The following is a 69,038-nucleotide window of genomic DNA, read 5'->3' as shown; positions in this document are numbered from 1 at the left end:
GAGAAGAGAAGAGAAGAGAAGAGAAGAGAAGAGAAGAGAAGAGAAGAGAAGAGAAGAGAAGAGAAGAGAAGAGAAGAGAAGAGAAGAGAAGAGAAGAGAAGAGAAGAGAAGAGAAGAGAAGAGAAGAGAAGAGAAGAGAAGAGAAGAGAAGAGAAGAGAGTAATTTGCCCAACTCAGCCACCTCCTCTCAAGCTGAAATGTTGCTTACAGTTTCTTACAGCCCCGTCCCCAGGCTGCCCCCAGCCCCTGTACCCCAGCAAGGTTTGGGATTTGCCGTTTGTTCCCAGCCATCTCGCTTTGTGCCATCACCATCCTGTCAGCCTGCCCAGCACCTCCTGCCCCAAATCCATAGGGACACCCCACTGGGGCTCACCCCAAAACCTCTTTTTTAGGTTGGTGTGGCCACGTGCACTCCCCCCGGTGCCCACCCCGAGCCCCCCCATCCCACCCCAGCATCCAGGGGGCTCCGGGGCTGTCGGTAGCGGCGCTGGCAATCAGGTAGCACCACGGGGTGAGGGCTGCTCTTCTTCCCTAGGGCTTGTGTGGATGCGCCGGCATCTCTGACAGCATAATCCTCTGCCTGGTGTCATCATTATGGAAACAAGCTGTAAATCTTCCCTTGATGTTATGTAGATCCCGCATCGCTTGCCTCACGGGAACAGCCAGCGTTAAGAAATAGGGTGTCGAACATAAAGATTAACGCATTGCAAGCAGTAATTTGGGGAAGGAGATGTCTCCTCCTTTCCCCTCCTCATCCCCCGGCAAAGCCATCGAGCAGAGGAGGGGGGAGAGCACCATGAATTAAGGGACGCCGTTCGGCAAAATCACTACTTGGCTATTTCCATCATGATTTTGCTGACCCACGGGCTCCTTTGCTCGCCGCTGCTCCCCGACCTGTCACTGTCACACCTGCTCCTTTTTCTTTCTGCTCATCCCAGCTGACTCCACGGGTCGCTGCGGGTCGGTCCCGGCTGCTCCGAGTGCCTCCACTCTCCCCCTCTCCCTTCTCCACGAGCCCTTTAATCTTTGGGAATTATTATTATTTTTTTTTCCTCCCTCTGACATCTCTGACTCTCTTGTGAAATGCAAATTAATTAGATTCTAATTACTCACTGTGTGCTGTTTCTGTTTCACTCTCTTGTTAGGTTAGTCTAACATCTTTGTTGTCAGCTGTATGTTGTATGTATTCAGCCCATTAAAAGTGATCCTTGTTCAGCGGGAGACAGGCAGAGCAAAGAGACAGTTCCCCCCCTCCTGCTGGGGCTTTGTCAGGAGCAGCTTTGTCAGCACTTCCAGGCAGCATCGCCAAGGCAAACCTCGTTTTTTCTTTTTGGTTTTTTTTTTTTCAATTGTCTGCCCCCACACACCCCCTGCCTTGTATTTTATAACCTGTGATTTAAGCGTTTCAGCGCCGCGTTTAGCCAGCTCCAGCTGACCCCACTGCCTCACCCCACAGCTCCCCATGCCCCCGGGGCTGGGACCCCCATCCCACGGCAAGCGAGGGCTCAGCAGGACGCATTCATCCTGCAAAACCCATCCGAGCCACGGCTCCTGCTCTACACCCAGTGCTCCCGAGCCGCTGGCTGATTCATGCCTGGGTAGCCCGGTAATAGAGATCTCCATAATAACAGGAACTTCGCCGAGACTCCGTGTCACCCGGCGATGAGTCGTGTAATAACGCTGACATATAAATGGGTGTCATTAGGCACGGGAGATCGCAGCCGTGGTGTGGAGAGCGTGGGAGCTGCTCCTCCTGCCTGGCTGGGCATGGGAGGGGGCTGCCCAGCTGGTGCCCCCGCTGCTCCCCTGCTCCTCGCAGCTCCGCGCGCGCTCCGGATCGGGGATGCGGTGCGAGCTGCAGCGCCTTTGGGTGCCTGTTTGATGTCTTAATGAGCTAACAAAACTTGTGGCAAACAGGAGCACTCAGCCTGCACTTGATGTTGGGAAAAAGCGCTATGAAGCACTCTGATGCTTCATAGAAATGGAAGCGGAGAGGGTGAGGGGGAATCCCATGGGGTTTGGGAATCCCATGGGCAGCTGGGACCGGTGTCACGTCCCCTGCCCTCCTCATCCCTTGCCTGTGCATGGCACCAGAACCCTGGCACCCCATGGGCCAGGCCATCGTCCAGCTGGGAGCCCCATGTCCCATATCTGTGGAACCAGGAGCTCCCAAAACCCAAGGGTCAAGGCGCTGCTCTAGGGCCATCCCATTCATGGCTGGGTTTTGGCTTCAGGAGGAAACACGTAGAGACAGACCCAAACCGCAGTCTTTTGCTCTTGAGATAAATATCTCCAGGTGAGGTTTGCGAGGGTTTTGACCCCCAGCATTGCTGCTACACACAGAGCCCTGAGCGCTGCCCCACTCCCATGTGCCCCATGTTGCGGGTCCCTCTACGCCGTGCGCCTCACCCGTGTGCTCACAAAGCTGGGCAAAGCAGGACACAGGCCCCAGAGCATCCCGTGTCCCTCCAGCTCGGGCCAGCTTTCCTTCCACATGTTGCTTTTTTGTGGGGTCCCGTGTGAGGACTGATCCTGCACAACCCAGGCGTGGGTGCCAGCACCGCCCTGCTACCCGCAGGCGCACGGGCAGGAAGATGTAACACGACAGGGCATCACCTAGCACAACAGACCAAACTTTTTGCATTTCTTTCTTCTCCGAGCCCTGCGCAGCCCATAAATAGCATTAAAATACAACCAGAATCTTCTTCTACCTCCGTGCTCTTTTTCTTCTGCAGGAAGCGCGGCTCGCTCTGCTCTCCGGAGTTTGTTTGTTGCCCTAGGAGACACGCTGACAAGCATCACAAGCTTTGAAAGTCAATTGCTCGCTGGAGTTGAAAATGTGTTTTCAGGTATCTGGCTGATAGGTCCTCCAAGAGGAGGATGTGGCTTGAATGCTAAGCGAGGCAGCGCTGAATCCGGCCCCTCGGGCAGCGAGGAGGGGAGATTGCTGCGCTCTGATGTGCGGCGATAAAATGCCACAGCCCCGAGTGCCCACAGTGTCTGGGTGCCACTGCCCTGTTTGCCAACTTGATAAAGAAGGCAAGATTTATATTTAAAAGCGCCGTAAACTCGCTGCTCCCATGGAAATGATTTCGGCCGAAAATGAATGTGGGTTACAAGTTTCTGTTGCCAGGAGGAAATGGTGGTGACTCGGGGTTTTCCACTCGCCGTGGTGTGCACAGGGTGTCGCCGTGCGCTATCCTGCCGGGCTGTGCCACCAGCAGCCCCACCGGCGAGGTCTGAGCATCTCCTGCAGTGGGGATGGGCTGCAGTCCTGCCAGCGAAGGGATCCTGTTCCTTCTGGGGTGGATCACGGAGGAGCAACCTTCCCTGGATCCAACCATGGCACAGCTGGGATCCCAGCACCTGCAGCATCCATGCCACATCCCTCCCCCCGATGGGGGATGCCCGGCTGGGGTCCATCTGTGGGCTGTCTCCCACTCATCCTCAAACTCGAGACCTCTCTGTGCTCTTCCCCCGGAGCTCACAGAGCCTTGCTCAGCACCACCAGGAGCAGAGCAGGGCCGGGGCCGTGCCCAAAGCAGAGCTCAGAGCCCCGAGCTCAGCGCTGGCACCCGGAGGAGCGGGTGGCGGTGGGGACGGGCGCTGCAGCGAGCCAGCCGTGCGTGTTTGATGTGGCTGAAATTAATCTCGATTGCTGTCTAATATTTTAAAAAGACACTTTTTATAACACGTGAGAATAATGTAGGAGAACTAATGTTCCCTTATGAAATGCCTTTCAGAATAATGATAAAAGTGCACTTTAATCTGCTGTGAGAAGTCTCTGTGAGGGAGAGACGTCACACGAACAGGTGGAATCATGGAATAAATACAATAATTAATGAGAAGAAAGAATTTGCATCTTCTGACTTTTCCTCAACACCTGCTCTTTTTTTTTCCAAATGGCTTTATTTTGTTTCCTGAGGGGGTCAGGAGGACGTGGGGATGCAGGCTTCTGCCATTAGTAAGCCGTGCTTTCAGAGACTATAAAATGTCAGGGAAGCAGTGCATGGGAACTAAGTGCTCCATTAAGTTTTCCCTATGAAATTAAGCACCTTTATTGCCTTAAATAAGAGCTGCTGCCTAATGATGGACCGATGCAAATTCCCACCCGCAGAGCTGGGCGAAAGCGCCGGTTCCCAGCGCACCGCAGCGGGCAGGGTGGTGATGCCGGCGTCACCTCCTCCCCGCTGCCCAAACTCCACTTTTGGAGGAAATTTGGGCCCCCAGTTGGTGTGACACCCCGGGGCAGGGCAGCGAAGGGCCCCCAGTGCTGGCTGTGGGGCACAGGGAGGTGCGGGTCCTGCTGTCCCCCAACTCCTGCACGGCCCCAGGTTTGGCTCGCGCTTCCCAAAGCAAGAAGCTGGCGGCGAGGTCAGGGTGCACAGCTCCTGGGCTGGTGTGGAGAGAGCTTTTGGGGCCAAATCCTGCTCCTACGGGCCCAGCCCAACAGCTAGCAGCCCCCCTGCCCTTACCAACAGGGGTGGCTCACAGCTCAGCCCCACAGAAAGTGTCTGCTACTGGCACCACCATCACCCCAAACCCTGGTGTCACCCCAAACACCACTGAGATGCACCCCCACAAAGCTGCCCCACTCGTGGTGCTGTTTCACAGCCCCTCATAGCCTGGGGCTGCCCAAGCACCCTTTTTTAGCCCCGTTTCTGACAATCCCCCCGCACAGCACGAGCCTTTCGGGTGGCGTGCCAGCCTTTTGCAGCTGGAGACCTTGACTTGGTGACATGTACGCATGTGGCAATCGAATAACTCACCCACGTTTGGAATATCTGCTCTTCAGAGGGCTGCTTTTCTTTTTTTTTTTACAGTTTCTGAAGAGGTCCTATGGTTTCCTTTATTCTCTGAAGCCGTGGCATTACGGCAGGTTAACGTTTTGCAATTGCAATCCGGGCAGTCGTTGCAAAATGGAAAACCTTTAGCAACTGGTTAATTCTGGCTGGGAAGAGTTTCAAATGCGAAGTCTGAGCGCTACGAGTCATTTCTTGCTAATTGCAGCATCTCGGGGTGACTTCAAAGATCCCATCAAAGGGCAGAAAGCTCCGTACGGGCTGCAACTGCGGGTCAGGCTGTTTCCACTTGCATCAGCCCCAGAGCAGCCACCAAGCAGCTCCCCGCCGAGCAGGACTGCCCACGGGCCGGGCTGCAAACACCACCCCGGAACGGTAACTCCTCTCCCTGCCTTTGTGTAACATCGCTTTGAAAATGAGGAAGATGAAAAAGGACGAACATACCGGACAAATTACCACAATTGCTAAAATGTAACGTGTCGACAGCTATTGGAAGAACAGGCTGCGCTTCTGGGTCGTTTTGGGGGGTTTCTCCCTTAAAGTTTTGGATTGTAAAAGCCTGCTCGGAGCTGAACCTGGCCGCTCCCCTGCCGAGCACCCCCCAAACACCCACACGCACACGCGTGCCCTGTGGCTCCTCCAAGACCTGGGGGGGCCTCAATGCCCCTGCCCCGAGCTCAGGGCAGCCACAGGAGGGCTGCAGGCTGGCACCGATCACCGGGAGTGCTTTGCCAGACGTGTCGTGTTCGGCGTGTCCTTGAAGGCTTCGCGTCACCGGGGTTAAATTTTAAGCACCCCTACAAGTGCTTAATTAGAGTCAATGCCCTCGGGACAGGAGGAATGACAATATACACCTTGTTAGAGCATAAAGATAAAGTATTTATTAAGATCAATAAAGGGGTTGTTTTAAGGCACAGCCTAGATAAGTTTGTGCAGTCACCTTACGAGTACAGCCGGTGGGCTGGGCGGGCGTCTCGTGTGTGTGCCCTGTGTGCCCTGCGTCTGCGGGGCCCGGGGACATTCCCAGGGGCAAAACAAAGCCCAGCTCCAGTCACGTAAAGCAAAGCCGTGTAAATAAATCTCCGTGTGGTTGGCATGGCCGGGGAGCTGTGCCGAATGCACTCGCTTGGATCTTGGCAGGGCATTTGCCCCAAAAGGGGCTGGGGTTGTGGTGCCAGGCATGGGGAGCACCAAAAAGGGCGCAGGGGCCGGGTGCCTCTCCTCGGCCTCTTGCTGGGCTTCAGGTGCTGCCCGGTCGGATGCTCACTGCTTCCAGGCTGGCTTACGCCACGCAGGGATTTCACCCACAGCGTCTCGATATTAATCATCGCAGCTCTGCAAAATGCGTGTCAGCATCATCCGATCCCCCAGTGGGTGAAAAAACCCATCCAGGGCATCTCCAAGCCACCAGCCGGCGGGCACCCACCCGAGGACATGGTGGCAAGTGGCTTGGGGACAGCAGCGGAGGCACGACCTGGCCACGGCTCCAGCAGCAGGGTTTGGGCATGGGGAGCCACGGCCGTGCCGTGAACCCTTCTGGGGACCTGGTGAAGGGGGAAACACAGGAGCTGAAGCTGCTGCTCCCCTCCGTGGGCTGTTTGCTCATTGAGGGCACACGGCGTGTCCCCGTCCTGCAGCAGCAGCCGGGCAGGGTGACCCCCGGCCCCCCGCTCCCTCACCACAAGGCCTGCGGAGCGCAGCCGTGGAAGCCAAGCTCCGCCACCAAAATTTTTCAAGGAACCACTTTCATCTAGCAAATAACGTATTATTAATTTGCATGAGGGTTGAACTGCTGCGCTGGGCTGTATCTGCTTCAAAGCGAGCTGGGGAGCAGACATTGAAGTGGTAACTCAGGCATCCTCTGAGCAGCTCTTAACCAGTCTTCCCTGTTTTGTAAATGGCATTAGTATCTTAGCTGCTTATTTAGAGCTTTAAAAAGTAACCGACTTCCTTGAAGTCATTAAAGCCTAACCTTTAAACTCCAGGAGTCTAATGGTTCAAGCCAAGCATAATGTTGAGGCACATCTGTGATAAATCTGCTTTTAATCTCCACAAAGTGCTTTTCATAGATTCCAACTTTAACGTATTAGGTGTTAGATGAACACACTGAGTGCTAGTAAAATACACCCGATTGTAATCTATTACCTTTTACACAAAGCAGCATTTAGTTTTATTAACTATTGAAATATACTGAAAACTGTTAAAAAAGCACCGTGTAAATCTTTAAGATTCATGCTGTTTGATTTTATGGAGGCCTAATTCCTTGCAAAAGGAGCAGGCCAGCGGTCGGGGCCGACGACTTAATGGGTTGTAGGTGATTAGCAGGAGCCTCCCAGCCCGCCTCGGGGAGGTGCAGGGTGGCAGCATGGGGGGACCGAGGGGAGGCTTTGAGGGGGAAGATGCTTCCTCGGGGGGTGAGACACGGGCTCGGGGGCTTTGGCTGGTGGGCACGGGGCTTGGTGGAGCCCCCAGCGGGTGCTTCGAGCCCTGGTTGCCCTTTGGGGCCGGGCACGGTGCTCGTCCTGCCCCAACGATGCGACCCGCTCCCCTGCCAGCAGCGGGGTCTCTCTTCGGATGCGGGTCCTGCCTTTGAGCTGAGGGCAGCGGGCCTGCGGGGTGATGTGACAGGGGTGGCACAAAGTCCCTGCTGTGCCCGTCCTGCCCCAAGTCACCTCCCCTGTGCCCTGTCCCCAACGCAGCCAGCCGCCGGGTCCGGGCTGTTTGCACACCCGTAAATCCCCGCTGACTCAGCCGCGCTGGGGCTGCTGCTTGGGATTTCCTCAGGTGCCGAGGTGCAGAGGATTTCTGCTCCAGCACGAGCCATCCGAGGCCACAGAGAGCACGGGCACAGCCCGGGGCAACCACAGCGGGGCTGAGCTGGGGCTGGCTGCCCCTATAATGCCCCAGCCCCAGCATCTCGCTGAGGCTCTTGGCCCCGAGTGTTTTTTTGGGGATAGGGTTTTGGGACTGGGGTCTGCCTGCATCTCGCCCTCCCCAGCGTGGACGTTTCCCCCCGCAGTGCCCGTGCACGTGGCGGCCCCATGTGAGCCCCGGGAGTTTCCAGCGGGCACCGTGCAGGAGGCGCCTGAGTCAGAGCGAGAAACGGCCGGGCTGGGGCAGCACGGGGGGAGCCCCGGGATTCCCCCGCTGTTCTCCTGGAGGGGCTGGGGGAAACCAACCCCACACACCGGGCTGGACCCTGCCTCGCTCGGCTGGGGGCTCCCAAAAGCACCGGGGATGGGGCGCTGCGGTTTGGGTTTGGTGGTTGGGTTCATCTCTGTCTCCAGCTCTTCCCCCGTGCTCTTCCAGCCAGCAGGACTAATTGTTGGGAAAACAGGTATTCCAGGGGAAAAAAAGTCCTTTATGCTGCAGCAAACCTTAAACATGGGAGTAATTAGAGATATACAGGGCCAGAAAGCCAGCACAGCAGCAGGTGATTTAAATACGCACCCAGGGACCTCTCTTTGTGCCCCACATCCAGGGGTGCCGGGACCCAGGGACCTCTGCTGCCGGGCACCACAGCTCGGCGAGGATGTGCCAGAGCATGGCTTTGTTTTAATAAAGAGCTAAATTGAAGAGCGTTGTTCAAAAGGCTGTCCCAGATCTAAAGGGAAATAACTTTTGCAGAGTTTGTGGAGCCAAAATGTGCTTTGGTTCTTCCCACTGTTGGAAGAGCTGTCGAGAGTTGAGTTTTTTTTTTTTTTCTCTCTCTCTCTCTTTCCCCCTGCCTCGCCCTCACACGGTTATCCAACCTGCCATGAACGCTGGGACCGGACCAAAACGCCGGTGCCAAAACCTCCACGCTTGGAGAACATTCGGACCCCGAGCTGGAGCTTAAATTACATCCTGCACATGGCCCCAGCCGTGCTGAAGGCAGTCCCAGCCGCACATCGCTTCCCGGCTGCTGGAGCCCTGGCTCTGGAGCGAGCAGCATTCTGCCCAGGGCTCATCCACCTTCCCCCAACCCAGAGGCTCCTGTATTTGCACCTCACTGCGGTGTTTTCCCTGTGTTGGCGGCTCTTTGGGGCGTTTTGCACCGTTTCTGCTCCAGTGCAGAGGTGCCGCGGCGTGGCCGGGGCTCCCTTTTTGGCTGGCTTGGGCAACCTCTCCCCTGGCTCCTGCTGCAGCTGGGTAGGAAACAGCTCCAGCAGCTCAGCCCCTGGCACGAGGGCATGGATGGGGAGAGCGCAGCGGCTGCCAACGCCTGCTCCCGGTGTGAAGCTGGGGAGCTGGGGGCTGGCACAGCTCTCGGCTCTGCGCGGTGGGTCCGGGAGCCCTGTGCACGCACCCCGCAGCACCAACAGCGGCACGAGCGTGCCCACGGCCCTCCGCCGCAGGGAACGGGGTGGGCTGTGGGTGCTGGATTTTGGGGACAGTGCCCTGGGGCTTTGCTCCATCGCCCAGTGCCGGGCAGAGCCAGCTTTGCTCCCCAGCCTTCCCGCTGGGATTTCCCATGGCTTGGAGCTGCCGAGGATGATGCCAGCCTTGGCAAAGCCACCGGGGCTCGGAGAGAGGCCAGCTCACCCAGGCTCTGAACGCACCCAGCCCGCAGGCGAGCACGCCGTGACAACTGCCTGCAGGCCTGGCTCGCTCGCAAACGAATGCAAAACGCAGCAGGATCACAGGGGGCTCGGTGTTAAGCAAGGACAGGGCGCCTGCTCCCGCCGGGACAGCCAGCTGGGAAATCCCTGTCCTCACGCAGAGGTGCCTGCGCCTGCGAACACCTTGATGCTGAGCCAGCGGGATCAGCCTTTGCATCAGCGGGATCACCTTTTCCATCCCTGGCATCTCCTTCTCCATCCCTGTTTTCCCTTTTTCTGCCCCAACCCAGCTGCAGGGGGGGGGGGCAGCCAGCGCCCGTCAGTGGGTGCCTGCGCCCACCCAGGAGGCCAACAGGGAAGTGCCACCACCAGAGCTGTTCCCTCTGACCTCTCCTTTCACACTTTGCTCATTTCCTGCTTTTTTTTTTTTTTTTTTTCTTCTTCTTCTTCTTTTTTTTTCCCCCATTCCCCATGTCTTTGCCTAATAGTTTTCATTAAACCCAGCTCGTAAACAAGGCACATCCTCCCCTTTCGGAGCCCATGACCAGAGAACTCTTGGCCTCATTTTAGCAGTACAAGGTGTTCCAGCGATTATTACCCCTAAATAATGCGGTTTAACAATTAACAGCTTGTTTCGACAGCATTTGCATTTCCCTGCTACTAAACAAGAGACTTTAATCTCCGCACACAAACGGCGCCTTGTCGGGACAAGCTGCAGGATGCGCGGGCTGCACCGTGCGGAGCTGCGCCGGCTTCGCCACCAGGCTCCATCCCCTGCTGGGCTCCCCTCGTGCTCCTGTGGCACCAGGGGCTCTGTGGCACCATTGGGGGTCCCACAGCACTGCTGGGAGTCCCACGGCACCACCAGGGCTTCATGGCACCACCGGGGATCCCATGGCACCACCGGGGGTCCCATGGCACCACCAGGGCGCAGCCGGTGCCGGTGCCCAGGGGCCGGCGGTGCGGGTCGGTGCAGCCAGCGCCTCTGCTCTGCTGCTCCTCGGGCTCCTTTGAAGGCGCTGGCTCCAATTACCTCTAATTACACGCGGTGTATCAGAAGGCAGACGGCTTTGAACCCGGCGGAGAACCGGGGCCGTTTCCAGGCGCAGCGCAGCGAGCCGCCCCAGCCACATGAAAAGTTGATGTTTCTGGAGCTATTAGAGCAGTGTCTTTTAATGATTTAATAAAATCGCCGGCCTAGCAGCGAGTCCTCTCAGATGTCAGAACCCTCCTGCAATCCGCCCCGGCTCTGACGAGCGGCCTCCTCGCACGGACCAGCAGGGAAGGGTTTTGGGGTGTCAGCAGCAAAGGGGCTGGCAGGGATGTGGGAAGGGGACAGGGACAGCCTAGGAGGGCTGAGCACGGGGTACCTGAGGGCATAGGAGCGGGCTGAGAATCCCATTTATTCCAGGAATGCCCGGCGACCTTTTGCAGGCAGCGCAGATAAATGCTGGGCCGAGCGGCATTGTTCTCTCTTAATACAAGAAATAGAAACATTAATCATCTAACCAGCCATTTATCATGGTTTGGGGGCATTAATTTGATGGTATGTCATTTCCCGTTCGGTTTGTGTGTTGTGGAGGTTGCATTCAAAACACCTTCAATTAGATGTAACTAATGATAGCGAGCTGTTTTAGGGCCTGGTGATCCCTTCGAGCAGGAGGCTGCTGGGACTGCTGCTGGAGCAACCAGACCACCCCTGCCACCCCCCAGACCCTGTTTGCTGCAGGAAAAGCCACTTTGGGGCTGCCTTTGGGTCCTGCAATGGGTTCTTGCCCTGCACATGGAAATCAAGACCCCCTGGGAGCCTTGGAGCTGCTCGTTCCTCCTCCCTCCCCAGCTGCTCAGGACCCAGGAGAGGGCCAGCTCCTGCCCCTCCTCATCCTCCACAGGTTTGCTCCACGAGGCTGGGCAGCTCCCTGCGCCCATATCAGAGGCACCCAAAGGTGGGCGAGACCTGGGGGGGTGCCAGGAACACCCCACGAGCTTGCCCAGCCTGTAACAGTGAGCACCGTGCCCGTGCAGCCTCATGAAGCGGCCGTGTCCAGGCTCAGGGCTGCGTTTGGCTCGGCCACAGCCTCGTTGTGCAGGGCGGGGAAGGCACGAAACCTCCCGGCCTCCTTTGACTTGAGAGAGGTTACCGAAGGGAAAAGCACCCCTAATGACCCGCGCTGTTACTGGCTGCTCGGGGAGCCACAGCAGAGCTGGGCAGATCAGAGGAGCTCCGTGCAAACAGCTCCGTCATCCTGCCCCGCGGCTGCCCTGCACCACCCTTATCTCTCCCAGACTGGGGCAGCTCCCGAGCAGAAGCTGCCCAGCGTGCCAAATTTGCAGGCAAACACTCATTAGGGGCTGGGTGGAGCCAACCAAGCCCCAACTCCTCGAGGGCCACCCCGAACCGCAGCAAAGCCGGGCTGCGGCACCAGCCTGGGCTGTCAGCAGCGAGCAGGACGAGCTTCGGCACCGCAGGTCGCAGCCGGGGCTTGGCCGTGCCTCGGAGAAAATCTCTTGCGGGGAGAAAAGAAAGGAGCTGCCCTCCGGCCGGGCGCACAGCTCCCACTGCGCTCAGCAGCGAGTCCCGTGTCCCTAAACCCTGCTCCAAACAAGCCAGGGGAAGGCGATTGCTGCCCGTGGCGAGCGGGGTGAGTTCGTGCAGTGCCTGCAGTGAGTCACCCGGAGCTCTCCTGGGCTGTTTGCTCAGGGCCGTTTTGCAGGCTCGGGGGAAGAACCGCCTGGAAGAGATGCTGCCGAGAGTTGCCCCGGCTGGCAGAGAAACCCCGGATCACTTTTACAGGCTGGAGAGCCTTTAAAAACCCAAACGAGGCCACTTGCATGTGTTTGTCTTGTCTGCCAGCTTGGGCTTTAGCGCAGGAAATGTGGCCAAGGAGATTTCTTTAAACAGAAAGAGACCCTGCCCTGGGGGTGCAAGGATCTGGGGCCAGATCCTGCTCGGTGCAGGCTGCCTGTGTCCCAGAGGTGATCCTGGTGGTGCCCCCCCGGGGGCCACGAGCAGCACCTGCCCTCCTCAGGCTGCTTTGCCAACGTGCCCAGCCCTGGCCGCATCCTGCAGCAGCTGCAGGGGCTCTGCCCAGCTCCTGGGGGGGCTGAAATGCAGGCAGTGCCCACAACAGCTCGGGGGGCCATGGGGGTGACCCTGCTGCTTGCTCAAATCGCTCCCCGGGGGCCTTCCTGGCCAGGCTGCCGCTCCCTCGGGACGCCGCAGCAATGCCGCTTGTTATTCACAGAGCCCATGCGGCTGCGTTTCTGCCCGGGCTCCAGGCAGTGCCCTGGCTGTCTCTAACGAGTGTGAAGCCTTTCTAAAACTTTCCGGCGAGCTGACAAAGTCCTCCGTGATGTAGCGGTCCCAAGTATTTGCTTGATCTGCTGTTGCCACACATTCTTCCGAGAACAAACACGCAGAGCGACGCGCGCACGTCATTCTCCTCCGGAGAGCTGGCTCCTTTTCTCTGGTTATAAACCAAAGCTGACAAGTGTCAGCCCTCCTGCCAAATTTGCACTGACTGGCATTCTCATGAGTGTTGGTCAAACAGTGAAATCCATTCATTTGTCTAAAAGCAAACCAACAGCATTCTCCTTGTCTCAGGCTGGAACAAAGCCTGTGCCTGTCTGCTCCCAGCACCCTTCCCGCGCGCTGGGGCACCGGGCGCTGCCCCCCCTGCCCCGTGGGGCAGCACGGCCACAGCCCCGGCCCCTCCAGCACTGCTCGGTGGGGAGCTTTAAGGGAGACCTTCGGGCAAAACCAGAAACCTGAAATCTTGGTGTGTTTCGAGGCGGGGAGGTGGCAAGGCAGGTGCTCTCGATGGGCTCTGCGGGGTCACTGCGCCTCGCTGCTCCCCTCCAACCCCAGTGGAGCAGCCCCTTGGCAGCCCAGCACCACGTCCCCGTTCCCAGGACCCACATCGGTCCCGGTGCACCCCAGGGCTTCTCTCTGCAGCCGGTGGGTGCTGGGTGCTGCCCCGGGGTGCTCCCAGCTGAGAGCAGCATCGGCGCCCGCTGCTAGGGCTGCCGGCTGTGCGTGCGCGCCTCGTGTTCGGTGAAGTGCTTCTGAGTGCGATGCTTCAGCTCCAGACCAGCAACAGATTGAGCAACAGAAGCATCTCTCTCTGTTGTGGAGCCTTCAGGAAGCTGTGGGTTGTTTTCTTTTTTTCTCTCTTTTTTTTTTTTAAGGCGTTGGGGATGTGCTGGGAGGAGAGCAGAAAGCAGGGGGAGCACGGTGCAGGCCCACAGCTCCTGCGAGCAGCCTGGCGCTCAGCTGAGACAAGAGATGGCTCTGAAGGCCGGGCTGTGAGCACTGCTGCTCCTGCAGCCTTTTGGAGCAGGATCCTGGCTGCTGGAGCTGGGCATTGCCCCACTGAGCACTGCAGGAGGGGACACCTGGTTGGCATCACCCTCCAAACCAGCACCGATCCCGCCAGGGGCGGTGGCGGCGGTGAGGACGGGAGGCGACGGGGGTCTCTCCGTCTCCCATTTCCATCTCACTTTGATGCAAGCCCTCCCGTTTTCCCGCAGGCAGCACGGAATTGTTTGTCGCTTCGCTGGGAGCCCAGCGCCGTGGGTTGCTGGGGCAAAGCAAAGCTTTTGTCTCAGCCCCGCGCTCCAGCTGGCGTTCGCATGAGGCTGGCGAGCGCAACTCAGCCCAAACAATGCTGGAGCCCCGCCAGCGCGCCGGGGCATCCTGAACCCCCGGCGGCTCCTCGCACGGCCTGTGTGTGGTACGGGGCTGGGCAGGGGCGTGCCGGGGGGCTGGGGGTCCTGCTGACAGCCCCCCCCCCTCCCCAGGCCTTGGCTCTGCCCCCCCTTGCACGGAGCCCGGCACGCTGCAGGCTGGGGGGCAGCGGGTACCCGGCTGTGCGCGGCGCTTTGGAGAGCCACCCGTCAGGTTGTGCCCCGTGCTGGGCACTGCGTCCCGTTTTTGGTGATGGAAATGTGGTTTTGTGGTTGCTGGAAAGCGCTGGCAGGGCCTTGGTTCGTGTGGGATGGGAAGAGCCCAGGCAGGGCCAGCCCTGAGCCTGCCACGCACCTGGGCACGGGCTCCCTCTGCTCTGCTGAAGGGGGGACGAAGAGAATGGAAAATCCTCAGCAGCTGCACGAGGCTGGCCCTGCGTGAAGATGGGCCGGGTGGTGTGAAGTCAGAGTTGTCTTTTTCTGCAGCTTTTCTGCAGCTTTTCTGCAGCTCCCTCAGCCCATCCTGCCCCACCATGGGGCTCCCTGTGTCACCCGTGGGTGACCAGAAGCCGCCTCGTGCCTCTCGCAGCTGCTCCAGGCGTGCTGGGCAGCTCGGAGTGAGTCCCAAAAGCTCCCTGCTTCGGTCCTAAATCACCTAAATCACCCGATTTGGGGTCAGGCTGTGAAGCAGGGATTATCGAGCCGAGGATTGGGGTGTGCTGGGCCGGAGGGGTGCTGCCCACCCACGGGGCAGCGACCCCGGCCCACCCGTGAGAGAGGAGAGCCCCACGAGAGGCAGCAGCAGCGGCTTGGGGCGAGCGGTGGGATCGCTGCCACGGGCTTGAATAGGCATTATTCCTCCAAAGGGAGACCACAACACGGCTCCTACCCGGGAGATGCTCGCTGCGACCGAAACCGATGCTGAGCTGCCGCTGAAACCCGGCCCAGGCTGAGCCCCAGACAAAGGCGCGCGGCTCTCGCGTATCGGTGGCGAACGGCTTCCTGCCGAAAAGCTCTCCAAATCACGGGGGGGCAGCTTGTTGTGACATTTGCTTAGCCACAGAGAACGGCTCGAGGGTGCTCGGCTCGGGGACTGAGCAAACTCGGAGCAGCCGCGGTGCTGAGCGCTGGGGGAGGATGAGGATGGGGCCGGGCGGGAGGGCAGCGCTGCGGGGCCGGGCACATCAGGGGTCCCCCCCGGCCCCTTTCTGCTCCCCCCGGCCCCTCTCCGCTCTCCCCCGGCCTCTTTGTCCCGCCTGGCCCCGCGCAGAGCCCCCCAGGGCTGCGGGAGAGGGGTCCGGGCATCCCCGGCTGCTGGGGTCGGCGTCGCCCCAGTGCCGGGAGGGGGGCACCGGGCACCGGGTGGGGGGCTCTGGGCACCGGGTGGGGGGCTCCGGGCACCGGGAGGAGGACACCGGGCACCGGGCGAGTGGCACCGGGCGAGGGGCTCCAAGCACCGGGCACCGTGCGGGGGGCTCCGGGGGCTGCGGCTCTGCCCGGAGCCGGTGGAGCCCGGCAGCGGCAGCCCCCCCGCAGCAGCAGCCGGGCCCGGGCCGTGCTGAACTCTGCGGGCTCTGCTTTGCTTTGCTTTGCTTCCTTTTTTTTTTTTTTTTTTTTTTTTTTTTCCCTTTCCCCAGACCTAAAGCGTGTTGTGTCAGGTTGGTCGTGACACTGCAGGGCTGTTTTCCTTTCTCTTGCTATCGCTGCTATCAAGTAGGAGTTAACAGCTCTTGTTTATACAATGACTATCTGGCCAGAGGCTGATTTAATACCTCCCACTTCTTTTAAGTGCAAATAGACTCTAATGTGTGTATTAGGCTACTTGAATGGCTGCTCTGGTGAAATACTCGCTTTCCAAATAACTTATCTGCAGTCAGCGCTGGGGAGAGGGGAGAGCAAACTTCTTTAGAGTTTAGCAATAATAAAAAGAAAACAATCCGCTTAATATTTCCCTATTTGCTTGGCTCAGCCTTTAGTCACGCCGAGCCTCGGAGGCTTCCAGCCACCGGAGCCTTCTGATGGGTTTGCGGGACCGCTCCCGCAGCCCCCCCGCAGCCCCCCGGAGGCTGCTGGCAGGAGGAGAGCAGCAGTCATCCCATCCCATCCCATCCCATCCCATCCCATCCCATCCCATCCCATCCCATCCCATCCCATCCCATCCCCATCCCCATCCCATCCCATCCCATCCCATCCCATCCCATCCCATCCCCATCCCCATCCCCATCCCCATCCCATCCCATCCCATCCCATCCCATCCCATCCCATCCCATCCCATCCCTATTCCCATCCCATCCCCATCCCATCCCATCCCATCCCATCCCATCCCATCCCATCCCATCCCATCCCATCCCATCCCATCCCCATCCCCATCCCATCCCATCCCATCCCATCCCATCCCATCCCCATCCCCATCCCCATCCCCATCCCATCCCATCCCATCCCATCCCATCCCATCCCATCCCATCCCATCCCATCCCTATTCCCATCCCATCCCCATCCCATCCCATCCCATCCCATCCCATCCCCTCCCCATCCCATCCCCATCCCCATCCCATCCCCATCCCACCCCGGAGCGAAACTGCCGGGTTTCTGCTGAGTCACAGCCACTGGGGAACGGGGAGAGCAATTACAGCCGAAAACTGGGAAGGCATCCCAAACAAATTGGTTATAATTAACACGTAGAAGAATAACACCAGTAATACCATTAGCAGGCCCAAAAGCCATTTGCAATATAATATCTATAATTAGACAGCGCACAGCGAAGCCGGGGCTGAGCTGCTGCCCTGGGAGGGGAGGGGAGGGCAGGTGGGCGCTGGGGGGCTCGGGAGGTGGTGAGCACCCTCCAGAACCCACCGGCACCCACCCCAGGGAGTCCCAGGCCTGATCCCTTCGTCTCCTCCTCGTGTTGGTCCCGAGCTCGTGGCCAGATCGATGCGATGAGCATGGGCTGGGGCTGTCCTGGCACAGGGACCTGGCTCCAAGCCTCAGCTCAGCTCCCCTGAGCTGCCCCTGCTGCCACGGGGCTGTCTGGGGGTTGCCCTACTGTGGGCACCTGTGAGCTCAGAGGTTATGGGATTTTCCATGGGAAACCTGCCTGGGACATCGAGGGAAGTCCACGGCCCCTTCCCAAGCCAAAATGACCTTGCCTCTGCTGCCGGTCGTACCCATTACCCCTCTCACCCCTCCTGTCCTAAGTTTGGGGGGATAGAGGAGAAAGGTTCGGCTTTTGAGGCTCAGGCCCTCGCTCGGTGCCAGCACGAGGTCGTGGCACATCCCCAGCAGCTTCCCACCCGCCGGGCGCCTCTGCCTGGGCAGCCCCCGGCCGCGGCAGCGCAGCCCAGAGCCTGGGCTGGGCGGCACGGGTATTGCCCAAGCAGATCCCGTGGATGAGGGTGAGGTCAACGGGAGCTTTGCTTGTGAAAGGACCGGGTAATCGGGGCCTGTCGTGACAGCACCAGCTCCCGACGCGCTCCTCTGGCCGCCGGGTGAGGCTGTGGCCCCTCACAGGGCACTGAGCGAATTTAGGGTTAGGGGCAGGGGCTGCAGGGGGGCTCAGGGGGACGCCCCTGGATGCCAGGCACAGCCCTGCCCACGCTTATATGCACTCCTTGTGGTGTCCGTGTCCTGCCGCCGATTCCCTTGGCTTTATTTTTGGTTCTTTTTCGGTTTTACTTCCTGCAGGAAAGCCGGAGCTCAAAAGTTCTGCTGAAAGGTTTGGTAAAAAACACCACATTTACAGGCTGGGGTGAAACGAGGTGTCTGAGCGCATCGGAAGAGAAAGCGACCCAGCCTGGGAAATGCTGGGGGCCCGCAGGAGGCTGGCGGTGCCCGTGCTGGGTTCGAGGGTTCAAAGCACCCCAAGGGGAAGTCCCCAAAGAGCCCCAGCAGCTCCCAGTGCTCCCAGTCCCCAGGCTGCAGGCACGGCCCCGCTGGTGCCAGGAGCAGCCGCCCGCGCTGAGGGGGGGCTGCGAAACCTCACTGCCAAGAGCAGATAAAACCCACAGAGCTTCCCCACGAAGCCAAATAAACTTGCTGATAGCTCGCCCAGCTCCCCTCGCTCGGTCATTAGTATGCGTTTCGCTGCCTTTCCAGCTCTGAAATCCTTGTTTAGATAAACTTGAAAGCTAAAGGAAAATTTGGCAGGCAGGGTCCTGCCCTGCGCGGAGGGCAGATAGTGTCACCTGAAATGTAAACACGAGCTATTGACTGGGGCCGGGACCGGCTTGTCAACGATAAAGCCACCTCACGGGGTGGCTGCCTTCACACAGCCGCACACAATGAGCGCCGCTTTCATGTTTGGCGAGTTAATCTATTAACGTCGGCCAGGAAATGAGATGGGAACAGAAGCGACTCAGTTACCGGCGGGGCGTGCGTGTGTGTGTGTGTGTGTGTGTGTGTGTGTGTGTGCAGGTTTCTCCTCTTTCCCACCCCCCCCCCAAACCCCTCGCCGCCTCCCCTGCATCCTAATGGCAAATCGGGGCTGATGAAGCTGTCCTGGCCCCTTCCAGGATTAACGGGGAGGTAGGAGGGGAAGGTTAAAAGATAGGGAAGGAAAGCCCCACATCTTGGTTCAGGGCCCCGCAGCAGTGCTGGGGGCAGCCTGCGAGCAGCCAGGGGTTGGATTTTGGGGCAGGGCGAGCAGCGGGCACAGCGGGGACCCAAAGGGGACGGGGCCTGGTGGCTCCTTCCCCGCAGATGCCGATTGCGCAGGGGAAGCGTGGCTGGGTTTCCCCGAAAGGGCGGCGTTGCGGTGGGTCCGCTCGGTGTCACAACACCCCCAGCTCGGGAGCCGTGCCCGGGCTTTCTCCCTGAGCGGGGTGGGTGAGGACGTTCCCTTTTCCCTTCCCCATTTCCCTTCCCGTGGCTGTGAGACCTCGCGGGGTGCCGTGGCCTCAAGCACGCAGCACGGCTCGGCCAAGCCACGTGTGGGACCTTCAGGGGGACCGTGCATCACCCCAGAGACCCCAAAACCGCCTGTCTCTGGAGTGCTCGGCCCTACAACCCTTGGGGCATGTGGAGGACAAGGGGCAGGAGCGGGCTGGGGCTCCCCTGGTGACCCCACACCTCGAGCACGGTGCCCGTCGGGCTGGGAGGGGAGGCAGCCGCTCCTCCTGCCGAGGTTTCCTCTGAGATCGTTACGAAAAAAATCTCAGGGAAAGGAAAAAAAAAAAAAAACTTATGGGAAAAGATCATGGTTTCTAATTGGGATGTGCAAATATCAATTTAAGCAGATTTTAAATCAATATGAACCAGAACATTTCCTTTCACCCCTAATTGTTCTTTCCTTTTTTTTTTTTTTTTTTTTTTTTTCCTTCTTCAACCAGGTGAGCTTTAATAACCTAAAATAAAACATCTGCTATTTCAGCGCAGTCCTAGCGTGAGGAATATCAATTAACGAGAGGCATTCTTGGTCGTCTGAGTTCACCACAACAGCGCTGGCTGGATGGAAATGTGAAGAAAATTACAACCTTTTCGGGGAAACCATTAAATAAAAATCAGAATTTGTCCATAAATACCGCTGGGGGAGGGAAGCAGCTCGTCTAATGCCTTCTATTTTCAGCAGCGGAACCGAATTTCCAGCGTCCCTTCCCTGTCCCCTTTTTCCACCCCATTGGGGCCCAGGAAGCACCAGGGGTTGTGGGGCCGGCCCCGTCCCAGCTCCCGGTGCCGCACGGTGTGGGGTGGCCGTGGGTCACCGCGCTGGGATGGGGACCCTGTGGGTGCCCAGCACCCGTGGGAGATCGGCCGTGGGTGCTTTTCCCCCCATGGGGGGCATTTCTCAGGGGCTTTTCTCATCTTTGGGGGCTGGAGGCAGGACAGCAAGAGCCATGGGGCAGGGCTGGCCCTGTAGGAACCCCATAACGCTGCTGGGCTTCACCCCGACCTGATGGGCACAGGGCGAGGAGCGATGGGCAACCGAGTGCCCAGCAGGTTGCGTGGGCTTGTAGGGCTCAGCACCATCGGGGGAGCTTCTAGGGGGCTGCTGGGGGGCTGCTGGGGGGCTGGGACCTTTGTGGTGGGGTGGATGTGGTGGTGGGACTGATGGGCCCTTGTAGCCCCCCAGGAGCAGCGGGAGCCTTATGGGATGGGCAGGGGGTTCTCCAGGCTGCCCTTGGTCCTGTGCTGCTCCTCGGGGTGCTGGCGGCCTCGGGAGCCCCGGCTGGGGGGCCCCAAGCACGGTGGGCAGGGGGTGCCCCAGGGTCGGTGGTGGGTGCTGGGGGCCGGGCTCTGGCACACTGAGTCCTGCCGGGATCTGCTGGCAGCAACTGCCAGCTCCCCGCCGTGACAAACTAAAAATAAGAATTAAAAATGAAATAAAAATGTAAAGAAAAAAAAAAGAAATACAAAATAAAATAAAACTTAAAAAAATAAGAAAAACTAAAAAATAAAAAATAAAATTAGAATAAAATAAAAATTAAGAAGGAAATAAAAATAAAATTAAAATTAAAAAATAAGAAATTAAAATAAATAATAAAATGAGAATAAAATAGAATTTAGAAAAGAAATAACAAATAAAATAAAAATAAAGAATAAAAATAAAATAAAACATTAAAATTAGAATAAAATTAAATGTAAAAAAATAAATAAATTACAAAAAAAAAAAAAAAGGGGGGGGATTATAAAAACAGCAGGAAGGCGGAAGGCGGGGGGGGAGGCGAGGAGCCGCTGCCATCCGCACAGGGGGGGCTGGGGTTTTGGGGGGGGGGGGTGCAGCAGCGCGGCGGCTCCGGCTCCGCTTTGCGAATCCGGCCCGGGTTTTGCGGCTCGCCCCCTGGCCCCACGTGGGGCACGGCGGCCCCGGGAGCGGCGGCCAATGGGAAGGGGGCGCGCGGGCAGCGCCCGGCCCCGCCACGGGGCGCGCGGCAACCGGCGGGGGGGGGGGCAAGGGGCGGCCCCCGGCCCCCTCGGGACCCCCCCGGGGACCCCCCCAGGGACCCCCCGGGACCCCCCCTGGGGTGCCCGGGGCTGCACCGCCAGGGGGTCCCCGGCCCCCCGGTACCGACCCGGGAGGGGAGGGGGGGGGGGGAGCAGAGGAGGCGCTGGGGGCAGGCCGGCGATGGGCTGGGGCTGGGGGGGATTTTTCTTCTTTTTCACCCCAATTTTTTTTTTATATATATATATATTTTATTATTTAAATCGCTCCGTTTCATTACGAGGGAGCGCCAAAAAAAAAAAAAAAAAAAAAGTAAAAAAAAAAAAAAAGTAAAAAAAAAAATTAAAAAAAAAAAATTAAAATATTCCTTTGATACACAAAATCAAATTGATATTTAGCCTCTGCTTACTTTTTTATGCATGGCTCCCTTCGCCGCGCGGTAGTGACAGATTGTTTGAGCTGGGAGGAAAAGCCATTCAGAGCTAATTAAGCAGCCATTCCGGGCACTATTTGCAAGCGGGAGGCTGAAAAGCAGAGGCATTTGTCAGCGCTCCGGCCCGCGTGGTTTTGATTGACAGCTCCGCCGCCGGAGTGGCAGCCGCGCCGGCGCCGTCCAATGGGGTGGCGGGAAGCGGCCGCGCCGTGCTCTGATTGGTCCGAGGGGGGGTTTGAGTGACACATGCCCCCACGTGGGGCGGGGAGGCTCCGGGTGACGCGCGGCGCGGGAGCCATTTTGTGCCGCCGGGACGGGGCCGCGGGGCTCGGCCGGGAACGGGGCCGGGATGGGGACGGGACCGGGGCTCCCCCGAGCGCTACGGGGCTGGGACCGGCGGCGGAGCCCGGTGGTTCCCCGGGAAAGGGGTGCAGCGGGGCGGGCAGCCGCTCCCGAGGCTCCTTCCCGGCTTTTTTTCCCTTTGTGCCGACCATTTTACCCCCGTTCGACCTCAAACACCATCAAAAAATTAAAAAAAACGGGCAAAACCCATAAAAAAAAACGCCAGCCCCGCCGCCGCCCGCTCGGGGCCGTCCCGGTGCCGCCCGGTGGCGGGGCCGCCCCTCCCGCGCTGCCCATTGTGACGTCCCCTAGGGCGGCGCCCAATCAGCGGCCTCCCCCTCCGCCCCCACGTGGGTTCCCCGCGCTGCCATTGGCCGCCTGCGCTCCGAGGCCGCCCGGGCTGCGGCCCCGCCCAGCGGCGGGCGCGCTCCGGTGGCGGCGGCGCGGGCCGCGTGCTCCGGGGCTGCCCCAGTCCGCGCGCGGCGGCGGCACCGAGCGGCGGGACCCGGCCCCGGCCCCGGCCCCGGGAGCGCCCCCAGACACCGCGACCCCGCCGCGACCCCGACCCCCCGGATTTCTTCTTGGCCCCTCTCCCCCCCCCCCCCCCAAAACCCCAGCATGGCCCGAGGAGCCCCGGAGCCGCCGCCGCCGCCGTTCCGGAGCTGAACCGAGAGCGGAGGAGGAGCGGAGCTGAGCGGAGCGGAGCGGCCGGTGCCGGATCGCTCGGATGTGTACGGCCTTCTCCCCCTCCTCCTCCTCTCCTCCATGGCCGTCGTGCTCCGCCGTTAGTTCCTGGCTTTGCTTCCCCCCCTTTCTCGCCCAGGACTACCTCGGGGGCTCCTTCCTCGCCGCTTTGTTTTGATTTTTTTTTTATTATTATTATTATTATTACCTTTTTTTGGCTGATTTTTTTTTTTATTTTTAATTTTTTTTTTTTTCCTGGTTTCGCTCTTGGAGGAGGGAAGGGGGGGGGGGGTTAAAGCCCGGCGGCTCGGGCGGCGGCGGCAGCAGCGGGGCTGGCCGGGCTCCGCGGGTGCGCAGCGCCTTCCCCGGCCGAGCCGCGCGGTGCGGAGCCTGCGCCGGGGGGCGAGCGGGGCTGGCCGGGCCCCGCTGCTTTTCTTTCCCCCCCCCCCCCCCCACACACCCTCCTTTTCTCCTCCTCACCCCTCCCGTTTTCTCTCTCCCTCTCTCTCTCTCTCTCTCTCTCTCTCCCCCCCCCTCCTTCCTCGCCTCCTCCGCCCCCCGCACGGACTTTCCTCTCGTCTCTTTGTTCCAGTTCTCGGCCTCTCCGGGAGCGCTCCGTGGCCGGCGGGCAGCAGCGCACGTCGCGATCGCCGCGGCTGGCTCCAGTGACCGCGCCCCAGCCCGGCCATGTACCCCCAGGGCCGGCACCCGGTGAGTCCCGGACCCCCCCTTTCCCTTTGCTGAGCTTCCCCTAATTCCCTTCCCCCCCCCCCCCCCCCCACCTCTCCACAAGCCGCTGAGCGTCCCCCCCCCCCCCCCCGCTCTCTCCCTCCCCGCAGGCTCCGCACCAGCCGGGCCAGCCGGGCTTTAAATTCACCGTGGCCGAATCGTGCGACCGGATCAAGGACGAGTTCCAGTTCCTGCAAGCCCAGTACCACAGGTGAGCCTTGGGAGAGGGGGGGGGGGGGACACCTTAAAAAAAATAATTAAAAAAAAAAAATTAAAAAAAAAAAATAAAGGGGGAGGGGGGGGGTGCCGTGGCGAGCTGCGCCCCGTGGTGGCTGGTGGCTGACGGCCCCCCCCCCCACACGCACACACACCCGGTTGTGCTTTGCTTCCCCCCCCCCCCCCAGCCTGAAAGTGGAGTACGACAAGCTGGCGAACGAGAAGACGGAGATGCAGCGCCATTACGTGATGGTGAGCGGCGGGCGGGGGGGGGTAGGGGGGTGGAGGGGGGGCGGCCCCGCCGACGAGCCCCCGGCCGAGGGAGGGGTGGAAAAGAAAAAGGAGAAATAAGAGGGGGGGGGTCGCCACCGTGTCGTGTCCCCCCCCCCGTCCCGCCCTGCGGTAGCCCAGGCTCGGGGTGGCAGCGCTGAGCCCCCCCCCGGCTCCCAACCGCAGGCTCCTAATCGCTGGGGGGGGGATGGGGGGGGGGCGTGGGAACACCGGGACCCCTCCTCCGGTACCCCCCGGACCCCCGGTGCTGCCCCCGGGTCCGGTCCAGCCCAGCCCTCTGCGTGCCCCCCCGGGCCGGCTGGGGGCTGCCAACCCCCCCCGGAGCCCTCCAGCCCCCGACCCCTGGGTTTGAGCCGCTTCGTGCCCTGGGGGGGGGGACACGGGAGGGCCGCGGGGTGTCCCCGGGCGAGCTGCTGCCAGGGCGAGCCAGAAACATCTGCTGGCTGTAAGGTGTCATTTCCTCGGCTGCCAGCACGGCCCCGACCAGGATGCTTTCTGGTAATGACCTTATGCAAACGCCGCCTGGTAAATGAATTCAAATTCACCTTGGCTCCTTTTTCTCTTTTCTTTTTTTTTTTTTTTTTTTTTTTTTTTTTGCGTGTGTGTGTGTTTTCTCTCCCTCCCCCAGTACTATGAGATGTCGTACGGTTTGAATATTGAAATGCACAAACAGGTGAGTAATGGGGAGGGGGGGAGGTGGGGAGGGGGGCTTTCCTCTTGCCCTTTTCTCAACGTGTTTGGGGGGGGGAATTAGACCCTGAGCAGTGAGTGGGGGCGAGGGCAGAGTCGGGGAGGTGGCTCCAGGGGAGCCTCGGGGCCCGGCAGCCCCGTTTGGCGGAGCAGATTTGGTGTGTGCGCTCGGGGAAAAACTCAGATTTTGGAAATCTGTTTGCGTGGGGTGCCAGGAGGTGTGTGCCCGGCATGGTGGGTTCCCGGTGCTTGGAAAATGGGGATAAAATGGGGATAACCTGGAGCCTTCCCCTCCGGCTTGTTGGCGCAAAGCGCCTCGCTCTGAGGTCAAACCCCGACCCTCGCGGCGCCGTGGCGTGAGACTTGCAGGGAATTATCTTCGGGATACCGATAGCTGCTGGTGTGTTGCTCAATGGCACGGGTTTGTCTTTGCATCTGGAAAAATGAAGCAATGTTTGGTGCTTTTTTTTTTTTTTTTTTTTTTTTTTTCCCTCTTTGGGTCTCCTCTAATATGTAACTTGCCCGAAGGAAAAATATAGAAGGCCGGAGCAGAATGCGGTGTGCTACCTTGATAAGATTACAGTTAAAGAGCCTAAAGGCTGGGCACATGATGGTAAAACTTAAAGGAATAAAGTTATTATTGAGATTAGACCTGATTATTTGTGCTGCTGCTGCTTACTGGTTTTAGAAGTAGTTCTAATTAAGAACTGAAGGCAGATACAAGTTGACATCAACTTTGCAACTCGCAGATCAGCCCCGTTCAGCTCCAAAGTGGTTTTGCTTAATAGCAGCATCGCAGTCCTGCCTATGGAAGTGTCATTAGCAGATGATTAAATTCAAAGCAGCGTGTCTGGGAGACTGCCTCTCCTTCACACACGGTTCCCTTCGGCTTTTTGGTGTGTAGTCACAGAGTAGCACAAATAATTACTGCTTAGCCGTCAGGGCTTTTTGTTGTGCTTTTGTTTGGCTTGGGTTTTTGGTTGTTGTTCTTGGGTGTTGGTTTTTCTTTTTTTTTTTTTTTTAATGTCTTCTTCCATGCAGATTATCCCAACTCCCTTTTCTCTGTCGCTTCTGCCCGGCCAGAGGTGTCTGTGTGAGGCTGCTTTGCCTCGGGTGCCTTCGGTGGTGGTGTGGCCCGGGATGCCCCCGCGTGCAGGGCTGGTGCCCGCTGCCCTGGGAGCTCTCTGCCAGCCTTGCTCTGGGGAAGCCACGCGTTTTATCGCCTGTTTGCTGGTGCTGTGATGGTTTGGCCCCATGCAGGTGTCGAAATGTCGCTGTTTCTGCTGATGGGAGCTCAGGAAAGCAGTTGCTGTTCTCTGAGATGTTGCACCGGGGACGGCTGCCTGCAGAGCCCTGCTCCAGGAGGGGCTGTGCTGCTGGATGGGGGCCGGCCGCTGGCCTTGGCTTGGCGGTGTGTTGGTGGGATGCTCGGCTCCTTCCGTGCCATGATGTGTCCCCGTGCATCGTGCCTTCCCCGTTGGCCTCAGGTCTGGGGCAGTTTTGGAGTTCACAGAGGAGCCCTGCTGCACCCATGGGTGCTTTTTGGCAGGGAGGCAGGGGGTTGCCCTCACCACCTCCCACCTGGATGCTGCAGGAGGGCAGCGAGGGCCGGTGTCAGCACCCCGGTGCTGGGGACCCCGAGACGTGCCGGGGGCTCCTCTGGGGGTGAATCGCAGCGGGCGAGCGTTCCCGGGGTGCCCCCAGCCCGCGTTGCTCCTGGTGCCATACACTGTGTGCCTCGTGCTTGTTGGGTGAGAAGTTTGGGGAGGCGAAGCTGCCTCCTGCTTCAATTGACAGCGGCGTGCGTGGTGCCGGAGGAAAACACCGTGGCGAGCCCAGCGCGCTTCCAGGCCAAAACGGGGTGGGAACGGGCACGGGGCTGGGGACGGAGCCAGGACCCGGGGTGCTGAGCCCCTCCTGGGTAGCCCCGTGCCCACCAGAGCCCGGCGTGGCCGTGTTGGGTCCGAGCAAGGAAGTTAGGGGCTGACCTGTTGGGCAGTTGCCTCGTGTTTATCCGCGCACAATCAAGGAGGCTGAAGTGCCTGAATTATTCATGCGGTGTCCTGCCCTCCAGACTTGACTGCTTGTGATTACATCTGCTTGAGACAAACATTGATGGATACTTCATCTTTAAGCAAAAGGGGATTGTCTGGCTGTGGGCTTATATAACAGATTATCTCTTCTGCGCTGAATATTAAGCGCGTGCATATGCGCCCGGGTGCGCGTTTTGTGTCGTGTTTTTCTCCCCCCCCCCCCCCCCTCTTTCTTCTCGTTTTGTTTCTCGTTAAGAAAAAAATGCAGTTTCATAAACAAGTCCATATGCAAGGAAATATTTAGGAAGTGACTACCCACTTTGTTGCATGTCAGGCAGTCAATCGCTCCTTACATCGGCCTGGTGGTGAATGCAGCGCTCTGTTACCCCGCTCGGCTTCCCCGGCGCGGGGCTGCTCAGGGCTTCCCTTCCTAAACCCCGGCGAAACTCTTTTTAAGGTTAATTGATTTTCACAAAGAGCCCTTCTTTCCCGTGTTGTTTCGGCATTGTTTTTGTTCAGATCTGGGCAGATAATCGCCAGACGCCATCCGAGGGAGCAACGATTCCAAAAGAAAAACTAATTTTGCGTTGGGAAACAGGACACCTCCGAGGGGGAACCTTTGTGCCGTGTGGTTGTTTTTTTTTTATTTTTGTATTTTTTTTTTATGGCTGAGAACTCTCCACATAAGCACTTCTTGTTTTCGTGCTTAAACACTTAATGCTTTGGAACAAACCTAAACCCTCCTGACACTTCCCTGGGAAGAGAGGCTTACTTTTTTTTTTATTTTTTTTTTTATTTTTTTTTCCCCCCTTTTCTAGAATATTCCAAGAACACAATATACTTTCTGTCATGCTCGTTAGCGAGGAGTGCCAGGTAATAATTTGCTAAATACTTCGGAAGCCAAGTAATTTGCTAGGGTGATGCTTTCAGGGCTCCCAAGGTAGGAGCGAGCCCGTGCCAGCCCGCTGGAGCTGCGGGTGCCCCCGGCCGGGCTCTGCCCCCCCCCAGCCCGGCCTCTGGCAATGCCGTAATGAGGGGGGGGGGCGCCCGCCCCTCGGCGCCCCCTCCCCGAATTTAATTCTCATCAGCGAAGCTCTCCACTTTGCTAATAACGATAGCAGCCACAAATAGCTTTCAACATGCCATTGACAGCCCGGTTGGAGAGAGCACTTGAAATAGTGGTAGACAGCTGAAAGTACCCATAATTGTGTGCCGGAGTGAGAACCACACTGCTCAAGGGCCTGATTTTCATGTGCTTAAAGAGACAATATCCTGGCTTCAACAAACGCTTCTGGTGCTTCACGGCTGGTGTGATTTACTCCTCGTCCTCCTCCCGCGCCGGGCTGGGGCAGAGCCGGGTGCGGAGCTGGGGCATGGCCGGGGGGCTCCGGGGGGCTCCTCGCCCTGTGAGCCGGGGGGCTGGGGGCTCACCGAGGGGCTCTTAAAGCTGTTGTGGGGTGTTTTGTGGAGGGGATGGATGGTTGGGGCTGCCTCGTGCTTGGTGCTTCCTCTCTGGTGTTGTCCCACCTGATTAAGTCAGCGCGCTGGGGCAGGTTGGGGTTCAGCCGGGTGCTGGGGGTGATGCAGGCACTGCAGATGTCTAATAAAAAAAAAAATCAGATAAATCACAAAAAACGCTGAGCCGGAAGCATTTCTGGTGCAGCAGCAGGTCGGATCCCCGGTGGGGCTGAGGGCAGAGTGGGATTAGTGGGGATTTTGGGTTCTCCTCGCCCTTTTTACCTTTTGTGGGCATCCCTGCTGGGGCTGAGCATCCCTCGGGGGGCTCCGGTGGGTGTCGGTGCTGCCAGCACCCCGCACGGCTCCTGGCTCTCCATCCTCTGCTGTGGACAAAGCACACGGTGCGTGCCGCGGGGATGCGGGGCCAGCCATCGCCATGGCAACCCCGTGCCACAAATAGGGATTTTTCATGGCTGGAGCTGCCCGCTGGGGCTGGGGGGGGCTCCGCAGGGCACGACGAACGGGGAAGGTGTCGGGTGTGGAGCCCTGCCCTGATCCCGCAGCCCCAGAGCATCCCTTTGTGCTGCCAATTAAACTTCTAACGGGGACAACTGGAGTTTAATGTGCTGGGGAAGGGGAAAAATTAAAGTGAACAAATATTTAAAGATTATCGAGTCTCCTGCTAACGGGAACTGTGGCGGTTGTAGCGTTTCGGACATTAATGTATTCTTGCTTGCTGAACGTGGGAGGTCTTTTTTTGTAGGGGATGAAGCTTTTCTTCAAGTCTTTGTTGGAAATTTGGGCGAAATCGGACTTGAATGGCTGTTCTTGGTGCATTTTGTGTGTCTGGGTGGTGTTAGTGCTCGGCAGCGCCCAGGGAAGACCCAGCAGCAGCTTGCTTCGCCCTGGGCTCCCCGCAGCCTGTTGGGGTGCAGGATTCTTCCCTCTGCACCTAAACGACCTGCCCGACACTCAGCCCGAGGGGCTGCTCCTGCTGGCACTGGGGTTCTCCATTCAAATTAGGGCTGAATTTGTTCTGGAACCTGCCAGGAGCCAGCAGAAAGGAGCCCACGCATCTGCTCACGGAGAGCGATCGCGCTGGAGGAGCCATACACCGAGCGCTCGTGGCATCCAGAATCCAATCGGCTTCATCAGAAGGAATAAATATTTAATGGGGCTGCAGTTTATATAGAGTCTAATCGATCTGTCAATGCCAAAAAGGCCTTGGGAGAGCTTTCCCTATGGCTGAGCAGCGGGCGGTGCAGCCCCGGGGTGCTTTCCCGTGGCACTGCTGCTCCGGATCAGCCCCATGCGGGGCTCGGCGGGGTTTTTCTGGCTTAATTCCTCGTGGATTTGGCGTGAGGACAGAGGTGCTGCTGCCTGGGAGGTGCAGGCACTGAGAGGCTCCTGCTGGAAGGAAGGAGCACCCTAAGTGCACCGAGCACGAGGCGAGCCTTGCGTCCTTGCTTTCAGGTCCATTACGCTCCTGGCGGCCGCGGCGCTCGCCCAGCTGCGGCTAATGCACCTGAGTCGCCAAGGCAGGAGCTGGGAGATGCCTCCTGCTTGAAATGCAGCACCAGCCGATTCCCATGACCTCTGAAAGGGCTAATAAAAGCATCAGGTGTCATCTGATCGCCGCGATGCTTTCTGAAAAGCCGGCGTCCAGAAATACCGCCGGCGCTTTGAAGTCGGAGCGCGCGGTGCCCGCTGCAGGTGCTGCCTCGCTGCTGGGTGTTTCTGAGGGTTTATTTGGGGGGTTTGGGGTCCTCCTCGCGCGTTGCTGCCCCTTGGTTTTCCCGTTGGTTCTTCCCCTGCCTCTGCTCCATCCCTCAGAGCAGCGTTGAGTTTCTGCTGTGTTTTTTTTTTTTTCTCCTCCCCTGTAAACGATCAGTTTGGATTTCTCGCTTTTACTGCAGCCTTCGGGGAGCAGGCGGGGGCGAGCCCCTCTCCGTGTGGCACCCGCTGGGGCTGCAGCGGGGGGCTCTGGGGAGCACGCGGGGGGGCTCTGAGCTGGTGCTGGCCGATGGGAGCGAGACCAGGTAATCGCTTCTGCCTTACTGGTAACCGCTCGGGGCTGTCGGGAGGAATTCCTCGGCGTTTGATTGCGCTCCAGGGCTCCGCTCTGACCATTGTTGCGGCGCTGAAGCCTTACGGCTGCTCAGGAATTGTTTGAGTTGGACCAGAAGCTGTTTTAACAGCTGCTGCGGCCAGCAAAGCGGCCGGCGTTAACTCTTGGGATCCGGGGCATGCTCTGTCCCGGACCGGCCACAGCTCCCCATCCATCCCCTGCTCCTGCACAGCTCGGGCTGTGCCGGGCACCGGATTCCCGTGTGGAGGTGCCCTGGAGAGGATGAGGCCCCCCTACAAGCCTTTATCCACGGCTTGGCTGCCTTCACCCTGCGGGGTGGGAGCATCCCCGGGGCGCTCGGTGCGGGCACGGCGGTGGCTCCCAGCACTGGGGGCTGAGATGCAAACTGCTGACTCGCCTGGAACGCGCGGCGGGGTTTGTGCTCAAGGAAAACGTTATTCCCGGCTAATGGAGACGTCGCAGAAACCACAGTTTGACAGCCTAGGCTGTTATTATTAAACTCCTAAATAATGTGGTCAGGCTGACAGGTGGGGATGGTTACGGGTTGAATATCTGGGGTGTGACGTAAGGATGGCAGCAGTAACCCCAGCGGCTGCGCTCGGGGTGGGGAAGGAGCCCGATGCAGCTGGGATCGGAGGAAACCATCGGCCACGTGTGACACCAGCCAAGGTCACTGTTAGCTAGCTGCTTGGTGCTTGGGGTGGCCTCTGCCTCTGTGTTTGCAGAGGTTTCTGGTAGAACACAGCCCTGGAAAATGGGTGGTGGGGCCGGGCTGCCACCCGTGTGTCCCTTGGGTGCGCCGCGCCGCACCCAGCGCGGGGCCAGAGCGGTGCCAGCACCCGGGCACCGCATCCACTCGGACCTTCACCATCTTCATTCCAGCTTCAGGAGTCGTGAAGCTGCCTGGTCTGGCTTTGTGCTGCACGGTCCCATGAGAGGAGTGGGACTGAGGTGGCAGAAGGGGGGAGCAGCCCCTGCCCCGTGCTGTGGGCACGGTGCGCCCCGTGCGCTTTTGCTGTGCTCTTGGGGAGCCGCTTCCTCCTGCGCCGCGGGGAGGGGATGGGAGGGGATGCAAATCTCTGCTGCTGCTGCTGGGAAGCCCGGCGCAGTCTGCAGGAGGCAGCTTCGTGCTAACCCGTGCCTTTTCTTCTTCCCTTTTTTCAGACAGAAATTGCTAAAAGGCTGAATACAATTTTAGCGCAGATCATGCCTTTTCTGTCACAAGAGGTAAGGACGTTTCCGTGCCCCGGGTGGGGGCTGTGCTTCCCCAGGGAACCTTCCCCCACCAGAGCAGCTTTTTGGGGGGCTGGGGTTGGTTTGAGGGAAGCGGGGCTCAGTCCCCCGTGGGTGCTGTAAAACCTTTGGTGGGGAAGAAGGAGACCCTGGGAGAGGCTTCGTGGGCTCTGCTGTGCCCAGACTGAGCTGGTGATGCAAAACCAGCCCCCTGCCTGTCACGGGCAGGGAAAAGTGTAAAAAAAATTAAAAACAATAATAAAAAAATGAAAAGGGGAGGGGATCAGGGTGGCCCTGGGGCACGGGGGGGACCTGTCCTGGTGCCACGTGTCCTGCTCTGACCCAGCCTCTGTCCCCGCAGCACCAACAGCAAGTTGCACAGGCTGTTGAACGTGCCAAGCAAGTGACAATGACGGAGTTGAATGCTATCATCGGGGTACGTGGACTTCCCAATCTGCCTCTCACCGTGTGTATACCCCTTTTATTCCTATCATTTACCATAACCAGAGGCAATCCTGCGCTCGGGCGGCGTTAGGGAAGGGCAGCTTGCGCTGTCCCAGCCCCCCCCCGATCCGGCACTGGGCGAGGTGGGGTCGCAGCCAAATTCCCCCCCCGGCACCAGGCAGCACCAGGAGCCCCCCCTCCAGCCAAATGCTGCTCGTCCCCGAGGCTGGGGGGTGTCTGAAGGGAGCTGAGCAGGGCCCAGGTCCCCCCAGCCCCCCGAGCCCAGGCTTGCCTCTGCCTGTACTGTTGATGTGAAATGTGCTGTAAGCTTGCCGGAGTTGTTCCATGCATTGACTTACCCGCTTCGGTGTGGCCGGGGTCTGTCGAGCGTTTTTAAGGCTTAACGACTTTAATTGTCTCTTTAATTGATGCAAAGGTCTCGGTCCTGCAGGAAACCTGCTCCTGTCGGAGCTCCCCTACGCAGGGCAGCGCAGTCCCCGAGCAGTGTCCTGGCCCGAGAGCTCTTTTGGGGCTAGCTCTTGGTTTTCTGGAGAACATTTAATTTTTTTGGAGCATTGTTTTTGGTTTTCTGTAGAACATTTATTTATTTTTTTTGAAGCAACTGTCTGCACTTCTGCCTTATGGTACAAGGGAGCTTCCTGCCTGCGTTTAACCCGCTCTCCTTCTCCCGCTGCTGCACGGACGCAGGGGCAGAAAGCTTCTTGCAGCAGCTGCTGCACGGGGAGCCCAGAGCTCTCGCTGCATCCTGCGTGTCCTGGGAAACGTGCAGAGCGTGTCCGTGGTTTTCCCTTTTAACGGGCAGCCCCAGGCGGCTGCGGGGCCGGGCAGGGGCTGGGGGAGCTCGGCGCTGCTTCGCTGCTCCTAGCCCTAGCCAGGAGGCAGGCAGCTAGAGGCAGATATCGGAATTCAATTAAGGTAAACGAGCGGGGCCTGTGACCCCCATTTTCAAGGTAATTGCTTCCTCGGAGCAGAGCTAAGGCGAGTGTCATCCCGCCATTAAGCAGCCAGCCAGTTAATTGCTCTGCCTGACGAACCTGCACGAGGCAGGAGGTACGGGCAGAGGAGAGCGCGGGGCTGCGTGGGGTCCCCGGGGAGCAGGCACCTCGTGCTGTGGGGCTTTGGTCATCCCGTCCCCAAAACCAGAGCTTTTTACCCTTCACCAGAGAGAATTTCTCCCCGCACCGCTTTGTTGTTGTAGGGTTTTGGCGTGGGGTGGGTCGCTCGTGCGTGTCCGTGCTTCTGGGGTGGGAGAGAGCAGTCCGTGGGGTGTGCACGGCCCCCGCACCCCGTGTCCCCTGGGGACAGGGTGGGGACAGCAGGGACAGGGTGGCTCCGCTGTCCCCGTGGGGCCTCGCGGCCAGAGGAGGTGGCTGTGTTTGTAACCGCGCCAGCAGGTGCCCAAAACAAAACCGACCGGCACAAAAAATGCACCAAACCATTAAAACCTTTTTTTCGCCCCTTTTGAGGTCAAGAACTGTTAATTTTATGCATCTAGGCCATTGTCTCACAGTTCCTCTGCTTCAGGCTTCTGTGAAATTGAGCCCTTGATTTGGTTATAGCTCTGGAAATGATTAGACTACTTTACTAAATTTAACGCAAGTGGTGAACTTAAGTGGTGAACCATTAAATCGGTTAACAAAGGCATGAAACATGATGTACATAATCCAATTAAAAACACTCTACGTACAAGATATTCCTTGCCAGCCTTTCTCGTAAACCGTAACCTCTTCATATCTTAACCATATTTGTCTGGCACACGCCGGGAGACCCCAGGAGGAAAAGGGCTCTGCGCCTGCGCCTCCCTCGCCGCCTCCTCTCGCTTGGCCGGGACCCGGGGCTGAGCGGTGCTCGGTGCCCACCCTTGCTCCCAGCCCCCTGCCCCAGGAGGGCTGCAGGGTGCCACGGGGAAGCTGCCCGAATCCCCGGGTGCTCCCCGGTGCTGGGTGCCCGGTTTGAATCCCCAGGTGCTCCCAGCACGGCCAGCAGTGGGTGCCCAGTTTGGGGCTGAGGTTACGGGGATGGTTTTGGGGTGGTGGAGGGGGCCGAAGAGCTCCTGCACCCCGTCAGCCCCCAGCTTGAAGCTTCGCCCATGGGGCTGCTTGGCAATGAACCCCTTGGTGATGTGGGGTTTGGAAACTGCCTTTTTTTTTGGGGAAGGAACGAAGGTGGGGAGGGATGGTGCTTTTTGGCAGAGCAGGCACAAAGCGAGGGGCATTGCTTCACTCCGCTTCAGCCCCCTGCTCCGTGGACACCCGGGCAGGGTCCCCCCTGCTGCGGGGTCCTCCAGGATATGGGATTCCTGGTGGGATGCGTGCTCACAGCTCCGTGGGCTCGCCTGCGTGGATGTGGCAGAGCAAAGCAGCCGGGAAGGACGGAGCTGGGAGCACAGCGTGGGCACCCTGGGCTCGTCGTCCCTTTGGCACCTTCGGTCCCTTCGGCGAGGGAGCTCCTGAGGTGCCTCCTGCTCACTGGTTCCTGCCTGCCAAAGGGAAGGAAAATGACTCTTAAACATTATTTTAAGCTGTGGAGGGACGTCGTGGCTTGGTGCTCATTTCCACCCCTTCGCCGGGTGGCTCGTACCCCATGGGGCCGGTCCCACGCAGCTCAGCGAAGCGTTGGCTGGACGTGTTTGCCAGCAGCTTGAAAAAAAAAAAAAGAAAAAGAGAAAAAAAAGGAAGAAAACAGCGTTTTTCTGCTCCACTGGAGGGAGAGGCTCAGGGGGCTGAGCTGTCCTGCCTGCCTCGCTCTGCCCCACCTGGGTGCTCGGAGGGGCTGTGCCGTGTCCCTGGTGTCCCTGGGCTGTGCCAAGGCTGCGCCATCAGCACCGTGCGGGGTCTGCCCGTGCAGGGGGGTGCCCAGGGCTCCCTGCCCTGCCTGCGGGGCTGCTGCTGCCCCGTGGAGTTGGCTGGAGGAGCATCCCGAGACCACGCTTCTGCCCGCCGTGGAGAGACAAGGAGAAAGCGTTGGATTTGGGGGCTGGAAAGCATCCGGGGAACGCTGCGGTCCCACGGCCCGAAACGGGTGAAAATCATGCAGGGCTGGGACTGGAAAGGGCTCACTGATTTCCCTACGAGGCCAGGCGCTGTGCCTCTCACTCGGAGATGGGAAGGATCGATATCGGGGTGCTGGCAGAGCCGTGGGGCTGGGGACCCCCTCGTGAGCCGTGGTGCCCCCTGGTCCTGCCAGCGCGGGCTCCTTGTGCCGCTGCCTCGTGCGTGCCGGACTGAGGACGTCTGTGAGCTTTTGGAGGGCCTGAGGATGCCTTCCCCCTCCCTGCACCATGGATGGAGCAGCCCAGCAGAAGTCCGGAGCTCCTGCTTTTGAGGATGAAACGATTCGTGCCTTTTCCCTGCCGGCGCTGCGGGTGCCTAATTGCCTTCTGGATTTGGCTCCTGCCACAGCCGAGACCTTTGCGCTGCCCGGAAGAAGCTGCATTTGGAGATAATGCGTCTCCTCGGCCCGAAACTGCGACTGCTTACTTTCCAATCTGACCCCGGGTCGTGTGCTGGGTGGGGATTTCCCTCTCTCCTCGCACCGGGTTTAGAAACCCAGCCCAGCTGCGAGCGGCGGGCAGGCGTGGGCTGCCCACCCCGAGCTCTGCCCGGCCCCTGCGCTGCTTCCCCCAGGAATTCTTGGGGCTGTGCCCCAAAATACGGGGCTGTGAGGGCTGCTGGGTGCTGTTTGTGCCCTGTTCCCGTGGATTAAACCAAACGGGGCCGTGATGGTGCTGGCAGCAGCCCCGTGCTGCCTGGGCATCGCGGTGCAGCCGGGGCCCTGGTGTCAGGATGCAGGACAGCCCCTGCCTGCTGCTGTCACCTGGGCTTCATGCAGGGGTCAAAACCCCTTTAGAGCTTTCTAGAAGACCCCTGCTCACTCTGTGCCCCCATCAGGGTGCCCGTGCGGGTGCGCAGTCTGGCGGTGCGTCTGCTCGCCGTGCCACAGGACCCTCACCCCCTGCTTGCCCCCTCAGTGACCATTTGTGCCACGTTTGGTGGCACTGGGGAGGGACAAGATGTGGCTGGTGCCAGCACAGGCTGGCAGGGGAGAGGTGGGGGCCCTGCTGGTCCCCCCCAGCCCCTCGTTCCTGGGGTTGGTGCAGCAGGAGGGGTGGGAGATGCTGGTGCCGGGGAGCCTCCTGGGCAGCCTGCTGCTGTCCACGGTGTGGGGAGGTGGAGCAGGAGCTGTGGAGATGAAATGTGGTGCTTGGGAGCCAGGCTTGGAGCAGTAACCCCCTAACTCAGATCTCTGCCTGCTTTCTCCAGGCGGGTTCGGATCTGACCCAGAGGCGCGAGGGATGCGGCTCCTCCTGTCCCTTCCCCTCCCCAGAGCCTCAGCTCAGCTCTCCCCGGGCACACCATGGGATGGCTGGGCCAGGGGGTGCCGGCAGGGTTGCAGAGTGGCAAAAAGGGTCACCTGCAGCTCGGGCATCCCCTGGGCGCTCTGCTTTTGTCCCTGTGCTCTGGCTGAGCGGCCGCTGCTCCGGCCAGAGCCGTTCCCTGCAGCGCGGGTAGCGCTGATGCTTTTGCTTCTGTCTGTCGGGGAGAGCAAAACCAGGCCTGCAGCGACGATGCAGCTCACCTCGCATCGAGGATGCATCCCGTGCTGTGGCTGGGACCACCCCCGGGGTCCCTCTCTTTCGGGGTCCCTCCTGCTAACGGGGCTTCTCCTTGCAGCCGGCCTCACCTCCCGGCGCCGCGCGCCTCGGGGATCCTACGGGGTGGCTCCAAGCCTCCCCAGTCCCGCTGCCCCCTCCCTCCCCGGCTCACTGGTGGTCTCATTGCAGCAGCAGCAGCTCCAGGCTCAGCACCTCTCCCACGCCGCCCACGGGCCCCCGGTCCAGCTGCCGCCGCACCCCTCGGGCTTGCAGCCTCCCGGCATCCCGCCCGTCACCGGCAGCAGCTCGGGGCTGCTGGCGCTCGGCGCCCTGGGCAGCCAGGCACATTTGGCCGTCAAGGACGAGAAGAACCACCACGACCTGGACCACAGAGGTGAGAGCCCTACCCTCCCCTCGTCCCTCTGCTGCTTGGGGTTGTGGGGTGGTCCCAAAACGGTGCCGGAGCACCCCCCGTGCGCGGCGGCGCTGCCTCCAGGTCACCCAGGGGTGCCCGGTGGGTCAGAGCCTGCTGGGGTTTGAGGGGTGTCATGGGGTGGGGGGGTTGGCTCCAGATTGCTCCTTTCTGTGCCCGTTTAGGACAGGGAAGGCAAATGACCCGGGAGGTGACACTGGTGGGTTGAGCCTTGTCGGGTTGATTCGCTCCTGTGGCCCTGAGCTCGCCCTCGAGGCTGAGCCCTGCAGGCACGGAGCTGTGCAGTGATGGCAGAGCACCCCTCCTCCTCCTCCTCCTCCTCCTCCTCCTCCTCCTCCTCCTCCATCACCATCAGAGCTCTGCTCAGAGGCTGTGATGGCCTGGAAACCGGTGATGTTCACTATCGTGCACGTTTTTTTCTTATTAGCAATAAATCATTCTTTTGGGGAGGAAAAAACAACGCAGGGGTTCCGCTGCAAACCAAAAGCAGTGCAGGTTTTCCCTGCAGTGCCGTGTTAGCACGCAGGACCTGTGATCTTTTCCCCATCACTGTGAGGTTCTCACACGTGTTTGTCTCCCCGTGAACACCAGCAGGAGACAGATCCTGGTAGCAATTACCCAGTTCCCTTCATTTTCCTGCACGGCTCCGAGTTACCGGGAGGTGCCAGGGGAAACGGGGCCGTGTAAACGCGCACGGACCCTGCCGGGTTCGTCACCTTGGCTATCAGGACCCCGTCCCCATGCCCTTCCCTGGGCCTTTCGATGCCTTTCCTCGATGCTTTGTGCATTTTGCCATCGAAATGAGAACGGGAAGGGGGGGAGGAGGTGGCACGAGGGAGGGAGGTGGGTTTGTGAGCGAAGCCGAGCGGAGCCCGGCGTGGTCTGAGCTCGGGCAGGGCACTGCAGCGGGGAGCCCCTGGGTTTGTTGTTCCTGTTCTAAGCCTCATTCTAACCGCTGTTGTTTTTGTGTCTTCTTTTTGTTTGGCTGCGACCTCGCCTCTGCCACCGGCTGCCTCTAAAAGAGCGCGACTCGAGCGCGGTGAGTCCCGTGCCCCCTTTCCTCTCCATCCCGGTGCCGATGGCTGCGCGGTTTTGCTCCAGTTATCACATTAAAAAGCAGCCTCCTGGGCGTCACCTCGGGGGACGCCTTTCTGATGGGTCTTATGAAAGAGAAAAGGGAAAAAAAAAAAAACAGGCGAAATCCCCACCCCGTTACGGGATGTGATCACTGTGCTGGGCTCGGACCCCCCCTGGGGCTGCGGCGTGCCCCCCCACGAGCGAGCGTGGATAAAAAAAAAAATCCTTCAGCGATTAGGAAAGCTATTTTATTCCCAATCACTCTCCTATTATCTTGGGTCATCTAATCTGCCGGGCCGGTTGGGGCTATTACGCCGTGTTAAGTAGGACTCGGAAGGTCAAGCAGTTAACTAACCAGCTCAAGAACCGTGCTCGAGGGCAACTGCCACCTCCAGCACTGATTTCATTTATTTTTAAATTTTTTTTTTTTTTTTTTTTTTTGGCCCTGCCTTAATGGCAGCGGCGTGGCTCTCGCTACTGCCAGGGGCTGCTTTGTGGCACGATGGGGGGCTCGAATAGGCTGGGGGGGGGGACGTTCAGCCCTCGCCCCCCACCCCGGGTGCCTGCTGCCCGCATCCCGCAGCCGAGCTGCCGGCACAAAGCCCGGCTGAGCCGAGGCTTTGCAGCGATTTCCTGCCATCCGTGCACGGCCCCGGCCCCTCGCTGCGGAGGGGCCCTTGGAGAGCCGAGGGCGGATGGGAAGAAAAGTGCTATTTAAGATGGGGGGGGGGGGGAGAGAGGGGAATCGGGCATCATTAACCTGCCTGCTCGCAGGGGCGGGGAGGGGGCCGTGAAAGATGGGAATGTTCCCGATCTATAAAATAAAACACGGGGCATTCCCCGGGGAGGTTTAATGCGCACGATAATCAGAGTTAGTCATTCATATTTTCCTAGCCTTGCCTGAGCAATAAAAAATATTTAGTTTCTTGGCGGCGCGCCAGCAGAAGGCTGAATGGATCGATGCCTCTAAATGCTTGACATGATTCTCTGGTAGCTCCGAGGTTTTTCAGCATGACTGCCTGAGAAGAAAGACCCCGGTGTTATCCAAAGCTGCTTATTGGGTACCGAGGAGAAACATGAACTGCTTTAGTTCTCCCTTTCAGAAGGAAAAGAAAGGCAGGCAGAGGGGCTTAGAAACAGCTCTGCTTAGCAGGGGTGGCGAGCTCCGCGACCAGACGCGCGGTGACGGCGATTGCTCCTGCGGCTCCCAGAAACTAATTGAATCCCATCGCCCCGGGGCCGGGCTGCCGGGGTTCTGCCAGCCCCGGCACCGCTTCCCCGTTCCCGTTTTTTGCTCCCAGCTCAGAGCTGGTGGGCGAGGGGGGTCCCTGGTGGGGCCACGGCCTCGGATGTGCCCGGGGCTCCTGCGCAAAACCCCAGCGAGCTCGGCTCTGCCGCCAGGCTCCTGTTGCCGGGTGTTTTTCCAAATGTTTTTTGAATGCCCTTTGGCTTGGCGGAGCTCGGCTGCTGCTGTGGCTGAGATAAAGCAGCTCTCCAGCTGCCGGGCCCCGCTCTGCCCTTTGCTCCCCTAATAAAACCCGGGGACGAGGTCCTGGCTCTGCTGCCACCCCAAGCTCTCGAGGGCTGGGGTTTGGTGTCCCTATTTACCAGCAGCCTCCCCAGCTTCCTCGCAGGGTTTTCCATTCAGAACACCAGGCAGCTCCTCCCTTCTCCCTGCTTTTTTGGGGCAAACGGGCTCGGGTGCCCACGAGCAGCCACGTGGGGCTGGAGGCGATGCCGGGGGCTCACCTGCCCCTGGGGTTTTGGGCTCTGGGGCTGGGTTCTGGGCTCGGTGCTGTGCCCTTCGTGCTGCTGCTCTCCAAGCCCCTGAGTCTTTGTGCTCATAACTCAGCCGTGCCTGCTGTTTTGTTTTATTTTTTTGCAGAATAACTCCGTGTCGCCCTCGGAAAGCCTGAGAGCCAGCGAGAAGCACCGGAGCTCCACAGACTACAGCATCGACTCCAAGAAGCGGAAAGCGGAGGAGAAGGACAGCATGAGCCGATATGTGAGTGGCACGGCACGGGATGTGCCAGCAGGGGTGGGCACTGCTTGTTCGGGCAGGGCTTTGGGTAAAAGAAAGCTGGGTTTGGGCAAAACGTGGTGAACGCGGGGTGGATGCGCCCTGCCTGGTGCTGCTGAGGGGGTTTGGGGTTTTTCTGCGGGGGCTTCTGTGGGGTTTTGGGGCGCTGACTCCTGCTGTGTTCCAGGACAGCGATGGTGACAAGAGCGACGACCTGGTCGTCGACGTCTCCAACGAGGTGAGCTGAGCAGCATTTCGGGAGCTCTGCGTGCTGGGGTGGGGGCCCAGGGGATGATGCCGGGGTGTGAGCGCTTTCTCCCGTCCTGCAGGACCCCGCCACCCCCCGGGTCAGCCCGGCCCACTCCCCCCCGGAGAACGGCATCGACAAAGCCCGCGGGCTGAAGAAGGGGGACGCACCGAACAGCCCGGCCTCGGTCGCCTCCTCCAGCAGCACTCCCTCCTCCAAGACTAAGGACCTGGGCCACGTACGTGCCGTGCCCTGTCCCCTGCCTGGGCTTCCCGAGCAGGGGATGCCCTCCCGTGGGTGCTGGTGGTTGAACCTCATCCCCTATATGTTTTTTTTTGGGGTCCCTTCTCCATCCAGAACGACAAATCGTCAACACCCGGCCTCAAGTCGAACACTCCGACGCCGAGGAACGATGCCCCCACCCCGGGGACGAGCAGCACCCCGGGGCTGCGGCCGATGCCCGGCAAGCCGAGCGGCATGGACCCTCTGGGTGGGTACCCCCGGGGCTCCCTAGGTCTTTGGGGTGGGATTATCGGGGACCCACCCCAGCTCGGCACGAGCCCCGTGCGCTTTGCATGGGGACGATCTCCACGGGGACGATCAGGGGGTGGCGCAGCCATCGCGCCGCGTCCCCCTGACCGCATCCCTGACCCTACAGCCTCAGCCCTGCGGACGCCCATCTCCATCGCGGGCTCGTACGCGGCCCCCTTTGCCATGATGGGACACCACGAGATGAACGGCTCGCTCACCAGCCCCGGCGCCTACGCCGGCCTGCACAACATCCCCCCGCAGATGAGCGCCGCTGCCGCCGCCGCCGCCGCCTACGGCCGGTCGCCAATGGTGAGCTTTGGAGCTGTACGTAGCACTTTTAGCTCCTTTTTTTCGCTCACGGTGGGCGCGGGAGGGGTTTGGGGATGTTTGGGGGCTCCCCTGTGTTGGGTGGGGGAGTGGGGGTGATCCTGGCCGGCTGTGGTTTGATTTGGCTGCTGGCGAGGGGTGCTGGGCACGGGGTTTGGGGTGTGCAGCTTTGGGTATCCCTGTGTGTTGGGGTATCCTGGCCTGGGTTCATGGGAAAACCACTGCACAGCCAGCTTCCCCTTGGTTCAGACCCCCGTGGGTTGACCTTTGTGGAGCCAGGAGTTGGGCTCGATGATCCGTATGGGTCCCTTCCACCTGGGGATGTTCTCTGATCCCATGATTAGTACTGTTAAATGCCTCATTGTGTGTTTTTAAAACCCAAACACAGTCAGAACGAGAACTAAAGCACTGCCATTGCTGCAGGGTTTGGGGTTTCTGCAGCACTGGGGCGCAGCTTCCCTGCTGCCAGCCCAGGGACTTGGGAACGGTGTGGGGAGGGCGAGCAAGCCCCACGCTGCTCCTGGAGGGCCTGAAATCTTTGGTTATCTCCCCAATCCTTCCCCTTTCTGGTGGCGTGGGGGGTAAAATCACAACCAGCTATTGAGCAATTGTGGGCAAACGGGGAGCCGCGGGGCTGCGACGGGGCTGCACGTCCACGTGCTGGGCACGGGGCTGGGGGGCTGACGTGCGCCGTGCCCGGCTCGTGCCCCCCTCACCACGTTGTCTCCCGACAGGTCGGCTTCGATCCTCACCCACCCATGCGAGCCCCCGGCCTGCCCACCAGCCTGGCATCCATCCCCGGAGGGAAGCCGTAAGCACCTTTAGGGTTTTCTGCGGGGTTGGGTGCGGGGTTTCTCCACGGGGGTCACCGCGGTCGAGTGCGGGTGACCCCCAATTTGGTGGTGCCCCCAGCGAGGCCGTGCTGCATTTCAGCACTCCCATTTCCCGGGGCTGACCCCCGCGTGTCCCCCCTTTTTCTGCAGAGCCTACTCCTTCCACGTCAGCGCCGACGGGCAGATGCAGCCGGTCCCTTTTCCCCACGACGCCCTGGCCGGCCCTGGCATCCCGCGGCACGCCCGGCAGATCAACACGCTGAGCCACGGGGAGGTGGTGTGCGCCGTCACCATCAGCAACCCCACCCGGCACGTCTACACCGGCGGCAAGGGCTGCGTGAAGATTTGGGATATCAGCCAGCCGGGCAGCAAAAGCCCCATTTCCCAGCTCGACTGCCTGGTAAGGGGTCGGGGGGCCGTCCCCGTGCCGCCGGCGCGCTGCGCGGTGCCCCCATCCTCGTGCTCACGGCATCCCCGTGCCCCCACTGCCTCCCCCAGAACAGGGATAACTACATCCGCTCCTGCAAGCTGCTCCCTGACGGCCGCACGCTGATCGTGGGGGGGGAGGCCAGCACGCTCACCATCTGGGACCTGGCCTCCCCCACGCCCCGCATCAAAGCCGAGCTCACCTCCTCCGCCCCCGCCTGCTACGCGCTGGCCATCAGCCCCGACGCCAAAGTCTGCTTCTCCTGCTGCAGCGACGGCAACATCGCCGTGTGGGACCTGCACAACCAGACGCTCGTCAGGTGAGCGGCCGGCACCTTCCCTGGGCTCCCCGTGTGGGTTTCCCACCTGCTCGGTGCGGGGACAGCCCTGGAGGTGCAGCCCGGGTGCTGGTGCGCGCGGTGATGCCCCCATCCCGCAGCTTCCCCAGCTCCCTTCAAGCGAGCGACCTCCGTGGGTTGTGCCCTGCCTTCCCCCTTCAAGATTTGTTTTTTTTTTTTTTTTATTTTTTCTCCCAGGCAATTCCAAGGCCACACGGACGGTGCCAGCTGCATAGACATCTCGCATGACGGTACGAAGCTGTGGACGGGGGGGCTGGACAACACCGTGCGCTCCTGGGACCTGCGGGAAGGGCGGCAGCTCCAGCAGCACGACTTCACCTCCCAGGTGAGCCCTTGGGCTACAGGGGGGAAGCTCCTGGCCTCGTGGAGCCCTCGTGCAGGGGTTTTCTGTCCGTGAAAAGTGAGCCTGCCTGCTCTGGATGGCCCCAGAAGTTGACGGTTCCTGCATGGCATGTGCTCTGCACAGCCCTGGCTCGCTTGGTGCCTGCGTGTCCTGGGTGTAATGCAGGAGCATGTGAGGCAGTGGGAGCTGTGGGACACCCCTGGCTCTCATTTTTAGCCCCTCTTTTGTTGCTTTTTCACCTGGTGCAAGACTGGGCTGCCGTAAGGAGAGCAGTGCTCACACCGGGATGCTGGCAGGAGCCCGGTGCGTGGGGTGGGAGCAGGGCACGGGCAGCTGTGTGCCCCTGGAGACCTCCCAGAGCCCTCTTCCAAAAAAAAAAACCAACATCTGGGACCTCACATCCCCTTAGCAAATGTGTCCATCCCGTGGGGCTGGCACCCCCCAGAGCTTTGCTTGGCTCCAGACCCCTGATGTGTCCGTGCTTCTCCAAACCCTAGGATCCAAAACTCGCAGCTCATGTAGCCGTGCTGCCATCCACGCTGAGCCTTTCTGTTCTGGACATGCCAGATAGACACTTTTTGTCCTAAATGTCAGCACCGGGAGCACTGTCCCTGCAGGATGCTGCTGGGTGCCTCGTGCAGACCCGCAGCAGGGCCCCTCCTGCAGCTCCCGGCTCTGCCAAGCCCCGTTCCAGCTCTGGGATGGGTGATGATTTAGGACAGGGCTCCATCCCTTCCAGCTTGCCAGGTCATTTCCCTTCTGAATCTCTGGCTTTGCAGTCAGCTCTGTGAGCAAAACCAGGTTAAAATCAACCAGAGAAAAAGAAAACAGAGTGGGGTGGGTGGAACTGAGGGAGCTGAGGCACGGCACAACTGGTGCTGTCCCCCTGGTGTCTCCTGCAAAAGCTGGGAGAGACAAAAACCCCACTGAGAGCCCCCGTCTGCCCCGCAGATCTTCTCGCTGGGGTACTGCCCCACGGGCGAGTGGCTGGCGGTGGGCATGGAGAGCAGCAACGTGGAAGTGCTGCACCACACCAAGCCCGACAAGTACCAGCTGCACCTCCACGAGAGCTGCGTCCTCTCCCTCAAGTTCGCCTACTGCGGTGAGTGGGGGGCAGCGGGCGCTGCGCTCCCATGGGTGCCCCGGGGAGCCCTGGGGCTGCGCACGAGGTTTTGGTGCTGGGAGAGGGCTGAGCACGGAGGCTGCGGGCAGGGTTTGTCCCCGTGAGGGTGTTGGTGGGGTTTTTGCCATGAAACAATCCTGTTGCTCCACCTGGTCATGGTTCTGAGCCCCCACAACGCGGGGAGGGCGAGCCGCGGGCCGGCTGCGTGCGCAGGGGGTGGCAGTGCTGGGGTGGGCGTCCAAAAACTCCCCATTTCCTAATTTTTCCCAAACCCTTTCCCGAGTATGACCTGTTGGGGCTGGGAGAGGGGTGTCCACCCGGCTCTGGTGCCGGGGTGGGCAGCTTGGCCCCTGCTGACGCCGTTTGCTCTGGCTGCAGGGAAATGGTTCGTGAGCACGGGGAAGGACAACCTGCTCAACGCCTGGAGGACGCCCTACGGAGCGAGCATCTTCCAGGTGCGTGGGTGCTTTTTTGGGGAGGGCACGGGGGGGTGAGCAGCTCCTGGACCATCCCAGGGGCTTCTAGGATCGGTGTAGCATCATCGGGCCACCACGTTGACCCGATTCCTGTTTTTTTTTCCCCATGCCCTGCTCCTTCCAGTCCAAGGAATCCTCGTCTGTCTTAAGTTGCGACATTTCAGCGGATGACAAGTACATCGTCACGGGCTCTGGTGACAAGAAGGCCACGGTCTACGAGGTCATCTACTAGCCGCGGAGCGGAGCGGGGCTGGCGGCGCCGCGCGCCGTGCTGCAGCCGGGCGGTGGCAGGGCTCGGCGCACGGAGGCAGCGGCCGGGGGCTCGGCCACCGACGGGCGGCCCGGGATTACACACGGATTTATTTGGAGGTCTGCAAATATGGCACACATTGAAGCCCTAAACGACTTTTGGTTTTGGTTTTAGGGGTTTTTTTTTCTTTTTTTTTTTTTTTCCTTTTTTTTTTTTTGGTTTTCTGGTTCTTTCCGTCTGCGCTTTGGTGGCACTATACAGGACTTATTTTTTTATTGTGACTTTTTTTTTTTTTTTTTTTTTTTTTTGGTGCATCCTGCATAAGACTTGTGAAAAATGTAAATAACCGGACTAGTAAATAGCATTGGAAGGGTGGGGGACCCCTCCCGGTACACTAGGTGTGTATTTTTCGTCTGCTGTAATTGTATTCCACTGATGGTTTTGGTGGTGGCAATTTTTTTTTTTTTTTTTTTTTTTTTTCCTTACCCCCCCCCCCCCCAGCCCCAAAGCGTCCTTTTGGGACGCGACCTGGACATGCAGCGTGTAACCAGACTGAGCAAAGATGTCCACTGGTGAAAGTTGTTCCTACTGTCGTACACGTGCGTTGTTCGGTGTGTTAGTCGTGTTCGGACGCTGTACGGACTGCGGTGAAGTCGGTCGGATCCTCAGCTACTGACGGGACATCAGCAAAACAATCACGTTTTTATATGGATTTTTGTGCTCGTATGTTTGAAGAAAAGGGGAAGCCCGTGATCCGGGAATCATCTGCTCGAGCCCTTCTTGGTCTTCGGACATAAGCAATGAGGAGTGATTTCAAAGAAAGCATAGTAAATTCAGCTCAGGGAGCCACGAAAGATAATAGCAACTTATGTGTTTTGTATTCAAATGAAAGTAAAGAATTAGAATTGATAACCTTTAAAATACAGTTTTTTAAAGCAAAGTTTACTAACAAGTAGGGTTTGTGTGTGGTGGGGGGAAGGGGCTGGCTTTGGTAGGGTCCTGTGGCTATATGGTCTTGTGTCTTCTGGTATATAGGTTCCGATGAAGCAAAACCCATCCCCGCACAGGCCTGCATTTCAGCATTTTGTACTAAAGGGTAAAAAAAAAAAAAAAAAGAAAAAAAAAAGAAAAAAAAAAAAGAAATAACGGGAAATAAAAGTATTTGTGTAGCAGAAGTGCTCACCCTGTATTGTAGCATATGGAAGAGAATTTTTATACTACGTTTTTAATGGATTATCTTTTAATTTTTTTGATTTTTAACCTGGTCAAAGCCCACGTAGGGTTGAGGTGAGAGCTGCCCGCTGGGGACGGGCGGGCCGTGAGCTTCGGATGTGTGCCTCCAGCATCGCCTCCCTCCGGCCATCGCGGCCGCTTCGGGGGGAGAGGATTTGGGGTGGAAAGGAGATTTCCTGGAAAACGTGTCTTTTCCCCTTCAGGATGGCATTTCTGAGATTTTTTGCCCTTTTCTGCTCCAAACCGAGGGAGATGTCCCAGGCAGAGCGCGGCTCATTAGCGCTCGCTATGCCCGGCCGGAGGAGATGGGATTGCTCTCGTGCGCTAATTACCCGGCAAGGAACGGAGGAGAAAAAAGCTCTTAAAAACTGCATTTAAGGAAGGCGGCTCTGAGGGTGGTTTGGCCAAGAAAAAGGACTGGAAAAGCCTGGAAAAGCTCGTTCCCAACAGCCCCCTGCGCTCCTGGGCTTGGTGATGCTGTGGGGCACCAGCGGGGACGGTCCCAGCGGGGGCATTTGCGTCCCCCCAGCCCTGGTACAGCCTCTGGGAGCATCCCCGTGTCTGCAACATCAGGAAAAGGGTCAATAGCTCTGGAAATTGGATGGCAGCTGCCCCCTGCCCTGAGGGCACCGCCGGCTCCCCTCCTGCCTGCTCGCCCCGTGCCATCGGCGCTTCGCTTCCCCCGCAAGCCCCCCGCCAGTGAGGAACTGCACGTGGTGGAGGGCGGCCGAGTCAGACTGCTCAACTTCACACCAAAGGATGTAGCAGGATGTGTACAGCTGGGAATAACTACAATTATTTTTTTTTGTAAAAAAAAAAAAAAAAAAAATGGGGGGGGAGAAAAAAAGTAAAAAAAATAAATGTAATGAGGCTCAAATGAAGGCAAAGTGTCTATAAATGATTTGACCTCTGGAAACCTGCACTGAGTTGATGTTAAATGTGAGCAAGCACAGTGAGAGGCTGTTGTTCCTGCATGGAGGGGCCGGGGTGCAGAACCCCCCCCCTTGCCAGAAGGGTCCTACCCCTCCCGGCAGCCTCGGGGTGCTGCAGGATGCGACCACCCGTGGAAGTGGGCTGGGACCACGAACCGTGCTGCGTGGGAGCGGCTGGACCCCGGCCCTGGTGCTCGACTCCTCCCGTCCTGCTGCGGATGCTTTTGGTTGCTGCCATGCCCCCAGGATGCTGCGTGGGGTGGCCGTGTCCACCAGGGCTCTGCTGCCTCCTGCGTGGGCATCCCCACCTCCTTGGAGGGACACGAGGCTCCCCTGATCCAATCCTCGCTTTTTTCTTCTCAAAATGAGCCTGAAGCCGTCACCTGCTGCTTGGTTTTTGCCTTCGTGAGCCTGCAGCCTGATGGGGATTCTCCTTCGGTGACACCTGGGGACGATGCCACCGCTGCTGCGTGGGGCTGGGGGCTCCTCTGTGCTCCGAAATTGCCCGACGCCAACGTCCCGCATTCCTCTGCTGCCAATCCCGGGCACCCCGGCAGCCGAAGCGCTTTCCTTGAGCAAGGACACACGCAGCGTCCTGCAGGGCTCTGCCCCGTGATGTATTGAACATGACAGAGCCTGCTGCGAGGGAGAAATAAAAAGCAGGAGCAGCACTCTAACTGCCCGGGCTTTCCGATAATGTACGCCGGTAAATGGTGATGAGTGCATTTAAAGCTGATTTTAAGCTGGATGGAATGAGGGGCTGGCACAAGGGACCATTAAAAGATAAAAATTGCAAGAACTCCTTTGTTGTAAGGTTTTGGAGAGCCCGGCGCACGGCACTGGAAGGGTTTGCCCCTGCCTGGGGGCACCGGGTGCTGCCCCTTCGGGCGGCTGAGAGGCTCTCAGCAGTTCCCAGCAAACTGTTGCCCTTTGCAGTTAATTTGGTTTGACTGCAACCTTTCCAAAAGTGCTGACGGAGAAGGTGTTGAAGCCAGGCACAGTCTCTCCGATTTCCATTTACGTTATCAGCCAGGCGCCGGGTGTGTGGACTTTGAAGTTGAAGTATTCTGAGCCCTGCGCACTATTTTTTTTTTTTCATTATTATACATTCTTAAGACCTTTTTTTTTTTGGCGTTTAATGCTTTCAGTGGCCGAGGCTGCTGTGACCCTGGTGCAAACCTCGGCTGCTGTGCTCCTGGATCCCACGGGCATCGCAGTGGGGCACCCGGAGCTGCCTGCACCATGCTGCGGGTGCGCTGCATCCATCCCCAGCCTGCAGCACCCGTTGGGTTGTGTTACCTGCTTTCCATTAAAGCATTTCCATTGCCTTCTGTGAGCACCGCAGCAGCTCTCTCACCCAAGGATGGGCTCCCACACCGGAGGCACGTGGGGTGTTTGGTCCCTCAGCTGCTGAGCCCAGCCGCTACCCCCTGGAGGTAGCCCACGCATCGCGCCCGCACAGCTCCTCCTCCCCAGCCCGGTTTTCTGGGGCGGCCATCAGGTGAAATTACGCTTTGAGTAACCGCTAATTAGCAAATTGCAGCGTTCAGGCCCAGGCGCTGGGGCAGAGGTCGTTAGCTTGCCTTGAAAAATATCATAAAGAAAATAAGTGGGGTACCAGACGCACCCCCTGGCTCTGGGCTGCTGGAGCGGGCTGAAACCCTGCTGGTGGTGGCTCTTGTGCCACCCCATGGGAACGCTGTCCCCAAGGAGCCTTTTGGCCACGTGGCTTTTCCCATGCTGTCCCTCTGGTCCCTACAGGGCAGCACCAGGCATTGGTGTCGGTGTAGGGAAGCCGTGCTGTGACAAACTGTGACAAACTGCGCCGTGCCACACCGTGCCCACCTCGGACACCAAGAAGCCACCCTCAGGCTGGGCTCCCCAGGAGGGCAGCCACCCTCTCCGCCCCCCAGGTTATGGGGCGCCCCCTCCATTCTCCCCACAACCACATCCGAAGCTCTGGGGACAAAGCGGGGTGCCCGCAGCGAGCACACTTTGCGCCTGCAGCCGTCGGGTGCCGTGCGTCGCGCACGCGGTGCCGGGCAGGGCCGAGAGCCCCGTGTCCCCCCCCTGCACCCCCGTGCGCTGCTGCGGCACCTCGTGCCATCCCTCGGCGGCGGCTTCTCCGAACAGATGGCAGGAGGAGGCTCTGGGACACCGTCAGCTGTTGTTATCGCTAGCTGATGACACGGAGTGTAAATTCTGTTGGCACTACTCCCTTCGTCTGTTCTGCCTCTGCATCCCACCAGTTTTAATTACTGTAATTGAGTTATAATGAATGATTGTGCATTACCATTGTCTGTAATGTGGCAGGGAGTATTCTGTTCGTTACACACTCCATCTAACAACATGCCCCTCCTCGTTGCTTTGTTTATCTGGTTGAAGGGTGTCATCACTTCAAATGGCACAGATAAAACACTACTCAGAGTGGCTGCGTTTAGATGTTTATCGTTTTTCTGTTCTCAGGCACTGGTGCTTCACTGAATCCCGGTGGAAAACTGCAGAAACAGATAAAAACTAATTTGGCTTAATCTCTCTTTAAAAAAATAAATAAATAAAGGGAAGAAAAAAAAAAAAAAAAAAAGCAAACCACCACAACAAAAACCCTGCAGGGCTTTGGCCCACTAAAAAAACCTTTGGCACGGGTTGGCACCAGGGGTGGGGGCTCCCCTGGGGGGCTTGCCAAGGGCTCGGTTGCCGTGTGCTGGCTGTGCCCAGGCACCCAGCCCCGTGCCCATGACCACCACCTCAGTGGATTTTGGGGATGAAGCCACGATCAGCGGGCACAGGAGAAGCTCACGCGTTCAGCACCAAGCGCTCAAGCAGGGACCCTTTTAATCTTTGAGGCAGAGGCCAGGCCAATATCAATTTTCAAAGGCAGAGCTGTGTCCTGAGAGCGCCCATCGTGCTTTTTGGCCTCCCAGAGGATGAGAACTGGCTCGTGTGCACCTCTGGTGCTTCCAGGCTGCGGCTGGCTTCGGAGAAAAAGCGTTGTGTGAGCACTTTTGTAAAAGACTTGGCCCCATCTGCACACTGTCAGTAAACGGCTGAGCTAAACAGCACAGTGTTATGAATAGTAGCATTTGGGAGTTTTAAACCTTTTTTTTTTTTTTTTTTTTTTTTTTTTTTTTTTTTTTTTTTCCCAAGGTAAATTCCAGCAGGATCAACACTGCGCAGGAATTGCCCCGGAGGAAGCTGGCTGCTCACCAACTCGCCTTGTAAAAAAAAGATTCATTATTACCGTTGAGCCGAGATGAAACAATTCTCTGGAATTAACTAGTCTAATTTTGACCAGCCGATGTTTTGCTACAATGGAAGTTGGGATTGTTACACATAAAAGCCGACCCCCCCAGCACCCCGGGGAGGGGGGGGGAGAAGATGGGCGAGATGATAACGCCGGCGGCGGGCAGGGTGCACGTGCACGCACGCACGCACCTGAAGGAGCCGTGCCCGGTGCCAAAATCCGTGCCGAAAACCCCGTGTGGCACCTGGGGTGGTCACCCCAAAGGGCTGGGCTCGGCCACGCTGCCCCCACACCACAGCATCCACGGGGATGGGGGCACGGGCACACCTGGGACACTAACGAGGCTGATGAGGAGAACCGCTGCGCCCGGCTGGTAATTGGTATTTCGCGTGTGCAGGTCTGATAGCTTCTGCTGAGAGGTTAATTAATGGTTCATTTAGCCGTTAGAGGCACTAAACGGGAGGGCACTGAAGGGCCTTGCTCACTTCGTGCTCACCTTTCCCCTCCCAGCAGGAGAACCCCGGCCCCCCCCCAATATCACTCACACCGGGGACCGGACCCCTGCTGCAGGAGCAGGGCTGGTGGGGGTCCCCCCATCGCATCCCTGAGGACCTCAACCCCCTTTCCACACCTTGTGGGGTGGGCACAGACCCAGAGCATCCCCAGACACAGCCACTGTCATTCCCCAGGCAGCCCCCGCCGGGTCCAGGAGCTCTCGGCGAGGCACCCAAGCAGAGGGCCCCGCAGTTTCCCCGTGCTTTATGGCAGCACGGAGCAGCTGTGCTGTTCTCGAGGCATATTGAAGCGGTTTAATTACATTTTGACACTAAGAGCTGTTTTATTATCCCAATTTTTGTTGTGTAACTAGAACATGCAACGGATTGCAGAGGCATAATCCATTAATACTCACTTGTGAGGATTTGTAGCTCTGGACTCGTGGCCTTATACCTTACTCGCAGATAAATATATTATCCCCCTGGGCAGCCTATCTGGGGGAGGCAGCGGGCTCCAGCCCGCTGACAGATGTGGTATTTATGGATGCTCATTGCTCCTGGCAGGGACACGTCCTTGGAAATGGGCTCGTGCCTCCGTCTCTGGTGCCCAGCAAGGACCGAGGTGGTTGTGGGGTGCCCCACAGTGGGTGCTTGCAGTGGGTCTGGCCTCTACAGGAGGTTCCTCGTCCTTGTGAGGGCTCAGCCTCCCATCATCAGGGTGAGGAGATGGGTGGATATGGCTTGGGAGCACAGGGATGGAAAGCTGGTCTTGTGTTGGCCACCCAAGCTCAGGAAACGGATGGCATCTTCCATTGATGCCACTAAATTCATACATATTATATTTCCCTGATGGTTTGGATATTAAAAACCCATGTAAAGGTGCAAAACCTCAAGGCAGGGCTGAGTGCACCTTCCTCGAGGCATGGAGCAGGCAGCCCCAGGGCTGTGAGCCCTGCCTGGCCCTGTGGGGGCAGTGGGAGCCAGAAGGGGCAAAGCACAAAATGCAAAACCTCCCCCTGGAGAGGTGCACAGAGCACGCCGGCAGCTCCCAGCTCAGCTTCTGCCACAGCAGGAGGGTGGCCACCCTCTGTGGAGCATAAAAGAGGCAGAAAACTGCAAATCTGGGGTTTGGAGGTGCAGTCAGTAACCCGCTGACCTTGCCAGGCTGGGGGTCTCTGCTCCTCCCCAGAGCACCTCGCTGCCCGCACCCCGGCACCGAGCTGCAGGGAGATTTCTCTCTCCCGTGATAAATAACTTGCAGGGAGCAGGAGCCATCTGAACCGAAAAGCAATCATCCCAGCTAATAAACCGCTCAGGAGCTCTCCTGAGCCGTAAAAACCCTGCCTGCTGCTTTCGGAGGGTGGGGAGCGAAGGCAGGAGCAGCCCAAGGCTGCGCACGCTTCCTGCGGCAGGAGCAGGGACCGCTTCATCTCTATGGGTTTTCATCCACCCCACTGCGCTCCTGCTGAGTCCCAAAGGGCCCCATCCTGGTGCAAAATTCGGGTGGGAGAGGCCGTGGTGCTGCTCCACATGTTTACATCATTTCTCCCTTTGCATCTCTCCCCTGCAGCCCCCAGTGCCCCAATAATCCCCCAAAATCCCCCAGCGCAGGAGCACGGCCCCGCACACTGGCAGCCGGGGTTATCCCAACCCTGCCCCGGAGACCCCAGGGACCCCCAGGCCGGTGCAAGGACCTCTCCCTGCTTCGCCTGCTGCTCTCTGAACCAAGTTACTTTCCTCCTCCCCTTTCCCAGCACTTAACCTCGTGATCCTCTCTCTTTGAGCACACACAATTTTGGCACGCAGCTCCGCGGACCACCCTCAAAAGCAAATCTCTTTAATTTATGGAGAGACTCGGCTTAAAAACGCAAGGATTTCCCCCCCTCCTCCGTCCTTCGCGTTTTGTCCTGACTGTAAATTTTTTAACGACAGTTTAGAAAACATGAGCAAATCATCGGTGACGTTTTTATAACCTGCCTAATACTTTAAATAAAAGGTTCCCCAGAAATGCGTGGCAGGAGCTGATGAGGGCGATCTGCGGGGACAAACGTGCTGAGCACCGGGGGCCCTGCACTCATGGTCCTGCCACAGAGCCCAGCCCCACAGACCCCAAATCCACATTTCCAATCCCCCACCTGTGCCGTGCGCCAGGAGCAGCCCAGCTGCGTGTCTGGGATGGGAAGGGCATCAGAAACCCCAGGGATCTGGTACAAAGCCCGCCTGGAAATAAGAACACGAGCAGGGATTTTCTTTTGAAGATGCTCACGTGTTTCATTTCTAGACATGGCAGTTTCAAGAAGAAATGTAGCCTTTGCATTTACATTTTTCCCCCAATTTTTAAAATTAAGAACTGTACGAGATTCCCAAGGTTAATCAGAGGGCTAAATAGAGCACTGTGCTTGCTTCCTCCTAGCTGGCACCATGCTCGGCAGCCCAGCCGTGCTGTTCAAACAGGCCAGCCTCCTGGAGAGGTGTTTTGACCTGCCCTGGTCCTTCAGGTAGTTTTTTTTTTTTTTAATTATTATTTTAATTTTTTTTGGTGGAAATGCACACAGTCTGCACCAAGACTCACCCACCCCTTCCTCCCCATGCGCCATCCCCTTCGCCCTGCGCATCACCCACCGACCCCAGGAGCGATTCCCATCCTTCCTCCAGGTCCCTGGTGGCCGTATCCCAAATCCCCAGCACCCACACCTGGGGGTCCCGCTGGAAACCCTGCTGTACCCCGGGGGAGCAGCCCTGCAGCAGCCCCTCCATGTGCCGCTGGGCTTTGCGCCGCTCTGCGCCCTGGCGTTGGGTGACATTGAGGAACACGCAGCCTCCACGGTTATGATTAGTCACCAAACTCGTAATCTCATCAAAGAGATATCACAAGAGCTTGACAGGGGCTGTTTCCCATAAATCCACGCTGATTGGCATTAATTGCACTGTCCTCTTCTGATTCTCTATTAATTGAGTCCCGTATCAGCTGCTCCATTATTTTTCCCGGGATCGATGTCAGGCTGACAGCCCTGTAATTACCTGGGTCATCTTGTTTGCCCTTTTAAAATACCAGCACAACATTAGCTTTCTCCCAGCCCTCTGGAACCACCCCGGCGTTCAAAGACTTATTGAAAATCAACATTAATGGCCCGACCGTTCTCCTTGACCAGATGTTTTAAAACTCCTCGGAGCAGCTTAACCAGACCCGCTGATTTCCAAACACCCGCGGGTAGCAAGTGCCCAACGCCCGTGCGAGCAGGGGCTCCTTCATCACCAACCACTGCTCCCAGCCCTCGCTTCCCCATCACCACAGAGCAGGAGCACATCACCACGACGTCCTGCTCCAAGCAGCTCTTCTCAGCCTTACCTCCGCCAGCCTCCACTATTCCTTCGGTTTGGGTTCCCCGGCTCCTTCCCCAGCTCCCGGTGCCACCAGCACCCTCTCAGGGACACCCAGCACAACAAGAGAAGGGTTACTGCCCATCCTCCAAACACCCAGGGCCTGGGGAGGGGGAATTTCTCCGCCACGCTGTGATAACATTCACCCGATAACGCTCATCCATCTTCATTAGGCGCAGGAAGCGCGGGGAAGGAGCAGGAGCAGCGGTGCGGCCCGACACGGGCCCTTTTCAAGGATCATTGTGCCCTTCCTGCAGGTAATGGAGATGAATGCAAATCGCCCTTAATGCCTGCAAGTCATCCCCGCCACACTTACCAACTCCTTTCCACCAGGAGAGCACCCAGGGGTGAGCGTGGGCAGCCCCCCACAGGGTTTCATTGGCACCCACCGCACAGGATGGGTGCTGAGCTCCACTCTGGCACTGCTGGACTCTCTGTACACTCTTCAGCAGATATTTGCTCACGCCACCAGGCCACGGTGACCCCATAAATCCCAGCCAGCCCAGCAAACACAATGAGCAATTGTTATTTAAGAGCACGGATGGCGTTTGAACCATCACCCAACCTGCCCCAGCAGGAGGCTGGGGCTGTGCCACCTCCCCTTCCAGGGACATCACCTTCCTGCAGCCCAGTCTGGTGGTAATTACACCTAGGCACAGCTCTTCTTAATTGACTGCTAATGGCTAGCCACCTGAGGACAGCGTTGTATTAAGAAGGTTAATTGGGTTGGGCCAGGCACACGCTTTGGGGGGTGCAGAGCACTGAGGGATTCACCTGGCCCATGGGTGCCCACACCTGCCTCACTGGGACTTGTTTCTCTAGGCTTCCCCACTGACCCTTCCCAAATTCATTAAAATAAAATAAATATGTGCCCTTTGGCGTGAGCCTGATGAAAATGTGTTTGGTAAAGGGGGAATTCACCCGGGGTGTTCCTCTTGCTGCTGAGGGATGGCACCAGCACCCTGGGGCGCAGCGCTCACCCGCAGCTCCTGGCCACTGAGCCATGGGCAGAGGATGCCACGCCAGGTGCTCCTGGCTTTGCATGGAGCAGGGATGGCTTTTTGGGGAGAATATTTGGAAAAGCACCACACAAACAAACAAGAAGGCACCAGGAAAGCACCAAAAGCCAGGGCGTGGGCAGCTGTTACCAACAAGGGACCTCTTCCAGCTTCCCCAGGGAGGGAAGTCCCCAGGGAGGGATGGTGCCAGGAGCCTCCAACCCAAGTCTCACCCACCACAGTTTTGAAGGGGACACTGCAGCTCTCGCACCACCTTGTCCCCAGCACAGAAATCTCTGATGGGCAATGCCCAGGCTGATGGGGTCTGAAGGTGTTGGCATAGCCGGCCCCTGTCCACCACCGCGGAGCAACCAGCAGCATCTCAACAACCAGATGTGTCACTGAGACCGAGGGACAAACCAGTGTTTGCGCCCAAGGCAAGACAAAGGGCAATCTGTTGGGCTCCCGAGCTGACAGACGAGGGCTGTGTTCTCCCCGCTCGCATTTTATCTCTGCGCACCAGCTCTTCCAACTGCTGGGAGAAGAACAAAAGTGTGCGCAGCAAAGGAAAGAAAACATTTATGCAGCCAAGCGCAGCATCACCACTGCTGGGAGGAAGAAGGGGAAGGAAAAATGTGAGCGTGCTGCTGTGCAGGGCTCAGCCTCGTGTGCTCGCAGCCCCAGCACCGCACCAATGGTGCTGGGATGGGGCTGGCATCCCCCGAGCTCCCTCCCGGAGCAGCGGCGTGAAAGGAGCAGCAGGGCCCTGAATGCGCGTCCACGGCCACGTGAAAATGGATTCCAGCACTACTTGGAGCCCGAGCCCATTATTCCTGAAAGCAGCTGGATTGCAGCAGGGCTTGGTGCAAGGCTGCCGCAAAGAGGTTACCTCCTCCCTGTGGGATTTTATTTATTTATTTATTTTTATTTTTATTTTTTTTTTGTGGTAAAAGGCGAGCCATTTTGTAACCTCACCTTGGGTGTTTTATTCTCCAAAGAAAGCTTGAACTGCAGGAATGTCAAACGAGGCTAAGTAGTTGCCCTAGCATCACCGTCAGACAAAAGCCGACACTTTCTGGCATTAAATTGCTAAGAGACAGTCAAGGACTCTTCAATGCGGCTGCAAATTGTGTGACCAAGCTGGAAAAACACAAGCCACAAGATATTCTTGGCCTGAACGCACCCATAATCAGATGAAACCATAATGGTGCGCAGACACCAGTCCCTCGTTTTCAGCGTGGTGAAATGCCTGCCGAAACGCCTGGCTTGGCCCATGGGCTGGCTTCCACGGCTCATTGCTGGGCTGAGGTGGGGTGCTCAGAGGTGTTGGGGTGCCCGAAGGTGCTGGGGTGCTCAGCAGGTGCTGGGTGTTGGGGTGCCCACAGTGCCAAGGTGCTGGGTAGGTGGTGGGGTGCCCGGGGTGCCGGGGTGCCCGGTAGGCAGTGGGGTGCCCTCAGTGCCAGGGTGCTCAGCAGGTTTTGGGGTGCTCAGAAGGTTTCGGGGTGCTCAGCAGGTTTTGGGGTGCTCAGCAGGTTTTGGGGTGCCCATTGGGGGCCGGGCAAGGTGGGTACAGGCACCCCGAGCATCTCCGCCGGGGTGGCTGCGTGGCGGTGCCCGGCCGCCCCTTGTCGGCGCCGAAATGTTTCGGAATCAGGCATTTAATGAGAACAAAAGAAATTAATTGGTGGTTTAGGCCTAATGAGACTGCTGTGCAAATTAACAGTCCTCATCAGCAGAAACAAACAGAGTCCTTAAATGAATTGCTGCGGAGCATTACACTGAGTAAGCTTTTGCCGGGATGATAAATAGCGGGTCAGGAGGGACCATCTGTGCTCCCCCTCCCCGGCACAGGCAGGGAGCGGGGAATGAGGCTTAGGGAGAAAAATAGATCTCAATAAAGCATAAATTCTCCGTTTTATTCATCCAGGCCCAGCTTGACACCACCATCTTACGAGCGAGATAAAGAAGAAAACCACTTGCATTTGCATCTGAAAAGAGCAAGACTGCGGCCCCTCCACTCGCGAAGCCAAAGAGTTCTGATTTCAAGGGATATTTAGCCCCTATTCAGGCGGGCACAAAAGCCGGGCCCCCGGCACGGCAGCGGCAGGGCCGGCTGATTGCGCTGCAGACAGAAGCCCTGTATATCTGTCACACAACCCATTTGTTCCCTCTGTTTACTTAAGACGTTCTTCAATTCCCAGCGAGGATTTGTATTTCTGGGTTGGTTTACTTACGCTCGTACGCTGAAAAAAAAAAAAAAAAAAAAAAAAATCTGTCTGATCTTTAATAATCAAAGTAATTAGAATAATCCTTTCAGGGCTGAATGAAGGATTATTTCTTCATGTCATTTTAGTTTCATCCTCATTTGGGCTCATAAAATGTGGAAAAAGCACTTCAAAAGCCCCACTGTAGTCCCCGGCCCTTGATGCTCTTGAAAATTCCCACCCAGACGCCTGCCAAGCCCCGCGTTCTCAGGGAAATTTCCAGGCCCTTGCGTGTTTGTCTAAAGCAAATTTATTTATTTCAGCGGTGGTCAAATAAACACTGGGTCCGCTGAGATTTGTGGATCGTTTGTTGTTTCGCTGTCTTGGGCAGATAAGGAAACCTTTGATGAAGTGAAGGGACTTTGTGTGTCTAATCTGGGCCCAGCAGCTACACGCAGCGATTGTAAAATGCTGCGGTGTCTGCAGGGAACAGTAATTACATAGGAGGATTAAAAGGTCCTAAACCTCACCTATATTTCACTTTTGTAAACTAGCGAGGAACAAAGAATTCTTGGCTTGCCAAGAGGAAAGAATAATTGACACAATTCGCAGACGCTGGATTATTATAATGTAAATAAACGAATGGAAGAGGACAAAACTAATTTAGGCCTTAAACTTTTCATCTGGCGTTTAACAAGGGGGATAAACACAGCTTTTAAAAGCGGTGTCACAAACCCCGCAGCCCCCTCCCCGTTTCGCCCTGCCGGCTGCCCCCTCCCAGCCGCGCTGCTGCTCGGGGGGCACAGCCCCAAAAGAGGGGCTGGGAGGCTGCCAGGGGGTGGGGGCTGCCAGGGGGTGGGGGGCATTGCCCTGTGCCACTTTATGCTGATTTTAAACCTTGGGGGCCGCTCTCCAGCCTTGTGCCCCCCTCTGCAGCCATGGTCCCTGCTGTGTGCACCATGGAGGCTGCGGGGATGAGCCCCGTGGAGGCTGAAGGGTTGAACCCCATGGAGGCTGCAGAGAAGAGCCCCAAAAAGCTGCAAAGATGAGCCCCGTGGCGTGCAGAGGCAGGGAGCTGCCGTTTTTCTTCCTGCCCCGTGACCTTGGGCCCTCACCTACTCGTGCACGCGTCCAGAGGCGCTGCGTGGGAAAATCCAGCACGCCGCTGACCTTGCTTTTGCGCTCAGCTGGCCGTGCCTTCCTGCTTTTGAAAAGCAGAAGCTGAGTTTTAACAAATGCTAGCCTTCTCGTCAAAGAAACACGCTCTCTCCCCCCCCTATTTTCCAATTGCCACGTGAAACATAATGAATCGGTGTTTATGAAATGCTAAGTGGCACGGGCGTGCAAATAGCCAGCAAGCAGCCACGGCGCTACTCCTGCTTTAAGACAGCAGATACCTACGCATAATGTGCAGAGAATTACACAAAAACAGGGCCAAAAAAAAAAATAAAAATAAAAGGAAAAAAAAAAGACACGTTCGTTCTTGCCAGCTCGACTCCTGATTTCGGCTAATGAAAAGCACGCGGGCTCCATCCGAGGATGCTCAGGCCAAACCCCAGAAGCCGTTTGCAGCAGGCTCCTCGCCTCCTGCCAGCCAGCCCGGGGCACCAAAAACAGGGCTGGAAAACCAAGAAGAGCACAAATCCGCACAGCGTGTGTGTGAGAGCAGCGTGCACGCGCGTGTGCATGTGAGCGTGAGCGTGCACAGGGATGTGAGCGCTCCCCAGGGGCTGAGCCGCTCTCCGGCTCCTTCGCCCGGGTGCTCGGGGTTGCTACGGGCAGGGGGAAACACTCCGGGCTCGGGGCTTTAAATTATGAACAATTATCAGCGGGAAAATGACAAGAATGAGAAAATTAACAAAGAGCTCAATACATTCGGCTAAATGACTAACATAAATGCATTCCTATTAGGCAGTCAATATTGGGCTGGCAGCTCCTGTCTGTGCCTATTTCTCATTAGACAAAGCCTTGACCTTGACCTCATTGTCCTGTTTGCTGGGAGACAGAATCCCATAACAACTCGTTTGGCGAATGTATTGGACCAGTAATCCATAAATATTGATTCATTGTTTGCAGTGTAATTTAAATGTCAGTTATAAGCCCAGGGCAGATAAAGATCTGTATCAACAATAAAACTGGATAGAGGCTATAAATCCCCCGGGGCAGCCTGGGTTAAAATGGATATGCAACGCAGGCATCCTCTAAAAGAAAAAGTGAAAATAAAATGAAGAAAAAAAAAATAAAAAAAAAAAGAAAGCCACATTTCCTGTACATTAAAAGGAAGGAAGATATTGATTATCTGGGCAACCAGCGTGGTTTTGCAAACCCCAGATTGCTTGGAACTGATCCTGCGAGCACACCCCTGCGGCTCCTTTGCCCCTTGCACGCTCCCTGCAGGATATTCCAGTCCTGCCCTGCACCAGCCTCTGCTGCATCCTCACAGCCTCCTCCTCTTCCTCACCCCATGCCTGGAGGCTGCTCAAGGGTGCCCAGGGTGTGGGACCGTAGCAGCTCAGCACCACCACAGCTCGGGCGTGCAGCATCACCCAGGGGCGTGGGGCACCCGCTCAGTGCCACTCCCCACCACTGGGCAATGTGCATGTTTGCAGCTAAATTTGGCTGAACACCGAGCAGTGCTCACTAAAACACCGGGGTGAAGCGATGGCCAGGCTTTGACCTGGCAGATCCTTCTCCTTCTGTGCTGTTCCACTTCTTCTAAACATTTAATTGCACCTCAGCTATCCCCTGTTAAGGCTGCATGCTGTGTTCTTCACCTCCCCAAAGCCTGTCCAGCTCTGCCTCTGATCCCAAATTGTCCCCAAATTGGGGACCCAACAGCTCAGCCCTGCTGCCCACCGGTGCTGGGGGGTTTGTGGGTTTGCCAGGAGAGGAAAAACCTTTCGTGGGCTGCTCCCAGCCATAAATACAGCAGCTTTCCCCCATGGAGGTTGTGATTTTGGTTGGGAACCATGCTTGGCAGCTCAGGAAGGGAAAGGTGGCTTCTGAGAGCGCCCAAACCAGGGATGGGGACTCGAAGAAAGCCGGGCGAGGAAGGGAGAGCTGCAGAGGAGCAATCATATAGGGTTATGTTTGCTTAAGAATTACTCTCTGGCCACATAACCGCTTTTGCAGCCGCTCGCTTTGCAGCTTTACCTTCCACATTTGTAATTTTCTCCAAGAAGGAACCCAGCTCTCGCCATGCCCCGCTTAAAATGCCCCTTTTGTACTCGCTGTGTTTGCAAGACTCTCATAACAAGAATAGCCGGGTTTCATCTTTTTATATTGGGCCCATTGGCAAGTCACAGGCTATGCATAAAAACATTTTTGCAGCCGTCTTTTTGTCTCCTGGAAATGAGACACAAATTCTTGGCTCTCCCTTTCAATACAGCCTTCTTTCTGCAAATGTATGTAAACTTGCAGCTCAAAACCATTATGTATTCAGGTATGAATAGATGGCAATTTGAAATGTTTCTTTTGCTGTAGACAGAACTTCACATTTTCTCCCACCGGTATTGTTTTTATGCAATACACTACAGGTTTATTTATTTATTTATTTTACTTTAAGCAACAGCCATTTAAATTTTTTTATAGTCTAATATCTCTGTGAAGCAGCCTCAGACACCGAGCTCATTATTTATTGAGATCTATCAGTGACTTTAAAAGAAATCTTTTATATCACATTTGCAGCGTGGTAATCTCCTTAGTCTGTTTGACAGGAAGAGAAACCACAGTGCATAAACTCCGGTGCTGCCTCTGAACACGGGTTAAATGAAATACACTTTTTGTGGGTTGTTGGAGGGGAAAGTCCCAGAGATTAACCAGCCCCATGGGATCCGTGCTCACCTGGATGGATGCCGGCGGCAGCAGGGATGCTAACGGGGCTTAAATCTCCTACCTCTGATAATCAAAACTCAGAGCCTGTTCCTTTCCATCTCCTAGACAGTAAAAAGAAATCTTTCTTCACCTCCTTCCTCAGCTTTCTCTGATGGAAGTGGCAAAACTTTCTGTCTAAAGACACGGAGTCAACGTGGGATGAAGGGAAGACGTTTGGGCACAGCGGTCCTGTCTCCATCCACGCAGCCGGGTGGCAAAGCCACCCCGAAAAAAATCAGAGCAGGAGGGAGCTGGACCACAAACACAGCCCTTCGACCCCATGGCCGCAGGCTTGGCCTAACCCTCAGCCAGAGCACCGAAGGATTTTCCCCCAAATGAGCTTTTCTGCCTCCTAGCGAGTCCCTCCGGCATGGGGCTGCGCTCCCGGCAGCAGAAACGCACTGATAATGGCAAAAAGCTGCGAACAGCCCTGCGCAAAGGCTCGGGTCCTGCTCTGAGGTGTGCCTCGCAGTTCCTCCTCTGGAATTAATATAAACCTCCCCTGCAAGTTTCATTAGCATCCAGTTTAATACGACGCCACCGGAGGCTCGAGCAGGACGGCACCGAGCGCGCTGCCGAAGGGCGCGGGCAGCGGACGCGACCTTTTAATGTGGCATTGAGGTATGCACGCTCTAATCTTATTAGGCTTAGGGGCTTGAAGTTTAGAAGTTTAATTCAAACCCACATTATTATGACTTACCCTTTATGCTCCCCTTACGATGATTAATCCATGAAAATAAAATAGTAAAAAAAAAAAAAAAAAAAAAAAGTCCCTCCCCCTCTTAAGTTTGCAGGACACAAAAGAGGCAATAATCCATCTTCTGGAATAATTTAAAGTGGGTCTGCAGAGAGACTTTGCTCGGCTGCTGGGGCAGACCAGAAGGACGCGGGGGAACCGTGGCTGGCTGTAACCTTTGAATTCAGGGAGTTACATTTTAATCCCCTATTTGAATAATGTGACCGAAAGGCCTCTTCTGTTAAAAAAATATAGAGCAACAAAACGCCAAACCCAACCTGGAGCTGGTTAGGCGGCTGGCCAAAAAGGTTCAGGGTTTAATGGAGAGTTCTCACAGATGGGAGCCAAATTTAGCACGATTTGGGGCCCTGACCCGTGCAGGAACGCGTGCTCCTGCAGCTCCCCGTGCACAGCACCACTGCACCCCGGCGTGCAGGATTAGGATGGTTTGGGGAGCCCAGGGCTCTGCAGAAAGCTGGAGGCAGGAGGTGCGTGGGGGAGGCTCGTGGTGCCTTTCAGGAGTTAAACCAGATCCAACGTGGAGAAGAGCAGGAAGAATTGAAGCCCTGGGAGGGGTAAGGGCAGCCTCTGGGGGAGCAGCTCCCTGCATCCCTGCTGGACACGCACGGGACTGATGCTTGGGAAGGGGAGGCGTAAAGGCCACGGGGTGGCTGTTTTTTGTGAAAGTGAGCAAACAGCGCCCGTGGCAAGCAGCAGTCGGGGAAATCAGCAAAGCCCTCGGTCCCTTCCCCTGTTGCAGCCGCTGCACCTTGGCTCCAGCCCCTGTAAATCCTATTAGTGGTGTGTTAATTACCGTGTGGAGCTCCCAGCAGCGAGCAGCACACCGCACCCTGGGACTGGAAGCGCCACATCCTTGGTGATGACCCCCCCTGGTCCCAATGCTGCTCTCCCCTCCTTTCCCCAGTGGTCTGGGACTCTGAGGAGCAACGTGGGGCTCCCGTGCACCACCTGGGGAAAAAAAATAAAAGATTTTCTCATCCTGAGCGTTAATATACCCTGGCTTTGGGATGATGAGATTGCAGACGTTAGGGAACCTCCAGGAGAGACGCCAGGCGATTGCTGAGCACCACGCTCCAGTACCTGAGAACAGCAGTCCCCCCGCATCTTAATCCAGTATTATTTATCTAGTGTCAGCTCCTCAAACATGCTCTGGAGGATGCTGAAGGTGTACAGCTTGCAGGGCTGCTCTCCCTGACAACTACCAGCTCCTGTCTCGAGTCGTGGGGATGCCGAAGGCGCGCTAAGTGGAGGAGACACTCCGCATAAATGCATCCCGATGCTTCAGCTGGGGGCCTGGCAGAGCCACCGTGAGTTTTCCTGAGCTGTGTACCAGCCCAGCTGTGGAAGCCCATCCCCAAAGCTTGCTTCTCCATGCACAAAGCCAGCAGATGATTCCCAGGGAGAGGAGGCCATCGCTCGGTGCCCAAGCAGCTCAGAAAGCCCATGGGGACAGCGGAGAAGAGGATTTTCCCCTCAGGCTGAGTTCAAAGCAGGTCACTGCCCCGATTCCTTCTCTGCTTTACCCCAAATACAGATGGCTCCTCTGGGACAAGGGAAGGACCCTCATGGGGTGGGAGCAGCCCTGCAAAATGGGAAAAGCTGAGGTCAGTGGCGAGCTGATGGCAGCTATGTGAGCCCCCCGCAGAAGATATCCCCTCCTGTGCTGCTGAACTCTGGGGAACCTGGTCTTTGGGGGGGTCTCCTTGGGGCAAAGCTCCCCCCGTGTCCCCAGCCCTGCTCCCCACCCCACACAGCCCCCGCCAGAGCCGGCCCCGCCGCGGGTGCAGCTCCCCTTGATGTCGGAGCCAGCGGGCCGGGTGCCCGCCTATCGAGCGGCAGGATTTGGCCCCATATGTTTTTCCTCTGCCTTAATTTACATTCCAGGAATGGATCAAAAAACCAAATAAAACGGCGAGGCGATGCCAGCTCATACATCTGCCTTTGGAAGCCCTCAGCTGTGGCCGCTAATGTTGCCTAATCCTGGCCAGACAGCGCAGCTGAGGAGCTCGGCAGCGGCCGCGGGCAGCGGTCCCTGCCCAGCGCTCGCGGGACGAGGTCTCTGCAGAAACCCTCCCCTCTCCAGTAACGCACCGAAGGCATCCACACGCGGGCACGGGGCTCACATCTGGAACCTGCAAAGGGGAGAAGCTCGGGACAGCTGCCACGCTGCTCTAATTGCCGTGAGGTGATGGCACCGGGTCCCACCAAGGGCCAGCATCATCCGGAGCCCACCCTGGCGAGCACTCAGCCCCAAGCTGGGTCATTTCTGCAGCGAGTTCACGGGGAGGTCGTGTTCCCCCTGTGTTTTGGAAGCGCTTCAATGTCAGCCAACGTGTTCTGCTTTGATCAACAAACTGCACAGGCACCGGAGCTGATGGTAATAGAAAACAAATTGAGCCGGGCTGGAAATGTTTAAAAGGAAACACGGAGCAAGCGGGAGCCAAGAAGCAGAGCCCGGCGCGCCCCGTGCTACACGCAGCAGCGTTTCGCCCCACACCTCGGGACATTAAACACCGGCGGAGCCGCCGAGAGCAGCCCTGCCACCCGCACCCGCTGCCAGCTCTGGTGTGGTGCAAACGGGGAGACCGAGCTTTATTTTGGGGCTGCTGCTTCTGCCCTACCTGCTCTTCCTTTGAAGAATCCCATAAAACCAGGCTGACCCTGCTCGGGGCAAAGCAGGGAGCAGGCAGGGGGTTTGGGGGTGATTTTTTTGTGCATGCTGAAAAGCAGCTCCCAGGGCACCCTTGCCCATGGCACCACCAGCTGCTGCTGGGATCATCCAAGAAACATCCCAAGAAACCCGTCAGAAAGCACCTCACACCCCAAACCAGTGTGAATCTCGCCGAGAGCTCTACTGGGACAGCCTTGACTCACGGCCTCAAACCGGGAACCATTTTCCAAGTGGCGAGCAGCCAGCCAAACATGGAGTTCATGAGCTGCGATCCGGGGCTTTAAAAAGAAAACAGAAAAATAATGAAGCCTAATGAACATGAGAACGTCAAAAGGGGCTAATGACCAGGCAGAGATTTGAGTGATTCCCAGGCCGCCGCCGTGAAAGGCTAAATCTGGGCCTGAATAGAGGAGCGCACAAAGGGTGCTAGCTGCGGGACGAGGCCCGTGGGGAAACGCCGGCCTCCAGCGAGTGCCTCTGCTCCCCGTTGCCTCCATGCCGCAGAGATGCCCAGTTCCTAACCTGCCCTCATCAGGTTTTTCATCTCCTTTTATTCTGCTTGTTGTTTCCTGGATCAATGCAAGCATACTCGGAGCAATTTCTTTCACCCAGCTTGCCCGGCACCACCAAGACCCCAACAGGAGCTGTACCCTGGCTAACACCACCTTGCTTTTGGGGCTGCTTTGCTTTCGAGGCTGGACACGTGTGTGTCCACCAAAATTCTGCCCCTATCCAAGCTCTTTGGGGTCCCCCCGTCATGCACCACAGCTCTGCCACGCCTGGCTGCCAAGCCCCACGGAGACTCCTAACTGGCCAAAACGTATTTTCCATGACAAATTCCTCTGAGTCATGGAAAGACTCCGATTTATCTTTATTTATGTTGCTCCTCGGAGATTTTGGTGCGGGTTTTCTCCCCCGGTCTGCCTGCTCTTCTCGTCCCACCACCATTGTGCCTGACCCAGGGGTGTCCCCGCGGGGGCTGCCGGGCTGCCCCGTGACCTTCTGAGTCAACAGCAAAGCCACTTTCATTTCTGTTTGCTTTGCTGCACCCACCTCTGGGTGCCTGGCCAGGACGGGTGGCTGCACACACAGGGGGAGCACAACGGGCACTTGGTGCTGTGCCCGGGCTAATTATCGTGGAAAGAACACAGAGCACCTGAAAACGAGGTCGGTTTGTGGGGGATTACAAAACGGGGAGCTGCGGGGACTGTTAATGCCTTCCGTCCTCAAATCCATCACTCAATATGTCATTGCCCGGCTGTGGAAGAAAAGAGATTAGAAAGCCATAAAGTAACCCAATGTGCAACTCCAGCAGATCCCTGGGCGCAGCGCTCTGGAAATTTAGCAGATTTACATCTCTGTCCGCGCCCGCAGCAGCCCGGGTGTAAGGAGCAGTTGTCAGGAGCACTAAGCTGCTAAAAGCCCCAGCGCCCATTGATCTGCGGGCCAGATCTAATGAAAGCCCCGAGCCGCCGCATGCATAATGCGGGCAGAGGCGTTTCAGTGCTGGCCGGGGTTTGCTCCCAGGAACTTTCAGGAAGATTAGCCCACCAGCGGGGAAGGGGAAGGGTACAAAAGCGGTGAGGCTCCACGCAAAGTAGCAGAGGGGTATTTTCGGTGTGGTTGAACACCAGACCTGGAAACGCCGAGGAATCAGCCGTGGCTTGAGAGCTCGCATTCCCCGACTCATTTGGAAAGTGTACCTGCTAGGCCAGGCAAGGAAAAGTTTACAGTTTCCAGTGTTTTAACCCTAATCTCCGACAGAAAATCTGATTTGGGATGTAATTTGCATAGCATGTCTCATGATTTCATTTAATCTGCCCAATCCTCTTACGGAGCAGAACAGCATAAGTTACCGCAGACAACGCGGCCGCTTAGGAACTGCAAATCCACCCGCCCGTCCACCCTGGCAAGCCCCTAACTCTTGAGTTAATCCCACTCCTGAGAGGACATGGCACCTGCCAACACACCCCTCTCTGTCAGAGGAATGGGAAGGGGATGGGGATGGGGAAATGTGCCCCTCTGGCTGGTTCCCCTGGCTCCATCTCCCCCCAGCAGCTCCTCTTTGGGGGCAGCCGTGACCTCCCCATAGAAGACCTGGGGCCAAATCCCATCCTTTTGGGGATCTGGGGGTGCCAGGAGGTGCCGAAATCCCTGCCCTGCTGGTCCCGAAGTATGCAGCGCCATGGCCCTGGGTCAGCCTCCAGCCCCAAAATAGCTCGATGGGTATTTCAGGGCTTTGAGTCCCTTCTTTTCTTTCAACCAATTTGCCTATCCCCAGATCTTATTAGGAACTTAAATACCGCCATGATTGACACGCTAAAGATACGCGTTCAACTGCGTCTGCCTTCCAGAATTAACTTAACCCCAAATTTCCTGCCATCGGGAAGCCCACGCAGGGCTCAGCTCGAGAACATTGCTGCAGCTCAACGTCTTCAGTTAACAGAGCATCTGAAAAAGCCTCCAGGCTTCATCTTTAATTTGTCCGCATAATTACAGAGCAAATGTGTGCTTTATAGCCGTCAGATTCCAGATCGATACCGCGATCAGAGCCACGTCCTATTTTTCAATTAACTCTTCATAATCAGTCCTGCTCCCTCACTCTCGGAAAACCAACCAGTTGCATAAAAAAGAAGAAGGAAAAAAAAAAAAAAACAACAAAAAAAAAACGAACAAAATACTTTTTAAATGATTTGTTGTGATCGAATAACTCCCCCAAATACCACAAAGTATTAAAATCCCTACTTCAATATCCTTTATCCTTTAAGGTTCTTTATAATTCAATAAACAGGATTTCAAATCCTCCCCAGCCCAGGGTGGACTTGTTCTGCGCCGCCGTTCCAGGCCACTCTTCTAATGCATACTCTTATTAAGCTGTGCAAGCTTACAGCTCTTTAATCTTTTTGAACACATGTTGAGAAGAATAAAAGCAATTTTGTTTGGGAAACTGAAGGCCATGTTCAGCTGGAAATAAGCTTTTTCTATAATCTCACCTCTTGCTTTACAGAGCCGGCTCCGGGGCCGTTACCCAGTAACCCTGAAAGGCACCACCTCACTCCATTCATTTTCTCTCTCTTTTTTAATCGTGGGAGGGGAGAATTAAGAAAAAAATCCTAATTTTGGCTCTTTTTCCCTGGGTTGGTACAATTTTATCATTTCTGTCCTCAAAATAATCTCAGATCTGGGCTTCTTTTGGCTCAGAGCTAATCTGGATGTAATTCCCCTACCTCTGCCTCTGCCCTTGGCAACACATAAATACAGATTAGAGGGTTATATAAATGTAATTTTCTAATTAATCATTTCGGAGCCAGCCACTGCATTGTTAGTATACCAACAAATGCACACGAAATTCGACTGCTAGCAAGGGGAGGTTTTATGTAACAGCCAGCTTTCGGCCCTGGAAGACAAACCACCGCGGCGCCCCGTGATGGCTCCAGCATCCCATTGCCAAAACCCACCAATTTTGCCCCAAACCTATCCCGTGGTGCTGGGTTGCTCCCGTGCCGTATGGCAGTGCCTCGAGCCCCAAACACTTCGTGGAGGCCAGTAAGAAATAGGGTTTTGTCTCCTGTCTAAACATCGCAAGGAAAAATCCTTGCATGGCCTCTTTAAAAATAAACTGAAGTGTTCATTAGTTGGCCTATTTTTTCAGGTGTATTCTAATAGCACTAATTAACTCTAAGGTAGATTTTAGCACTTCAGCCTCCCTTTCTGCCTTCAAATGCCAAAACAAATCTTGCCATAATTACCAGCAATCCTTTTCATTACCGGCTGCCTAATTATCCTATTAATAGCACATCCTAAGAGACTATATTTGCTTGGCAGGCAAATATTTGTTTTTAAATTAGCAAACACAAAGACAAACTGCTCTGTTTGCTGAAGGATTTTGAAATGCAAAATGGTTTATATTCATGGAAAAAAAAAATAATAATAATAATCCAAGTAAAACCAAATGCTTAATCCATTTGAAGCATGTGAATCTTTCCAGTGTGCTCAACAACGGGGAGGAGAACTGCGCCGGGAGAGGTGTCTCTGAATACCTTTGTAATAACTCGCCGGGGTCTGCGCGGGAGTTGTGTTGGCTTTATCACGTGGGGAAAGGGGTGGCTGCAAATATCGAGGGGAACAGGAGTGTGCCTGGGAGGCCGTGGCCCTACAGAGGATAAGGGAAGTGGATTTTCCCCATGCAGCATCCCTGGGCGCCCAGGAGACTCAGCCCAAGATCCTGGCTCCAGCTTGGTGCTGCAGTGGGGCTGCCCCATTGCCTCCCCTTCTGGAATCACTCTTATTATTATTTTTTTATCTATTTTTTCCTGTGCACATCAGCACGCCCAGCTGCCTTCTCCCAGTGAAACCCAAATTCCTCGTCTGGATGGAAACACGCGGGAAGCGAGCGCTGGCTCCCCATGGGACATATGCCAGAGGTGACATCTGGCACAGTGCATTTGGGGCAAAAACCCTGAGCAGGGGGGTGTGGAGGGCACACAGCTCCCCCTCTGCATGCGGGTGATGCCCCAGCCGGTGCAGGAAGCTCCGTCTCCAGGACTGAAACTAAACAGGGATCAATAGATTTATCTGCAGCGGAGGAACTCCTCTGACGTGCCTGCAGTCTATTTCAGAACAGCTGAATTATTTATGGCCCTGGA

At 57.4% G+C, this 69,038-nt stretch overlaps 1 protein-coding gene across 5 annotated transcripts; it reads left to right on the top strand.

Moving 5' to 3' along the window:
* Positions 1-22,286: 22,286 nt before the first annotated feature.
* Positions 22,287-45,317, top strand: TLE3 (TLE family member 3, transcriptional corepressor). Of its 5 annotated transcripts, none has more exons than XM_082769536.1 (21): positions 22,287-22,409; positions 22,955-23,073; positions 23,202-23,302; positions 23,496-23,559; positions 24,227-24,271; positions 31,033-31,095; positions 31,463-31,537; positions 36,353-36,554; positions 37,616-37,632; positions 39,556-39,675; positions 39,878-39,928; positions 40,020-40,175; positions 40,295-40,427; positions 40,596-40,777; positions 41,530-41,606; positions 41,779-42,028; positions 42,127-42,374; positions 42,591-42,738; positions 43,708-43,858; positions 44,258-44,334; positions 44,480-45,317. In XM_082769536.1, exons 2-21 carry the CDS (start codon positions 23,050-23,052, stop codon positions 44,585-44,587), a joined length of 2,292 nt encoding a protein of 763 aa, XP_082625662.1. In that variant the 5' UTR covers positions 22,287-22,409; positions 22,955-23,049; the 3' UTR covers positions 44,588-45,317. The 5 variants fall into 5 exon arrangements, with proteins under 5 accessions (XP_082625662.1, XP_082625661.1, XP_082625660.1 ...); XM_082769535.1 differs by having other exon boundaries at positions 36,350-36,554; XM_082769534.1 differs by having other exon boundaries at positions 36,350-36,554; positions 40,596-40,792.
* Positions 45,318-69,038: the final 23,721 nt, after the last annotated feature.

This window comes from Aythya marila (assembly GCF_965140915.1).
Source record: "Aythya marila genome assembly, chromosome: 11".
Lineage (NCBI taxonomy): Eukaryota > Metazoa > Chordata > Aves > Anseriformes > Anatidae > Aythya > Aythya marila.
Note: the sequence above shows the minus strand (reverse complement) of the source record. Positions and strands in the feature narration are given on the sequence as shown.

Excerpts from the sequence above, each read along its gene's own strand:
- TLE3 (XM_082769532.1), top strand. The coding sequence starts at position 23,050 with ATGTACCCCCAGGGCCGGCACCCG. Across the intron at positions 23,074-23,201 it reads ACCCCCAGGGCCGGCACCCG|GCTCCGCACCAGCCGGGCCA; the intron begins GTGAGTCCCGGA and ends CCCTCCCCGCAG. Across the intron at positions 40,793-41,529 it reads CAATGGTGAGCTTTGGAGCT|GTCGGCTTCGATCCTCACCC; the intron begins GTACGTAGCACT and ends GTCTCCCGACAG.